The following is a 71,322-nucleotide window of genomic DNA, read 5'->3' as shown; positions in this document are numbered from 1 at the left end:
CTTATCATGAACAATGTTGGAAGGGCAAGCTTGTCTTATTATGGCCCTTGGTCTTGGAATGACCTACAGACTACTTTTAAATTAGAGGCCCTTATTTCCATAAGTATCTTCAAGCGTAGATTAAAGGATGTGGTCACCGCTCGCTGTACCTGCTTTGGTTAGACTTCTCAATGTTTTAATCACCTTGTAAATACCCCTACCATTGTTTGTCTATCGTATTGTTGCCACTGTCTTATGTCCTGTCTTGTTATCTGAACTGTTTTTAAGCTACTATTTTGACCCTGTCTTGGCCAGGTCTCTCTTGTAAAAGAGGTTTTAATCTCAATGTGACTTCCTGGTAAAATAAAGGTAAAAATAAATAAATATATATTTGCAATTGATCCGCGTTCCGAACCGTGGAGGGCGATCCGAGCGGATCACGGAATTTCCGTGATCCGTTACACCCCTACTATTTGCAGAAAATAATCTTTCGCCTTAACTGTGATGTTTCATGTTTCAAGATATTTACACTCTTTCTGTATTTCCTGTTATCTTCTAAGTCGCTGCCAGCGCAACCACTCAGAAGACAGCTGAAGAAGTGACAGAGAAGCCAGTGGCAGAGAAGCCAGCTGAGCCTACTGCCAGTGCTGTTACTGAGGTAAGTCCATCTAACCTGCTCACTAGGGCTGGGCAAACGATCAACATTTCTTTTTCGATAATCGCAAGAATTAATGATCAATTATCGATTAATCGATAAGAAGTTTTATGGTAGTTCTGCTCTGACGTGAGGGTAGGTGATGTCACCTGTTGAGATCTGTGCTCTCTGTGATCCACAGCCCAGCCCTGCCAATGGGAGGAGTGATCCGACCAATCGGAGCCTGAAGGGGAAGACGTTTGAGGAGTTCATGCGTGAGAAGCGTCTCCGCAGGCAGCAGCTGCAGGAGGAGGAGGAGGCCTCATCCACCAGCCCCACCAGCAGGGCCTCAAAGAGAGTCATCACTGTCAAACCAGCCTCCAACGCCCAGATAAAGACCTTCTTTGAGGTCCTCCACGCCCGGAAGAAGCTGGAGGAGGACCAGCGTCAGGGACAGAGCGTCAGGAAAGCCAGGCAGTCGGCTAACGAAGCCCCAGATAACCACCAGGCCTCCGCAGGCACGGCCGTGCCCAGCAGGGCGGCCCCACCTCGGGGAGGAGTGAGGGTGAAGACCCTGGAGGAAATACGCAAGGAGAAAGCAGCCAGGATGCAGGCGCGGGGGAAGGAGGCTACTAATGGGAAAGGCTCAGGCACAGAAGCGGGAGAAGGAAAAGAGCAGGAAAAGAAGCCCCGGATTATGCGCATCAACAAACCAGCATCTCCTGGTAAGATGGCAGCTTTTTCTTGGAACTGTTTCCATTAAGGCTGTTCTCATGCTGGCAGTTCACTCTCCACCAGGCCTTTACACACACTGACTTTGTTTTTATCCCCCCCACCCCTGAGATGCCATTACAGTTGTGGTGAAAGATCCATATGCTTACTCCAAACGTCTTCAATGTAGCTATTTGAAGAGTAATACAAAAAAAATATCTTTCGTCCTTAACTGTGATGTTTCATGTTTCAAGATATTTACACTCTTTCTGTATTTCCTGTTATCTTCTAAGTCGCTGCCAGCACAACCACTCAGAAGACAGCTGAAGAAGTGACAGAGAGGCCAGCTGAGCCTACTGCCAGTGCTGTTCCTGAGGTAAGTCCACCTAACCTGCTCACATCTGCTCCCCTCAAGTGTGTCCCCTGAATACAACACACCCTTTGTACCATGAAACTCCTGTTCATAGCCCAGGTGTATTTGCATGGTAGCCTGCCACCATTGGTGTGTGAATGGGTGAATGAGAGGACGTTGTAAAGCGCTTTGGAATAAGGCGCTCCATATAAGTCGGTCCATTATACCATTTACCACTTCTTGTCTTCAATGTCATTATTGGCCTGGCTGCTATTGGAGACAGGCGTTTAGAGGGGAGACTGCACTTATTGGAAGTTTTATGGTAGTTCTGCTCTGACGTGAGGGTAGGTGATGTCACCTGCTGAGATCTGTGCTCTCTGTGATCCACAGCCCAGCCCTGCCAATGGGAGGAGTGATCCGACCAATCGGAGCCTGAAGGGGAAGACGTTTGAGGAGTTCATGCGTGAGAGGCTTCTCACGCTTCTCACGCATGAACTTAAATTAAAATGTAATTTAAAATTTGAACTCCTCAAACGTCTCCGCAAGCACCAGCTGCAGGAGGAGGAGGCGGCCTCATCCACCAGCCAACCCGACGTTTCCGCCAAGGCCGAACCTGCAGAGAAAGAGGCTGCGGGCCCTGCCCTCGTGAGGGAGACGGGCGTGACCCCCGTCAGAGCGAAGAGCGAGAAAGTGACAACTCCAAACCCTTCATTCCCCTCCTCCCCCACTCTCACCCTGGAGGCCCCTGCCCCTGCTCCGGCACCCAAGGCCCCCAGCCCAGCCAAGGCCCCCAGCCGCCAGCGTATCACCCTCAAACCGAAGGCCGCCTCGCAGGTGCCCAGCGCTACCAACTCCCCCCAGCAGGGGTCTCCAATGAGGCAGGCGGAGGCCGACTCGCCCTCTGTCAGCCCCCGGAGCTCCACAGCCTCCCTGGGCAAGAGGAAGAGAGCTCCCCTCAGTCCCCTGGCAGCGGGTGCCCCTAAGCAGGCCAAAGGAGCTTCGTCTCCTGGGCCGCCTGCGGAGGAATCTCCGGTTGAAAAGACCCAAGATGTTGCCCAGAAGAAATCCCCTGGGCAAGCTACTGAAGCCAAAGGTAAGCCTACCTGCTAAACGACTCCACTTTGAACACGGTAAATAAAGTCAAGCTATGAAACCTGAGAATCATTGATGTTTTGTTGCGTTTTCAGTGAGGCCCAAGCTGAACGTCCGGCCTTCTGTGATGAAGCCGGCCGCGCAGGTGAAGCCAGGCCAGAAGAGGAGAGCGGCGGTCAAACCGCTCAACAGCGCCTCCAGGGCGCAGGATGAGCAACTGCAGGAGCCGCCCTGCAAACGGAGACGGGTAAGCCGCAGATCGAGCCTGTTTGCAAATCGCTCAATGTCCAAAAGCAGATGTCCATTGTGACCCGAGTCCTAACAACCTGTGTTCTCGCCAGGTGTCCTCCCCCTCCTTCAGCACAGATGCCCAGATGAGCCCCCTGGTCCCCAGGAGCCCCCCCACCCTGCTGGGCCACGGCCCCAGCCCCAGCCCCCCCAGGGAAGAGCTCCAGACGGTCCCCGTCATCCAGCACAGCGTGGCCACCGCAGCAGCAGTCACCACCACCTCCAGCGCGGCCACGGCCACATTAGTCACCACCACCTCCAACACGGCCGCCAGGGAGGCCTGCGTGGTCCCCCAGAGGTAATGGATGAATGCATAGACGAGTTTTGAATGGTGTTTATTTTAAATGGACTGACTTATATATATATATATATATGTTGGCATGGGTTAGAATCTGGCCCATGCCCTGCTGACATGCCCTCTCTCCCTTCTTCTCCTTACTTTTCACTGTATCTGTTCAATAAAATGAAAAATAAAAATAACTTTTACAGTAACAAATAACAGTGACTTAATTGGTTAAATGCAGATGAATGAACCTCTCTCGTCTCCCCCCCTCCTCTTCTCTTCAGCCCCACGGCAGTGAAGTCGCCCACCCTGCCCAGGCCCCGGCGGGGGCCGGCTCACGTCGTCACGCGTCGTCACGCCACGTCGTCACGCCCCGGCTCCCGGCTCACGTCGTCACGCCCCGCCCCCGCCCCCGCCAGCACCTCCTCCATGGACGACTTTGACGAGCTGATGAACGAGCTGAGTTCACTGACGATCGGCTGGAGGATGACTTGGAGCTGGACCCCAGCAGGGGAGAGGACGACCTCCTGCTAGAGCTGTCAGAGATGATTGACAGCTAGGCCGACCCCACCCCCCCAAACCCCCTCCGCCCCATCCCCCATCCTCTAGTGACCACGTCTCAAATCACCACCCATTGAACTACCAATCACTGCCACAGGGGGGCGCTGGTTTTCCAGTACTTCTCATTGACCTCAGCGAGGCAGAGGATATTTCTGAAGCGCCTCAGTTGTTTTTCCATGCTGTCTGAGCAGAGACGAGGGTTGCTTTCATGTCAGTCTGAAGGGAACGGTCGTCACCATGAGCAGATTATCATCATTATTATTTTCTTCAACTAAAGTTCATGTTTAAGATGTGTTTTTATTCTGTCGTTTCCTTTCATTGGATTGATGGTAAACCCTTGTCCTTGAACAATCAGCAGTCTATGTATTTTAATTTCTGCACATGTTAAGACTAAGAAGTGATGTATTCCTGTATGGATTAGAGTTTTCTCTCATTTTCATGTCATGGTCTTTTTTCCCTTTGAGTCCTGAAAGAAAATGTAAAGAAGCAACCACCTGGTTGGAGAATGATCTAAACACTAGTTTCAAACATCCTCAGGTAATTCCCAACTTAGCATTGTGAAGACAAGAGCCATGTGATCTTGCCTGGTGTCACCTGTCATCCATGGCTGTACAATCATGTGTAATTGTTGTTGCAGGAAGAGAGAAATTGTGTACTATGTATGCTAAGAAAGACAGTGGAAGTGCAAGTGGAAGATTTACAGTAACTGAACTAGCAAGTTGTCATACAGCGGCACTTACAATAGCTCCTGCCCCCTACCATCTTTGCCTTGTCTCATGTCTAGGATCTGACTCTACTCAAATCATGTATAATGTTATTTTTGTTCGCTTATGTTGCTGAGCTGATCATGTAAAAATGTAGACGTTTTGGAACCTGAGTAGGCTACATTTGTGTGGTGAGCGTATGAAGGTAAAGATGAACAGGAAGATATTCAGAAGAATATGTGGGTCATTTCGGGAATCGTTAACCTCTCAAAACAAATATTTGGATGTAAAAGTTTGGAGTTTGTCTTTTTTTCAGTTTTGTGACTTAATGACGCTATCCCACAATTGTCCACCTTTAAAAAAAACAAAAAAAAACATGTTGCTTTGTATTTTTCTGTCTATTGCTATTTATTTTTTAATTTTTTATTTATGGATCTCACATTGCTCATAAAAATGTATTTGTCAAATGAAATGACATTTTTGGCCCATGTTTTTACCAGACCTTTTAAACTTAACAGTGATGCATTCAAACACACACCAGCCTCTCACTTTTCAAATCCAACCCACCTACTGTTAAAACCTTTGTTACAAATAAATAGTAAAATTTCTGGTCTTAAAATGTGAAAGAGCAACTTCTCAGGGTATCTGCGATCTGTCTAATCCTTTTTGTACTGTTCATATGCCATGTTGGAATTAAACTGATGCTTTCAACTTGTGTCTGCTACAGCATGTGAGAGTCCCCTGTCATTTCACTCTTGTTCTATAGCGCAAGTTGTGAACGTAATCTGACATGTGCTGATGATGTGCTGTTCTGTGGGAGGATCAGGAGAGGAACCTAATGGGTTGTGTATCTGTACATGCTTGCCTGTTCTGATTTTACATGACTTAAGTGTGTTGTATGAGAGACTGTAAATAATAAAAATGCTTTATGGAAAGTATTCTTTTGCTCCAGTCTTTTTTGTGTCGGTGGTAGAGGGACCATGATTCAAGATCCAACATTTATGATTTATGATAAGAAATCCATCATGCACTTTGCGCAATGGAGAAACTGAAGACAAATAACAGATATTGCTGTTCAATGGCCATTACAATGAATTAAATGATTAAACCCAATGATTCTCAAATAATGTCTAATAGGCATAGTCTAAAAGTGCAACTGTCTTACCTTATATAACCCAAAATAGTATTGCACCTTTCAGGTGATGCTTCAGAATGACTGGGCCACCAAACAAATAATTGTATATACCCATTATATTTTATACATATCATTATGTTTTATACATAACATTTAGACACATCTCCTCTCCGGCCCGGCGGGTGGCGCTGGTTCCTCCAGTCCTTGGGACACGGGGATCGAGAAACACACTTTCATCATCACTTCCCGAAAACTACGTAAACAATCGGGGATCGGGGTTGTGACAAGCTGACAAAAAACAGCTCCAGTCCCACACTAACATGACACAATTGGAGATGTTGAACGTGTTTCTCACGGACAGTCTAACAGCGGCTGCCGAGGAGATCTTCAGGGCTGTGAAGAGCACCATAGCAGACTACCAGGGGGAGATCATCCGCTCCAAGGAGGAGAACGACCGTCTGAGGAGGCTCCTGAACGTGGCTGTCCAGCGCGTTTTACTGCAGCCAGGTACCTGAAGAGCCTCTCCTGCGTGATACGAGATCTGATTGGTCTAATTCGTGGTTAATGGTTCCATTTGATCTGATTGGTCTAATTCGTGGTAAATGGTTCCATTTGATCTGATTGGTCTAATTCGTGGTTAATGGTTCCATGTGTTTCTCTGTTGCCAGGGAGACTCCTGTTGGCCCTGAAGAGATCAGCCCACCACCCCAGGAAGAGGTCACAACCCGTCAGCTCTGAGTCTGACACAGCTGCGCCACCCAGCGATTCAGAAGTGAACTGATCCACCAGCCTTTAAACATGACGAACCATGGAGATGACTGTTACTACTTCTACTCCTCCTTCTGTGCCAAGGTGAGAAGCACGACTACACACAGCAGAGGTTATAATTCATAGCTTTCAGTCACGTGGTTTCTTCCCTAGCAACCACCAACCTGAGTTGTTGTTATTTAAAAAGTATCATAGCAACATCGCTCAACATGGCGAGTGGACGCAATTTACCGGCTGCCTACTATTTAGACCACCTCACCCATGAAGAACTATCAAGATATACACGGAAAAGCTACACATATTGGGCACTTAAGTTGCGACCCATATTTAGCCCCCGCGGCTGTGTTTGAACCACTAAATGCCGCTAAGTCCCTGCCTGATCGCGTGTTCGGTGACATCTGGATCTATCTGCTGGAGAATCCATCCCCATACATACACCGCAGCCAGGATGAAGAAGGCTTTTAAAAGCACCGAAAGCTACAAATATGTCCACTCTGGTTGGGTAACTAATGCTGGCGTGTGGAAAGTGAAGAATTTCTTCATCGTCAAAGCCAAGGTGAGTGACGTTAAATTAGCCAATGCTATCGGTAATGTATGCTAGCTAACGTTACGTTACGGTCAGTGGTAAGCTAGCTCTAGCGGCTCTTGTCAAAGCGAAGGTGCCTAACGTTTGCCTTTGGTTATGCTACGTTGTCTAGTCTAACGTTACACAGCTAAATGACTCTCTTGTGCTAGATAGCTCTAATTTTGGTAGATAGTTACGTTGATCACAGATGTTTACAGCTGGTGACAGCCAGGGCTGACATTGATGAAATGAAATCTAAACAAAACCTCTGTCCGTGTCAGGTGAACCATTCCTACTGCCTCAATGATCCACCACTGACAGCATGGGTTGCTGTGGAAAAGGACGGATTAATCCGATTTGGTCACTGTGTCTGCATGGCAGGATTAGGAGAAGTTTGCTCCCACATAGGTGCCATAACATAGATGCCCTGCTTGCAGCTGTGAACAGGTATGATTTGATTTGATTCAACAAATGCATTATACATCACAGTAAAGTCATTTGTTAGGGACGTCATGACAAAGTTCGGGACTTATTTCCAGTGTGGTTCGCTTTACTACATCCAATTACATGCAGGCTAGATGGCACTGCATGCACTGAAAAGGCCTGCAGCTGGATTGAGCCCAGTATGGCATCCTTGAAACCAGCTGACTTGTATGCTGAAGCGAGCCAGATAAGGTTTACAAAGGTCCAGCGAAAGAGAGAAGCTGCTGGCTGGGGTGACCTCCCCCCAGCAAAGATACCACCTCCAACCCCTGATGAATGTACAGCATTCTACAGCATGCTGCATGCAACTGAAGACAGGGAGAATAAACCTGTGAAAAGCGGCATCCTGTCTGTTCATTTCATACAACAGGGGCAATTCAAAGTGCTTTACATACATTATTTAAAAATACAGCAAGAGGAGCATAGTAAGAAAATAAAAAATGACAATGAATAAAAGCAAATATAAGAAGTAAATAGATGAAACATTTAATAAGACAATAGTTAATGGAAAAAAAGACATTGATATAAGTGTTTGTTTGATCATTGAGGTGTTTGTGTTTCCTGGTTCAGGGAGACGGCTGCCCGTTCAGGCACTGCGAGGCGGCCATGGGCAGCGAGGTGGTGTGCAGCCTCTGGGAGGAGAGACGCTGCTTCCGCCCCGTCTGCAAGTTCCGCCACAGGGAGATGAAGGTTAGGGACCGACCTAGCAAAAACTCTTAGGGGGCAGATCAAAATACTTATTTTGAAATGCCTCTGAAATATCCCCTTAAAGCTTTGCCCACTCGAGACTGTTGCGTGTCTTGAGTGGCCATTTATAGAGGGGTATAGAAAGACCCTCTCTTCAAACCAGGTTCAGGGGCTTCATCCTCGCCCCTGGACGTGTCGGGAGGAACACTGGTCTAACCCTCACGGACAGTAACCTGAGCTTTCCCCATCCATACATACATTGCAACACATCACAGGCATGTTGCATAACATGTTCTTCTCTTTCTCTACTGTAGAAAAACAGAAAGCAGATTGCATGCTACTGGAAGAACCAGCCTACCGGCTGTCAGAAGCTCCACTGTGCCTTCCACCATGAGAAACCCCGCTTCGTAGACGGAGCCTGGGTCTATCCAGCCAATAAAGGTGAGGGGTAATCCCACGTTTGGTTATGCATCCTCTGAACAAAACGTGGCATTGTGACAACTTGGTGGATGTCAGAATGTGCTGGATCACCCTGTTCAAAAGTCTTCTGGTCTTGTTTCTGTGTCTCAGCTTCTGACGAGGAGGAGCCTCAGGAGGACCCCAGCCCTCCTGCTGCCACCCCCCTCCCCACCGCAGCCAATCCCCAACTCCGCGGGGTCATCAAGGCGGAGACTCAGGAGAATGTACCGAGCCCAACCCACCCGCCTGTGGTCATCAACCCAGCAGATGAAGATGAGGACGAGGATGGTAAAGACACACTCTCTCCTCGCTTCTCTGTTTCCCTTTTCCATGTCACTATTGAATGACTGGTTTGTTATTGAATGCCGTTGACCATGGGGTTCTTGTTATGTTTCGTCTGTGTGCAGATCAGTTCTCAGAAGAGGGAGAGGACAGCAGGACTGGTTCAGACGGATCCAGATTGGTCTCTCCCAGGAAAATGGCCTTGAGCTCCAGCTCAGGTAAGAGAGGCTAAAGATGATGAAGGAGAGAGAGGGGGGAAGAGAGAGAGAGAGGGAGGGGGGGGGGGGAATAGCAAAAAAAACATTTATTTTTATTAAGTTATTTAACACATTGGTGAAAGAAAGGAAAAAAAGCTTGGATCCTTTTGAATAGACCTCAAGTGGTAATTGTTATTGTTGGAAGAGAGAATCATTTTTTAATCTTCTGTAAATATCCCCTTAAAGCTTTGCCCACTCGAGACTGTTGCGTGTCTTGAGTGGCCATCATAGAGGGGTATAGAAAGACCCTCTCTTCAAACCAGGATCAGGGGCTTCACCCTCGCCCCTGGACCTGTCGGGAGGAACACTGGCTTCTCGGACACGTTTCTCCTCTGCCCTTTCTAGAGGGTCACTGTGTGGGAGTGTAACGTGACCCACATGTTTCCATATTCCTCTGTGATGGCCTAATGCTGTTGTTTTGGCACAGATGAGTCGCTGAACTTTGGCATCAGAACCTTGGAGGAGATTCGGCTGAGGAAAGCCCTGAAGGCCAGCATGAGGAGATCTGGTAAGAACGTCTCACCTGGTGCATGGACTGGCTTCTGTAGAATTACACTGCATTACACAACATTTGTGACACGTTCTACTAATGCTTATATCGGGATTTCCGCGTTGTTGAAAATCAATGACACATCGCTAGTCAACTAACACAGCTTGTTTTGTGAGCCTGCTAACAATGCAAATAGTGTTATAGTTAACTAGGTAGCAGTGGGGATTACTCACCCAATCCATTACATTGCAGTATTTTGGCTTGACTAGTGAGTTTGTGTTGTGATTCTCAGCGACGTAGTTCCGTGTTTCAAAATACAAGTCAGAACATTTTGATTGGTTGCCGATATGAGGACCAAAGCATTACAACGTGTCACATTTGAGAATCATCTGCTTAATACCTGCTTTGTCTGCTTCTCTCAGGTCACCCCATCGGCCAGGGCTCAGACCCTGCCCAGAGGAACAAGGGAACCAGCGGTGAGAAGGAGAACATCCGCTCCTTTGTTCGCCCGTCACTCTACCTAGCAAAAGATGGTAGGCATCAGAAACAATGTATCTAGATTACCTGGTGTGTCTAGACTACCTATGTTGAATGTACTCTATATTTAATGTACTCTAGACGGTCTGATCTTTGGTGAAGACCCTGGGAAACGCAACGTCGCCGAACAGCTTGGGAAGAGGATAATTGAGAGAGGTACATTTGAGACTGGTGTGACTACACTCATCTCTATTCTGTGAAAAATCAAGCAAACAATCTGGGTTTTTTCATTTTAATAAAGAACTGATAACACTGACAATATACCTGATGGTATAATTCAGATTCATCCCCAACACATAGAGCTCTCATGACCTGTAACAACCTCTGACCTCTAGATGCTTCCGACGGCGGTGCTGACCTGCCGCTCAAACGGAGACTGGCTGAGCGTCTCGGGAGGAAGGTGGACGAGGAGGACGCTGACCTGGCCCCTCCGAAAGGTGAGGGCGATGAAATCACCACAGAACCTCCCAGGAAACACCTGACTCTTACTGGTCCAGCCATGACCGTTAATTGGTTGTTCAGTTGGTTCAGGGTTTGCACAGGGGCAGGATAAACTCAGGCAACAGGACTATGCCCAAATGTAGTTGGTTTGTTTTTTTGTCTGACTTGTTGATACTGAAGATTACAAGTGTTTTGGTTAATGGTTATAGTATAGTACAGATAGTAAAATTGAGAGTGATTTTCATCTCATGTTTATCTCCATTACCTCAGCTCTGAAGCCTGTCAGGGACAGACTGGGGTTGCCAGCAGAAGAGCCCGCTGTGGTCACTGAACCAGGTACCGTGTTTTATTGTTTTTCTCCTGACATAAAAAATCTACTCTGAACATTATTATTCCACACATCTGAACTTCATTCATTGATTTCGTGAGGTGTCACTTATCTCCTGTCCCCCCCCCCCCACCTCTAGCATTCATCGAAGCTGAAACCAACAGCGTGGCCCAGGCGTCTGAGGAGATTCGGATCGAAACCCTAGAGGAGATCAGGCAGGAGAAGGCAGCCAAGTCCCAGGGACGCAAGGACGACACCCGTGGTGCGGCCCCCGCCCCCCAGGTCACCAGCCCCACCAGCAGGGCCTCAAAGAGAGTCATCACTGTCAAACCAGCCTCCAAGATAGATAAAGACGTACAGATAAAGACCTTCTCTGAGGTCCTCCATGCCCGGAAGAAGCTGGAGGAGGACCAGCATCAGGGACAGAGCGTCAGGAAAGCCAGGCAGCCGGCTAACGAAGCCCCAGATAACCCCCAGGCCTCCGCAGGCACGGCCGTGCCCAGCAGGGCGGCCCCACCTCGGGGAGGAGTGAGGGTGAAGACCCTGGAGAAAATACGCAGGGGGAAGGAGGCTACTAATGGGAAGCCCCGGATTATGCGCGTCAACAAACCAGCATCTCCTGGTAAGATGGCAGCTTTTTCTTGAGACTGTTTCCATTAAGGCTGTTCTCATGCTGGCAGTTCACTCTCCACCAGGCTTTTACACACACTGACTTTGTTTTTATCCCCCCCCCTGAGATGCCATTACAGTTGTGGTGAAAGATCCATATGCGATCCAAACGTCTTCAATGTAGCTATTTGCAGAAAATAATCTTTCGCCTTAACTGTGATGTTTCATGTTTCAAGATATTTACACTCTTTCTGTATTTCCTGTTATCTTCTAAGTCGCTGCCAGCGCAACCACTCAGAAGACAGCTGAAGAAGTGACAGAGAAGCCAGTGGCAGAGAAGCCAGCTGAGCCTACTGCCAGTGCTGTTACTGAGGTAAGTCCATCTAACCTGCTCACTAGGGCTGGGCAAACGATCAACATTTCTTTTTCGATAATCGCAAGAATTAATGATCAATTATCAATTAATCGATAAGAAGTTTTATGGTAGTTCTGCTCTGACGTGAGGGTAGGTGATGTCACCTGTTGAGATCTGTGCTCTCTGTGATCCACAGCCCAGCCCTGCCAATGGGAGGAGTGATCCGACCAATCGGAGCCTGAAGGGGAAGACGTTTGAGGAGTTCATGCGTGAGAAGCGTCTCCGCAGGCAGCAGCTGCAGGAGGAGGAGGAGGCCTCATCCACCAGCCCCACCAGCAGGGCCTCAAAGAGAGTCATCACTGTCAAACCAGCCTCCAACGCCCAGATAAAGACCTTCTTTGAGGTCCTCCACGCCCGGAAGAAGCTGGAGGAGGACCAGCGTCAAGGACAGAGCGTCAGGAAAGCCAGGCAGCCGGCTAACGAAGCCCCAGATAACCACCAGGCCTCCGCAGGCACGGCCGTGCCCAGCAGGGCGGCCCCACCTCGGGGAGGAGTGAGGGTGAAGACCCTGGAGGAAATACGCAAGGAGAAAGCAGCCAGGATGCAGGCGCGGGGGAAGGAGGCTACTAATGGGAAAGGCTCAGGCACAGAAGCGGGAGAAGGAAAAGAGCAGGAAAAGAAGCCCCGGATTATGCGCGTCAACAAACCAGCATCTCCTGGTAAGATGGCAGCTTTTTCTTGGAACTGTTTCCATTAAGGCTGTTCTCATGCTGGCAGTTCACTCTCCACCAGGCCTTTACACACACTGACTTTGTTTTTATCCCCCCCACCCCTGAGATGCCATTACAGTTGTGGTGAAAGATCCATATGCTTACTCCAAACGTCTTCAATGTAGCTATTTGAAGAGTAATACAAAAAAAATATCTTTCGTCCTTAACTGTGATGTTTCATGTTTCAAGATATTTACACTCTTTCTGTATTTCCTGTTATCTTCTAAGTCGCTGCCAGCACAACCACTCAGAAGACAGCTGAAGAAGTGACAGAGAAGCCAGCTGAGCCTACTGCCAGTGCTGTTCCTGAGGTAAGTCCACCTAACCTGCTCACATCTGCTCCCCTCAAGTGTGTCCCCTGAATACAACACACCCTTTGTACCATGAAACTCCTGTTCATAGCCCAGGTGTATTTGCATGGTAGCCTGCCACCATTGGTGTGTGAATGGGTGAATGAGAGGACGTTGTGAAGCGCTTTGGAATAAGGCGCTCCATATAAGTCGGTCCATTATACCATTTACCACTTCTTGTCTTCAATGTCATTATTGGCCTGGCTGCTATTGGAGACAGGCGTTTAGAGGGGAGACTGCACTTATTGGAAGTTTTATGGTAGTTCTGCTCTGACGTGAGGGTAGGTGATGTCACCTGCTGAGATCTGTGCTCTCTGTGATCCACAGCCCAGCCCTGCCAATGGGAGGAGTGATCCGACCAATCGGAGCCTGAAGGGGAAGACGTTTGAGGAGTTCATGCGTGAGAAGCTTCTCACGCTTCTCACGCATGAACTTAAATTCAAATTTAATTTAAAATTTGAACTCCTCAAACGTCTCCGCAAGCACCAGCTGCAGGAGGAGGAGGCGGCCTCATCCACCAGCCAACCCGACGTTTCCGCCAAGGCCGAACCTGCGGAGAAAGAGGCTGCGGGCCCTGCCCTCGTGAGGGAGACGGGCGTGACCCCCGTCAGAGCGAAGAGCGAGAAAGTGACAACTCCAAACCCTTCATTCCCCTCCTCCCCCACTCTCACCCTGGAGGCCCCTGCCCCTGCTCCGGCACCCAAGGCCCCCAGCCCAGCCAAGGCCCCCAGCCGCCAGTGTATCACCCTCAAACCGAAGGCCGCCTCGCAGGTGCCCAGCGCTACCAACTCCCCCCAGCAGGGGTCTCCAATGAGGCAGGCGGAGGCCGACTCGCCCTCTGTCAGCCCCCGGAGCTCCACAGCCTCCCTGGGCAAGAGGAAGAGAGCTCCCCTCAGTCCCCTGGCAGCGGGTGCCCCTAAGCAGGCCAAAGGAGCTTCGTCTCCTGGGCCGCCTGCGGAGGAATCTCCGGTTGAAAAGACCCAAGATGTTGCCCAGAAGAAATCCCCTGGGCAAGCTACTGAAGCCAAAGGTAGCCTACCTGCTAAACGACTCCACTTTGAACACGGTAAATAAAGTCAAGCTATGAAACCTGAGAATCATTGATGTTTTGTTGCGTTTTCAGTGAGGCCCAAGCTGAACGTCCGGCCTTCTGTGATGAAGCCGGCTGCGCAGGTGAAGCCAGGCCAGAAGAGGAGAGCGGCGGAGTCCCCCCGGTCTGCCGTCGCGGCAGTCAAACCGCTCAACAGCGCCTCCAGGGCGCAGGATGAGCAACTGCAGGAGCCGCCCTGCAAACGGAGACGGGTAAGCCGCAGATCGAGCCTGTTTGCAAATCGCTCAATGTCCAAAAGCAGATGTCCATTGTGACCCGAGTCCTAACAACCTGTGTTCTCGCCAGGTGTCCTCCCCCTCCTTCAGCACAGATGCCCAGATGAGCCCCCTGGTCCCCAGGAGCCCCCCCACCCTGCTGGGCCACGGCCCCAGCCCCAGCCCCCCCAGGGAAGAGCTCCAGACGGTCCCCGTCATCCAGCACAGCGTGGCCACCGCAGCAGCAGTCACCACCACCTCCAACACGGCCGCCAGGGAGGCCTGCGTGGTCCCCCAGAGGTAATGGATGAATGCATAGACGAGTTTTGAATGGTGTTTATTTTAAATGGACTGACTTATATATACATATGTTGGCATGGGTTAGAATCTGGCCCATGCCCTGCTGACATGCCCTCTCTCCCTTCTTCTCCTTACTTTTCACTGTATCTGTTCAATAAAATGAAAAATAAAAATAACTTTTACAGTAACAAATAACAGTGACTTAATTGGTTAAATGCAGATGAATGAACCTCTCTCGTCTCCCCCCTCCTCTTCTCTTCAGCCCCACGGCAGTGAAGTCGCCCACCCTGCCCAGGCCCCGGCGGGGGCCGGCTCACGTCGTCACGCGTCGTCACGCCACGTCGTCACGCCCCGGCTCCCGGCTCACGTCGTCACGCCCCGCCCCCGCCAGCACCTCCTCCATGGACGACTTTGACGAGCTGATGAACGAGCTGAGTTCACTGACGATCGGCTGGAGGATGACTTGGAGCTGGACCCCGGCAGGGGAGAGGACGACCTCCTGCTAGAGCTGTCAGAGATGATTGACAGCTAGGCCGACCCCCCCCCCCAAACCCCCTCCGCCCCATCCCCCATCCTCTAGTGACCACGTCTCAAATCACCACCCATTGAACTACCAATCACTGCCACAGGGGGGCGCTGGTTTTCCAGTACTTCTCATTGACCTCAGCGAGGCAGAGGATATTTCTGAAGCGCCTCAGTTGTTTTTCCATGCTGTCTGAGCAGAGACGAGGGTTGCTTTCATGTCAGTCTGAAGGGAACGGTCGTCACCATGAGCAGATTATCATCATTATTATTTTCTTCAACTAAAGTTCATATTTAAGATGTGTTTTTATTCTGTCGTTTCCTTTCATTGGATTGATGGTAAACCCTTGTCCTTGAACAATCAGCAGTCTATGTATTTTAATTTCTGCACATGTTAAGACTAAGAAGTGATGTATTCCTGTATGGATTAGAGTTTTCTCTCATTTTCATGTCATGGTCTTTTTTCCCTTTGAGTCCTGAAAGAAAATGTAAAGAAGCAACCACCTGGTTGGAGAATGATCTAAACACTAGTTTCAAACATCCTCAGGTAATTCCCAACTTAGCATTGTGAAGACAAGAGCCATGTGGTCTTGCCTGGTGTCACCTGTCATCCATGGCTGTACAATCATGTGTAATTGTTGTTGCAGGAAGAGAGAAATTGTGTACTATGTATGCTAAGAAAGACAGTGGAAGTGCAAGTGGAAGATTTACAGTAACTGAACTAGCAAGTTGTCATACAGCGGCACTTACAATAGCTCCTGCCCCCTACCATCTTTGCCTTGTCTCATGTCTAGGATCTGACTCTACTCAAATCATGTATAATGTTATTTTTGTTCGCTTATGTTGCTGAGCTGATCATGTAAAAATGTAGACGTTTTGGAACCTGAGTAGGCTACATTTGTGTGGTGAGCGTATGAAGGTAAAGATGAACAGGAAGATATTCAGAAGAATATGTGGGTCATTTCGGGAATCGTTAACCTCTCAAAACAAATATTTGGATGTAAAAGTTTGGAGTTTGTCTTTTTTTCAGTTTTGTGACTTAATGACGCTATCCCACAATTGTCCACCTTTAAAAAAAACAAAAAAAAACATGTTGCTTTGTATTTTTCTGTCTATTGCTATTTATTTTTTAATTTTGTATTTATGGATCTCACATTGCTCATAAAAATGTATTTGTCAAATGAAATGACATTTTTGGCCCATGTTTTTACCAGACCTTTTAAACTTAACAGTGATGCATTCAAACACACACCAGCCTCTCACTTTTCAAATCCAACCCACCTACTGTTAAAACCTTTGTTACAAATAAATAGTAAAATTTCTGGTCTTAAAATGTGAAAGAGCAACTTCTCAGGGTATCTGCGATCTGTCTAATCCTTTTTGTACTGTTCATATGCCATGTTGGAATTAAACTGATGCTTTCAACTTGTGTCTGCTACAGCATGTGAGAGTCCCCTGTCATTTCACTCTTGTTCTATAGCGCAAGATCAGTTGTGAACGTAATCTGACATGTGCTGATGATGTGCTGTTCTGTGGGAGGATCAGGAGAGGAACCTAATGGGTTGTGTATCTGTACATGCTTGCCTGTTCTGATTTTACATGACTTAAGTGTGTTGTATGAGAGACTGTAAATAATAAAAATGCTTTATGGAAAGTATTCTTTTGCTCCAGTCTTTTTTGTGTCGGTGGTAGAGGGACCATGATTCAAGATCCAACATTTATGATTTATGATAAGAAATCCATCATGCACTTTGCGCAATGGAGAAACTGAAGACAAATAACAGATATTGCTGTTCAATGGCCATTACAATGAATTAAATGATTAAACCCAATGATTCTCAAATAATGTCTAATAGGCATAGTCTAAAAGTGCAACTGTCTTACCTTATATAACCCAAAATAGTATTGCACCTTTCAGGTGATGCTTCAGAATGACTGGGCCACCAAACAAATAATTGTATATACCCATTATATTTTATACATATCATTATGTTTTATACATAACATTTAGACACATCTCCTCTCCGGCCCGGCGGGTGGCGCTGGTTCCTCCAGTCCTTGGGACACGGGGATCGAGAAACACACTTTCATCATCACTTCCCGAAAACTACGTAAACAATCGGGGATCGGGGTTGTGACAAGCTGACAAAAAACAGCTCCAGTCCCACACTAACATGACACAATTGGAGATGTTGAACGTGTTTCTCACGGACAGTCTAACAGCGGCTGCCGAGGAGATCTTCAGGGCTGTGAAGAGCACCATAGCAGACTACCAGGGGGAGATCATCCGCTCCAAGGAGGAGAACGACCGTCTGAGGAGGCTCCTGAACGTGGCTGTCCAGCGCGTTTTACTGCAGCCAGGTACCTGAAGAGCCTCTCCTGCGTGATACGAGATCTGATTGGTCTAATTCGTGGTTAATGGTTCCATTTGATCTGATTGGTCTAATTCGTGGTAAATGGTTCCATTTGATCTGATTGGTCTAATTCGTGGTTAATGGTTCCATGTGTTTCTCTGTTGCCAGGGAGACTCCTGTTGGCCCTGAAGAGATCAGCCCACCACCCCAGGAAGAGGTCACAACCCGTCAGCTCTGAGTCTGACACAGCTGCGCCACCCAGCGATTCAGAAGTGAACTGATCCACCAGCCTTTAAACATGACGAACCATGGAGATGACTGTTACTACTTCTACTCCTCCTTCTGTGCCAAGGTGAGAAGCACGACTACACACAGCAGAGGTTATAATTCATAGCTTTCAGTCACGTGGTTTCTTCCCTAGCAACCACCAACCTGAGTTGTTGTTATTTAAAAAGTATCATAGCAACATCGCTCAACATGGCGAGTGGACGCAATTTACCGGCTGCCTACTATTTAGACCACCTCACCCATGAAGAACTATCAAGATATACACGGAAAAGCTACACATATTGGGCACTTAAGTTGCGACCCATATTTAGCCCCCGCGGCTGTGTTTGAACCACTAAATGCCGCTAAGTCCCTGCCTGATCGCGTGTTCGGTGACATCTGGATCTATCTGCTGGAGAATCCATCCCCATACATACACCGCAGCCAGGATGAAGAAGGCTTTTAAAAGCACCGAAAGCTACAAATATGTCCACTCTGGTTGGGTAACTAATGCTGGCGTGTGGAAAGTGAAGAATTTCTTCATCGTCAAAGCCAAGGTGAGTGACGTTAAATTAGCCAATGCTATCGGTAATGTATGCTAGCTAACGTTACGTTACGGTCAGTGGTAAGCTAGCTCTAGCGGCTCTTGTCAAAGCGAAGGTGCCTAACGTTTGCCTTTGGTTATGCTACGTTGTCTAGTCTAACGTTACACAGCTAAATGACTCTCTTGTGCTAGATAGCTCTAATTTTGGTAGATAGTTACGTTGATCACAGATGTTTACAGCTGGTGACAGCCAGGGCTGACATTGATGAAATGAAATCTAAACAAAACCTCTGTCCGTGTCAGGTGAACCATTCCTACTGCCTCAATGATCCACCACTGACAGCATGGGTTGCTGTGGAAAAGGACGGATTAATCCGATTTGGTCACTGTGTCTGCATGGCAGGATTAGGAGAAGTTTGCTCCCACATAGGTGCCATAACATAGATGCCCTGCTTGCAGCTGTGAACAGGTATGATTTGATTTGATTCAACAAATGCATTATACATCACAGTAAAGTCATTTGTTAGGGACGTCATGACAAAGTTCGGGACTTATTTCCAGTGTGGTTCGCTTTACTACATCCAATTACATGCAGGCTAGATGGCACTGCATGCACTGAAAAGGCCTGCAGCTGGATTGAGCCCAGTATGGCATCCTTGAAACCAGCTGACTTGTATGCTGAAGCGAGCCAGATAAGGTTTACAAAGGTCCAGCGAAAGAGAGAAGCTGCTGGCTGGGGTGACCTCCCCCCAGCAAAGATACCACCTCCAACCCCTGATGAATGTACAGCATTCTACAGCATGCTGCATGCAACTGAAGACAGGGAGAATAAACCTGTGAAAAGCGGCATCCTGTCTGTTCATTTCATACAACAGGGGCAATTCAAAGTGCTTTACATACATTATTTAAAAATACAGCAAGAGGAGCATAGTAAGAAAATAAAAAATGACAATGAATAAAAGCAAATATAAGAAGTAAATAGATGAAACATTTAATAAGACAATAGTTAATGGAAAAAAAGACATTGATATAAGTGTTTGTTTGATCATTGAGGTGTTTGTGTTTCCTGGTTCAGGGAGACGGCTGCCCGTTCAGGCACTGCGAGGCGGCCATGGGCAGCGAGGTGGTGTGCAGCCTCTGGGAGGAGAGACGCTGCTTCCGCCCCGTCTGCAAGTTCCGCCACAGGGAGATGAAGGTTAGGGACCGACCTAGCAAAAACTCTTAGGGGGCAGATCAAAATACTTATTTTGAAATGCCTCTGAAATATCCCCTTAAAGCTTTGCCCACTCGAGACTGTTGCGTGTCTTGAGTGGCCATTTATAGAGGGGTATAGAAAGACCCTCTCTTCAAACCAGGTTCAGGGGCTTCATCCTCGCCCCTGGACGTGTCGGGAGGAACACTGGTCTAACCCTCACGGACAGTAACCTGAGCTTTCCCCATCCATACATACATTGCAACACATCACAGGCATGTTGCATAACATGTTCTTCTCTTTCTCTACTGTAGAAAAACAGAAAGCAGATTGCATGCTACTGGGAGAACCAGCCTACCGGCTGTCAGAAGCCCCACTGTGCCTTCCACCATGAGAAACCCCGCTTCGTAGACGGAGCCTGGGTCTATCCAGCCAATAAAGGTGAGGGGTAATCCCACGTTTGGTTATGCATCCTCTGAACAAAACGTGGCATTGTGACAACTTGGTGGATGTCAGAATGTGCTGGATCACCCTGTTCAAAAGTCTTCTGGTCTTGTTTCTGTGTCTCAGCTTCTGACGAGGAGGAGCCTCAGGAGGACCCCAGCCCTCCTGCTGCCACCCCCCTCCCCACCGCAGCCAATCCCCAACTCCGCGGGGTCATCAAGGCGGAGACTCAGGAGAATGTACCGAGCCCAACCCACCCGCCTGTGGTCATCAACCCAGCAGATGAAGATGAGGACGAGGATGGTAAAGACACACTCTCTCCTCGCTTCTCTGTTTCCCTTTTCCATGTCACTATTGAATGACTGGTTTGTTATTGAATGCCGTTGACCATGGGGTTCTTGTTATGTTTCGTCTGTGTGCAGATCAGTTCTCAGAAGAGGGAGAGGACAGCAGGACTGGTTCAGACGGATCCAGATTGGTCTCTCCCAGGAAAATGGCCTTGAGCTCCAGCTCAGGTAAGAGAGGCTAAAGATGATGAAGGAGAGAGAGGGGGGAAGAGAGAGAGAGAGGGAGGGGGGGGGGGGAATAGCAAAAAAAACATGTTTATTAAGTTATTTAACACATTGGTGAAAGAAAGGGAAAAAAGCTTGGATCCTTTTGAATAGACCTCAAGTGGTAATTGTTATTGTTGGAAGAGAGAATCATTTTTTAATCTTCTGTAAATATCCCCTTAAAGCTTTGCCCACTCGAGACTGTTGCGTGTCTTGAGTGGCCATCATAGAGGGGTATAGAAAGACCCTCTCTTCAAACCAGGATCAGGGGCTTCACCCTCGCCCCTGGACCTGTCGGGAGGAACACTGGCTTCTCGGACACGTTTCTCCTCTGCCCTTTCTAGAGGGTCACTGTGTGGGAGTGTAACGTGACCCACATGTTTCCATATTCCTCTGTGATGGCCTAATGCTGTTGTTTTGGCACAGATGAGTCGCTGAACTTTGGCATCAGAACCTTGGAGGAGATTCGGCTGAGGAAAGCCCTGAAGGCCAGCATGAGGAGATCTGGTAAGAACGTCTCACCTGGTGCATGGACTGGCTTCTGTAGAATTACACTGCATTACACAACATTTGTGACACGTTCTACTAATGCTTATATCGGGATTTCCGCGTTGTTGAAAATCAATGACACATCGCTAGTCAACTAACACAGCTTGTTTTGTGAGCCTGCTAACAATGCAAATAGTGTTATAGTTAACTAGGTAGCAGTGGGGATTACTCACCCAATCCATTACATTACAGTATTTTGGCTTGACTAGTGAGTTTGTGTTGTGATTCTCAGCGACGTAGTTCCGTGTTTCAAAATACAAGTCAGAACATTTTGATTGGTTGCCGATATGAGGACCAAAGCATTACAACGTGTCACATTTGAGAATCATCTGCTTAATACCTGCTTTGTCTGCTTCTCTCAGGTCACCCCATCGGCCAGGGCTCAGACCCTGCCCAGAGGAACAAGGGAACCAGCGGTGAGAAGGAGAACATCCGCTCCTTTGTTCGCCCGTCACTCTACCTAGCAAAAGATGGTAGGCATCAGAAACAATGTATCTAGATTACCTGGTGTGTCTAGACTACCTATATTGAATACTCTATATTTAATGTACTCTAGACGGTCTGATCTTTGGTGAAGACCCTGGGAAACGCAACGTCGCCGAACAGCTTGGGAAGAGGATAATTGAGAGAGGTACATTTGAGACTGGTGTGACTACACTCATCTCTATTCTGTGAAAAATCAAGCAAACAATCTGGGTTTTTTCATTTTAATAAAGAACTGATAACACTGACAATATACCTGATGGTATAATTCAGATTCATCCCCAACACATAGAGCTCTCATGACCTGTAACAACCTCTGACCTCTAGATGCTTCCGACGGCGGTGCTGACCTGCCGCTCAAACGGAGACTGGCTGAGCGTCTCGGGAGGAAGGTGGACGAGGAGGACACTGACCTGGCCCCTCCGAAAGGTGAGGGCGATGAAATCACCACAGAACCTCCCAGGAAACACCTGACTCTTACTGGTCCAGCCATGACTGTAATTGGTTGTTCAGTTGGTTCAGGGTTTGCACAGGGGCAGGATAAACTCAGGCAACAGGACTATGCCCAAATGTAGTTGGTTTGTTTTTTTGTCTGACTTGTTGATACTGAAGATTACAAGTGTTTTGGTTGATGGTTATAGTATAGTACAGATAGTAAAATTGAGAGTGATTTTCATCTCATGTTTATCTCCATTACCTCAGCTCTGAAGCCTGTCAGGGACAGACTGGGGTTGCCAGCAGAAGAGCCCGCTGTGGTCACTGAACCAGGTACCGTGTTTTATTGTTTTTCTCCTGACATAAAAAATCTACTCTGAACATTATTATGCCACACATCTGAACTTCATTCATTGATTTCGTGAGGTGTCACTTATCTCCTGTCCCCCCCACCTCTAGCATTCATCGAAGCTGAAACCAACAGCGTGGCCCAGGCGTCTGAGGAGATTCGGATCGAAACCCTAGAGGAGATCAGGCAGGAGAAGGCAGCCAAGTCCCAGGGACGCAAGGACAACACCCGTGGTGCGGCCCCCGCCCCCCAGGTCACCAGCCCCACCAGCAGGGCCTCAAAGAGAGTCATCACTGTCAAACCAGCCTCCAAGATAGATAAAGACGTACAGATAAAGACCTTCTCTGAGGTCCTCCATGCCCGGAAGAAGCTGGAGGAGGACCAGCATCAGGGACAGAGCGTCAGGAAAGCCAGGCAGCCGGCTAACGAAGCCCCAGATAACCCCCAGGCCTCCGCAGGCACGGCCGTGCCCAGCAGGGCGGCCCCACCTCGGGGAGGAGTGAGGGTGAAGACCCTGGAGAAAATACGCAAGGAGAAAGCAGCCAGGATGCAGGCGCGGGGGAAGGAGGCTACTAATGGGAAGCCCCGGATTATGCGCGTCAACAAACCAGCATCTCCTGGTAAGATGGCAGCTTTTTCTTGAGACTGTTTCCATTAAGGCTGTTCTCATGCTGGCAGTTCACTCTCCACCAGGCTTTTACACACACTGACTTTGTTTTTATCCCCCCCCCTGAGATGCCATTACAGTTGTGGTGAAAGATCCATATGCGATCCAAACGTCTTCAATGTAGCTATTTGCAGAAAATAATCTTTCGCCTTAACTGTGATGTTTCATGTTTCAAGATATTTACACTCTTTCTGTATTTCCTGTTATCTTCTAAGTCGCTGCCAGCGCAACCACTCAGAAGACAGCTGAAGAAGTGACAGAGAAGCCAGTGGCAGAGAAGCCAGCTGAGCCTACTGCCAGTGCTGTTACTGAGGTAAGTCCATCTAACCTGCTCACTAGGGCTGGGCAAACGATCAACATTTCTTTTTCGATAATCGCAAGAATTAATGATCAATTATCGATTAATCGATAAGAAGTTTTATGGTAGTTCTGCTCTGACGTGAGGGTAGGTGATGTCACCTGTTGAGATCTGTGCTCTCTGTGATCCACAGCCCAGCCCTGCCAATGGGAGGAGTGATCCGACCAATCGGAGCCTGAAGGGGAAGACGTTTGAGGAGTTCATGCGTGAGAAGCGTCTCCGCAGGCAGCAGCTGCAGGAGGAGGAGGAGGCCTCATCCACCAGCCCCACCAGCAGGGCCTCAAAGAGAGTCATCACTGTCAAACCAGCCTCCAACGCCCAGATAAAGACCTTCTTTGAGGTCCTCCACGCCCGGAAGAAGCTGGAGGAGGACCAGCGTCAGGGACAGAGCGTCAGGAAAGCCAGGCAGCCGGCTAACGAAGCCCCAGATAACCACCAGGCCTCCGCAGGCACGGCCGTGCCCAGCAGGGCGGCCCCACCTCGGGGAGGAGTGAGGGTGAAGACCCTGGAGGAAATACGCAAGGAGAAAGCAGCCAGGATGCAGGCGCGGGGGAAGGAGGCTACTAATGGGAAAGGCTCAGGCACAGAAGCGGGAGAAGGAAAAGAGCAGGAAAAGAAGCCCCGGATTATGCGCGTCAACAAACCAGCATCTCCTGGTAAGATGGCAGCTTTTTCTTGGAACTGTTTCCATTAAGGCTGTTCTCATGCTGGCAGTTCACTCTCCACCAGGCTTTTACACACACTGACTTTGTTTTTATCCCCCCCCCCCCCCCACCCCTGAGATGCCATTACAGTTGTGGTGAAAGATCCATATGCTTACTCCAAACGTCTTCAATGTAGCTATTTGAAGAGTAATACAAAAAAAATATCTTTCGCCTTAACTGTGATGTTTCATGTTTCAAGATATTTACACTCTTTCTGTATTTCCTGTTATCTTCTAAGTCGCTGCCAGCACAACCACTCAGAAGACAGCTGAAGAAGTGACAGAGAAGCCAGCTGAGCCTACTGCCAGTGCTGTTCCTGAGGTAAGTCCACCTAACCTGCTCACATCTGCTCCCCTCAAGTGTGTCCCCTGAATACAACACACCCTTTGTACCATGAAACTCCTGTTCATAGCCCAGGTGTATTTGCATGGTAGCCTGCCACCATTGGTGTGTGAATGGGTGAATGAGAGGACGTTGTAAAGCGCTTTGGAATAAGGCGCTCCATATAAGTCGGTCCATTATACCATTTACCACTTCTTGTCTTCAATGTCATTATTGGCCTGGCTGCTATTGGAGACAGGCGTTTAGAGGGGAGACTGCACTTATTGGAAGTTTTATGGTAGTTCTGCTCTGACGTGAGGGTAGGTGATGTCACCTGCTGAGATCTGTGCTCTCTGTGATCCACAGCCCAGCCCTGCCAATGGGAGGAGTGATCCGACCAATCGGAGCCTGAAGGGGAAGACGTTTGAGGAGTTCATGCGTGAGAAGCTGCTCACGCTTCTCACGCATGAACTCCTCCAACGTCTCCGCAAGCACCATCTGCAGGAGGAGGAGGCGGCCTCATCCACCAGCCAACCCGACGTTTCCGCCAAGGCCGAACCTGCGGAGAAAGAGGCTGCGGGCCCTGCCCTCGTGAGGGAGACGGGCGTGACCCCCGTCAGAGCGAAGAGCGAGAAAGTGACAACTCCAAACCCTTCATTCCCCTCCTCCCCCACTCTCACCCTGGAGGCCCCTGCCCCTGCTCCGGCACCCAAGGCCCCCAGCCCAGCCAAGGCCCCCAGCCGACAGCGTATCACCCTCAAACCGAAGGCCGCCTCGCCGGTGCCCAGCGCTACCAACTCCCCCCAGCAGGGGTCTCCAATGAGGCAGGCGGAGGCCGACTCGCCCTCTGTCAGCCCCCGGAGCTCCACAGCCTCCCTGGGCAAGAGGAAGAGAGCTCCCCTCAGTCCCCTGGCAGCGGGTGCCCCTAAGCAGGCCAAAGGAGCTTCGTCTCCTGGGCCGCCTGCGGAGGAATCTCCGGTTGAAAAGACCCAAGATGTTGCCCAGAAGAAATCCCCTGGGCAAGCTACTGAAGCCAAAGGTAGCCTACCTGCTAAACGACTCCACTTTGAACACGGTAAATAAAGTCAAGCTATGAAACCTGAGAATCATTGATGTTTTGTTGCGTTTTCAGTGAGGCCCAAGCTGAACGTCCGGCCTTCTGTGATGAAGCCGGCTGCGCAAGTGAAGCCAGGCCAGAAGAGGAGAGCGGCGGAGTCCCCCCGGTCTGCCGTCGCGGCAGTCAAACCGCTCAACAGCGCCTCCAGGGCGCAGGATGAGCAACTGCAGGAGCCGCCCTGCAAACAGAGACGGGTAAGCCGCAGATCGAGCCTGTTTGCAAATCGCTCAATGTCCAAAAGCAGATGTCCATTGTGACCCGAGTCCCAACAACCTGTGTTCTCGCCAGGTGTCCTCCCCCTCCTTCAGCACAGATGCCCAGATGAGCCCCCTGGTCCCCAGGAGCCCCCCCACCCTGCTGGGCCACGGCCCCAGCCCCAGCCCCCCCAGGGAAGAGCTCCAGACGGTCCCCGTCCTCCAGCACAGCGTGGCCACCGCAGCAGCAGTCACCACCACCTCCAGCGCGGCCACGGCCACATTAGTCACCACCACCTCCAACACGGCCGCCAGGGAGGCCTGCGTGGTCCCCCAGAGGTAATGGATGAATGCATAGACGAGTTTTGAATGGTGTTTATTTTAAATGGACTGACTTATATATATATATGTTGGCATGGGTTAGAATCTGGCCCATGCCCTGCTGACATGCCCTCTCTCCCTTCTTCTCCTTACTTTTCACTGTATCTGTTCAATAAAATGAAAAATAAAAATAACTTTTACAGTAACAAATAACAGTGACTTAATTGGTTAAATGCAGATGAATGAACCTCTCTCGTCTCCCCCCTCCTCTTCTCTTCAGCCCCACGGCAGTGAAGTCGCCCACCCTGCCCAGGCCCCGGCGGGGGCCGGCTCACGTCGTCACGCGTCGTCACGCCACGTCGTCACGCCCCGGCTCCCGGCTCACGTCGTCACGCCCCGCCCCCGCCAGCACCTCCTCCATGGACGACTTTGACGAGCTGATGAACGAGCTGAGTTCACTGACGATCGGCTGGAGGATGACTTGGAGCTGGACCCCGGCAGGGGAGAGGACGACCTCCTGCTAGAGCTGTCAGAGATGATTGACAGCTAGGCCGACCCCCCCCCCCCCCAAACCCCCTCCGCCCCATCCCCCATCCTCTAGTGACCACGTCTCAAATCACCACCCATTGAACTACCAATCACTGCCACAGGGGGGCGCTGGTTTTCCAGTACTTCTCATTGACCTCAGCGAGGCAGAGGATATTTCTGAAGCGCCTCAGTTGTTTTTCCATGCTGTCTGAGCAGAGACGAGGGTTGCTTTCATGTCAGTCTGAAGGGAACGGTCGTCACCATGAGCAGATTATCATCATTATTATTATTTTCTTCAACTAAAGTTCATGTTTAAGATGTGTTTTTATTCTGTCGTTTCCTTTCATTGGATTGATGGTAAACCCTTGTCCTTGAACAATCAGCAGTCTATGTATTTTAATTTCTGCACATGTTAAGACTAAGAAGTGATGTATTCCTGTATGGATTAGAGTTTTCTCTCATTTTCATGTCATGGTCTTTTTTCCCTTTGAGTCCTGAAAGAAAATGTAAAGAAGCAACCACCTGGTTGGAGAATGATCTAAACACTAGTTTCAAACATCCTCAGGTAATTCCCAACTTAGCATTGTGAAGACAAGAGCCATGTGGTCTTGCCTGGTGTCACCTGTCATCCATGGATGTACAATCATGTGTAATTGTTGTTGCAGGAAGAGAGAAATTGTGTACTATGTATGCTAAGAAAGACAGTGGAAGTGCAAGTGGAACATAACTGAACTAGCAAGTTGTCATACAGCGGCACTTACAATAGCTCCTGCCCCCTACCATCTTTGCCTTGTCTCATGTCTAGGATCTGACTCTCCTCAAATCATGTATAATGTTATTTTTGTTCGCTTATGTTGCTGAGCTGATCATGTAAAAATGTAGACGTTTTGGAACCTGAGTAGGCTACATTTGTGTGGTAAGCGTATGAAGGTAAAGATGAACAGGAAGATATTCAGAAGAATATGTAGGTCATTTAGGGAATCAGTAACCTCTCAAAACAAATATTTGGATGTAGAAGTTTGGAGTTTGTCTTTTTTTCAGTTGTGACTTAATGCTATCCCACAGTTGTCCACCTTTTAAAAAATATACCAACCATGTTGCTTTGTATTTTTCTGTCTTGCTATTTCTTTTTTTTGTTTAATTTATGAATCTCACATTGCTCATAAAAATGTATTTGTCAAATGAAAAGACATTTTTGGCCCATGTGTTTATGTTTTTAAACTTAACAGTGATGCATTCAAACACACACCAGCCTCTCACTTTTCAAATCCAACCCACCTACTGTTAAAACCTTTGTTACAAATAAATAGTAACATTTCTGGTCTTAAAATGTGAAAGAGCAACTTCTCAGGGTATCTGCGATCTGTCTAATCCTTTTTGTACTGTTCATATGCCATGTTGGAATTAAACTGATGCTTTCAACTTGTGTCTGCTACAGCATGTGAGAGTCCCCTGTCATTTCACTCTTGTTCTATAGCGCAAGATCAGTTGTGAACGTAATCTGATGTGCTGATCGCTGTTCTGTGGGAGGATCAGGAGAGGAACCTAATGGGTTGTGTATCTGTACATGCTTGCCTGTTCTGATTTTACATGACTTAAGTGTGTTGTATGAGAGACTGTAAATAATAAAAATGCTTTTATGGAAAGTATTCTTTTGCGCCAGTCTTTTTTGTGTGGGTGGAGCCAGCGTAATTCATAAAAAAGTAAACAAGCATTTCACACAAGCAATAAAACAAATGATAAAATGAACGAATGATAAAATCAATGCAAATATCAGAAGTAAAAAGAGAAAACAACGTATAAAAATGCCATCCTATATAAGTGGGTTTTTAAACGTTTTTTAAAAAGTGGTACAGACCCAGCTAACCTGACAGTGAGGGGGAGGCGATTCCATAATGTTGGAGCTCCAACAGTAAAAGCACGGCCACCCTTTGTTTTGAGCCAGGTGTGTTTTAAGGAGGGATTTAAAAATCTCCAGGGTCTGAGCGGCCCGTACGTGGAGGGGGAGGCTGTTCCAAAGTTTAGGTGCAGCAGCCGCAAAGCCTCATGGTCATGGGTAAAGGTGAGCCCATGTGGCTGTGGCGTCGTGTTGAAGACAGGCTGAAAGCGATGCAAATGACTCCACCCTGCCCCCACTGTGATAGATGACTCCAGTCCAGTATGGAGGGTTACCTGCTGGTTGCCACCTCCAAAGTGAGTTTCTTTAATCTCTCTGCTATATTTACAAGAATAGTTCTCACTATAGTCTACGTGAATAACTACGTCATTCTGGGTCAGGGTTTCTCTCAAACTCCTCAGTCTTTCAAACTGGTGCTTGATATTGTAAATGTGCCTGGAGAAGTTTGAGAGGTGTTCCTGTGTGAGCTCCACCAACTTCTCAATGGAGGTATTCATCAGAGCAACGCATCCGGGTACTTTCCCCTCCCGTAATGTCCACGCCCCTTTTTGGGTGATAGAAGAGTAGAAGTTTGACTGGCGGTCAATGGGAATTTCTGGTCTTTGCTACTTTAATCCGATAAAATAAGAAAACCGTAGTGCTTTTTAGATATTAGGAGCACAACTCCGATGGCCAGTTAGGCAAACTATTATATAGTGTCATACATTGCCGATCAATGATCGACGTCGTTATATAGAGAAAATGAATGAAATAGGGGTTGATTCATCAGAGCAGTCATACGTCATCTCCCTGTCATCAGGCATTTGTAGTTCTTCAGTTGATTTGCCGTGTAAATCCCCAGATGAGTGTTACATTAGTTTTCTTAAGATAGGATAATAAATAAATCTGTTCAATGGGCATTTGCCAAAGTAGCCTACTGTTAATCAGTATTTATCCTGTATGGTGTATATGAAGATGTTATGACGTTTTATCATGAAAATAATGAACAGCAAGCTCGATCCAAAACTAGGGCCGGTGGAGGAGGGCAATTGTCACATTGGACAGACTACCAAAACAGAAAAATAAAGTATCTTAACGACAGCAAAAGTGATGGATGTCAGAAATACATTACCTGGAGATTCAATAAGGTACTTTTATATGACAGGATATTGGTTAGGGTTATATGACACCTGTAGCGAGATAGATAGATAGAGCCAAAAGTAAAAAGTCGCTAATAAAAAAAGTCGCTAGTAATTGTATGACGCGCCAAACAATCCGCTGAGATGAAAAGTACGTTTTAGAGCATTTATTGAATAGAACAATCAAACTTGGCGACGTACAAAAATAATCCATAAGCAATCAAAACCAGAAAAATAACAAACTATGCGTATAGAATATGCGTATATTGCGGTCAACAAAAATACATCGTTCCCCTCTCTCTCCACTACCGCCATGCAAGGTGCGCAGGTGATTAAATTACCTTGCAATATCACCCCCCATAACCATATGACTTCTCAATACGGTGATCTAGGCAATAAACAAACAATCAAAGTAAACTCACAATAAACCCATTAGCCTGTTATACTAAATACCCCCTACATCATATTCATACCTCCTACAACACCTCAGGCCTTTAGGTCGGGTGGTTCATCCACATGGATGGAGGCAGACTGAAAGGACACACATTCATTGCCTATTTCATAAATGTTCTCCATATAACGACGTCGATCATTGATCGGCAACGACACTATATAATTGTTTGCCTGACTGGCCATCGGATTTGGGCAGTCTGGGGATTTACACGGCAAATCAAATGACAGGGATTAAAGCAAAAAAAAATCTCCTCACGGAAAAAGAAATTCAGGCCAAATTGGGGCCGGTGGCTTTCCGTGCGCAAAGCGCGCGTGAGATTTTCCGTTCTATGTTCTAATGCTTTGACTTTTCTTTCGAAAAATGTGAACACATTTCCGCGTTGTATAAAATCAATGACACATCGCTAGTCAACTAACACAGCTTGTTTTGTGAGCCTGCTAACAATGTAAAGTAGTGTTCTAGTTAACTAGGTAGCAGTCCAATCCATTTCGCTGCAGTATTTTGGCTTGACACGCGAGTTTGTGTTGTGATTCTCAACAACGTTGAAACGTAGTTTCACCCTTTTCCATAGTTTTGAATAATAAATGTGTGGACTGACGATGTAGCGCAGCCTAACTTATTCTAATAATTATTTAACATAGTTTTATTGTGATAATTATTCCCCCCTCCTCCCAGACTTACAAGGTCACATTATTATTGGATTGGTTGTTTGCGTGCCGGGTGAAGTTAGCTAAACATTTAACCTGCTAGCTAGCAAGAGACACATAATGTCACTCTCCAAAGGTCTAAAGAGGAAAGTTGACGGTGAAAACAGGGCATTTAAAGAGGAATGGACAGCGAACTATGCATTCATCCTACCTGGTTTCATCAATGCAAAGCCGTTGTGAGACTCACATTTTACGTGCTCACAATGAATGTTCCCTTCCACCTATACATGCGAGTCGTCCTTTCGTCAATGAATGCGATAAAGACGGACTAGAGGAATCGATTGATGCATAAAAACCTTGAGAACTGCCGGATTAAAGTGACGTCCATAATAATAATAAATAATAATACTACATTAGACTTATAGCGCTTTTCTAGACACTCAAAGACGTCCATATCACCAGATAGCCAACAAATAGTGACCGATGGGAGATGCCAGTTTTCTCATTAAGTGAGATTTAATAGCCTAATATTATTTTTTCTATTTTTAATGAATGGCTCATTGTAATTATTATCCCTAGTAATGTAGCGTGTTTGCTCTGTCGTTTCAGGAGCATATAGGCTAAGCGGATTCAGCTTTCTTTTTTTTTTGCGCCGATTTTGTTGTCAATGTTTTTCATAAAATTAAACTGCATTTGCTTTGTTACTGTTCACATGTGTGGTGCAGTCACATTCACATAGCCTATAAGTAAACATTAAGTTTGAATGATTTACTGAGCTGGCGTTACTTTTTTCAAACCACACACCGCATGTCGGCTATTTCAGCACCACGCATTGTCCACTTATTTATCACTATGAGGGGTTCAGCGTCAGTGCACCCCGCTCTGTTACTGTCGCATAGTTGTAGCCAATAAAGGCCTATATGTAGGCTATATAGGCTATTATATATCATTTATATACCTAATACCAACATCAAAATAGATTGTATGCCTCTACAAATCATATTACACCAGGTAAAATCCGTCACAACTTGGAATAAATCCGTCACAACTTGGAATAAATTGACGGAAATCCGTCGTAGCGACGTAATCCCTGAAATTAAGAACTCCAAATCCCTGATGACAGGGAGATGACGTATGACTGCTCTGATGTCTGAGGCTTGTTTCGGATCCGCTTTTCCATGTTTCACGTCAGGGTGATGCCTCAATAAGTGGTATCCGTAGATGTGTGGTGTTTCCACAAAATGTAACCTCCACTGCGCACAGCTTGCATATGGCTTTGCTTTTGGCGACTGTAAAAAGTATTAATGTGTGTAGACTTCCTAACACTGTAGGGTATTGACTTCCTACACTGTATGAGGGTGTAGCAGGTTACTTTCTGCTGGGTTAGTATTCTGCGTTGTGTCTTTTTCACGAAGAAACACCGGTTGGATGAGCAGTGGATTTATTCCCTTTAACATAGACACATCAGAAACAGGTGTCACATCAGTTCTCTTCCACCATCCACATACTGTAAAAAATAAATACAATGATGAACACCAACATATTGTGACGTTAGAATTATATCTATCTCAATTTTTGTCAACATTTAGTTTTCTACATAATCTGATCCATTAGGTGTTTATTAATGCCTGTGTGGTGTTATCTTTAAAATGTTGGCATTTTTCAGTTAGTAATTAATCAAATACAAAGGTTCCATCTCATAGAACATAATGGAATGTAAAAACTTTGGTGCTCAATATCTCTGAACTACCCTAAATGGAGATAGAACCTTCTCATTCTAAGCTCACGATATACTGTATCACGAGGCAACATCGCCATTACAACTGGCACAATGTACATTCTCAAGACCAGCGCGCGCCTCTCCCCTCACGTTCACACGATGGCTAGCTGCTAGCATACAACCTAGTAGCCAGTCTCACTCCTCAATCTTAATCAAAACAAAATATAAGAAGACAATTTCTTCTACACAGCTTAGCAAACACATAAACATCCACATTATATTCTGTTACAGTGTGTGTCGCAAAAATATTCAACCCCAAAATCTCAAATAGCAATGGAGAGAGCAGAAAAAGACCGTGTCACCAGCTCAGAGTAAAACGCGTTCTGAGCTGGACCATGCGTGTCACCGTAATAGCGCCCCCACGGGAAACAAAAAAAGGTATGCAATGTAATTAACGGGGTAGGAACCAATAATCTCAATCTCATTTTGGGGAAATTCACAACACAAATAAAATAGCATAATAGACAATATTGACTTGGCTACAAGGGCATAGGCTACTGTATGCTAATTTATCTTGCTGTAACCTTCTGTACTCTTCCTGTAGTTCTGGGTCGGTGTACATTTTGGCTCTGAATTTTGTCAGCCTAGCCTTTGCTAAAGCTCTCTTTTTTTCACCTGCTGACTGTCTGCAATGAAACAGGTCATAAAGCAACAAATATAAACAGTTAGTACATGTTTACTCATTATACACAATTAGACAATAATGAAGTAGCCTATATAAATGTCATCTGTCAACTGTATCATAACACCGCTGATTGATTGATTTTCAACTGCATGAAATACCATAATGTCTATGGTTCACAGAGTCAGGACGTCCAACAGCCAATTGCACAGCAAGGTGTTCACTCCCAGCCGATCCAGGTTTTGTATAAGCTGCTGGGGGATGATTGTGTTTTTTTGCTGAGCTTGTAGCTCCGCTATCATATTTTCTATTCGTGAGACATTGCTGTGGACTAGCTAGCCGACAAACGCACTACTATTGATTGATTATCAATATTGAAGTTTCTTGTTTGCCACTTCTCCACCTGAAATCTAGGTGTAAAAGTATACAGAGTAGGTTGTCCTACAAAGACACTTAGATTTAGATTTAGTAATCTAAAAATTATAACCAAGGACTTTCATAAAACCTTGATACACATTTGAGCTTTTCAAAAAATGCCGGTTGAGAGAGGACGCTGGCGTTGCTTGTTCGCCTCTTCTCCGTCCGACATCTAGGTGTAATTGCAGTATACAGAGTAGATTGTCCTGCAAAGACACTAAAGGTTTTTGCACACCAATGCGTTTTTTTCGCATGCATATTTTTTAATCCGTCATCCGGAAAAAAAACGATACGCACAGAGACCTTGCACACTGACCTCCGATGGCGTTTATTTGTTATATTGATGTTGCGAAATTTCGCAATATGCACTCTACATTCTAAATGCTTAATTTAGCAAAAGGTACAAACAAGTGAGAGCAATAGCCTATAGCTAAAACCTCACACCCCACCCCCAGCCTGTCCTTAGTAAGTAGTTCAAACAAAGACATTTCTTTAATTCGACCACTCAATACAATAAAAACCATTTCATCAGTCGTAATTTTTGCTGCATTGAATTGCAGGTTACTCTTCGCTAGTTAGCTGACGTTTGCTAGCTAGCTTGTGTGTACAGCTGTCAGTGGTAAATAGCCTAGTTCAAACAAAGGATTAGACATTTCTTTATTTCTATGACTCAATACAATAAAAACTCTTGTATAATTGTCATCAATCTTAATTTTAGCTGCATTGAATTACAGGTTATTCTTCATTTCATGTTAGCTAGAGGTTAGATTATTAGTTATGATTGACATGGATCCAGGAGATCTGACTTGCATTCATTCCACTCTCCAGTTCGTTCATGATCACACAGCTAGCTACCAGGTCACTCCAATTGTAACCTTTGATCAACTAATGGAAAGCGATGACAATTATTGAAAGTGAAGCACCTGGCAGTCCATTGAAATCTAACTTTCTTCGATTTAATGGGTTCCATGTGCTCATGAGTTTCCTTGGCACGTTGGTCATTTGATGTCAGGCTCTGGCTTGTTGCCAGGGCCATACCTGGTTGATAGAGCACTGAACACCCTACTGGCAGCGAAAACTTTTCAAGTCAAACTGCCTGTTCCAGCAAACTATGCTGTAGACCAGGCCTATTCAATTAGCGGCCCGGGGGCCGCATGCGGCCCAGACGTGACCCCCGATTAGCCCAGCCATAAAAGCAGAGAAAAAAGTATTTCGCAAGTGTTCAGAAATTCATGCAGAAATGTCTACAATAGTAGCCTACAGAACGTGAATATAACACTCTAAACAAACTAAGCTGGGAGCTTAAAACAACAATGGACAACGTGATGGCCTCCAACATTATTATTATTATTATTAACTTGTTCCGCAAGCTGCTGTCAGAAATGTCTGCTGAGATGTCAGCCATGCAGCCAGGACTAAGTGAAGCAGGGGGGGGGGGGGATGGTTACGCCAATGATTCAACCTGTTAATTAAGTTTTATTGTTGTTTCATTCGTATGTTTTTTTCTTCTTCTTACATTCCTTGACATTCCTTGGCAGCACAAATACAAATATGGCAAGATAGACAAGATAAATAAAGTTCTGGGAGTTTGTTTAGTGATGATAGAAGTCAAAGGTGGAAGTTAAAAGTAAAGTAATTTTATTTTATATATTTGTAATTGATTTTTGCACTCTGAATCAAAAGCACATCATCAGCACAAAACAAAACAAAAATGTCTGCTGAGCACCACGATCTGCTTTTGCATAACGACGTCAGGTGGCTGTCCAAAGGCAAGGCACTGGAGCGTTTCTGTGATCTCAGAGAGGAGATTACAACTTTCCTCCGCAGCAGCAAGCAAACGAAGGCAGAAACACACTTGAATCGCATACTGGACGACAACTTCATGGCTGATGTCTGCTTTCTGAGCGACATTCAAACACCTGAATGACCTAATTCACCTAAAGTGAATTCAAACATAAAAAGAAGTGTTACTGATGTCATCAATAGGGACACAACTATGAACCTGTAGAATTGAATTTGAATAAGATACAAGATTTGCTTAAAACCTGTGGAAAGGTTGGATGAATGTTATTGCAGTGTTTTTACAGGGAGGTTGCAGACCTTGTTGGTGCAGATACAGCCAGTGCCGAGGGCAGCTAGGATTTCGATGACAACCGGGCTGCTGTTGCATTTGACAGCATAGAAGGGTCGGGGTATGTTGGGGTATGTTGTTACTTAAATATGTAATTTGGGTTACATACATTATGCAGAGTGTAGTATGTGAATGTTCTATGTTATGTTGAATACTCATGTTAGAGTACCAGAAATATCCTTTGTTGCAAAAGGGAAGATGTTGTGTCCATACAATAGGCCTACACTGCACTTGCCTATATGTTATAATAGGATGACCCTAGAGGGCGCTGTTGCGTTACGTGAGACGTACTATGTATGAATAGAAGAAGAAGGTAGTTCCGTGCTGAGTGAAGAAGATAAATAAAGTACCCTGTCTGTTCCTATACTACTGTGTGATATATGTCCGATACACCCACACAACAAAGTGGCGACGAGAGTAGTAGTGAAGAAGAGGAGATGGCTTTACTTTCCTTGCAACCTCCTGCCGCGTTCCTGGAGTGCCCAGGTGAACCGAAGATAGCATTTGATGCGTGGATGAGGTTGTTTGACAACTACTTGCTAGCTATCGGGGGACAAGACTTTGCCGTCGAGAGGAAGAGAGCCCTGATCATTCACTGCTTAGGAACAGAAGGACAACGAATCTACAGCACCTTGCCACTCGCTACTGATGACTACACTGGAACTGTGAGTGCTTTGAGGAAATACTTCTCTCCGAAAGTGAATGTTGTCGCGGAAAGGTACCGTTTTCGGCAACGAGCACAAGCTGTCGGTGAGTCCACGGATCACTATGTTGCAGCCCTGCGCGAGCTCGTTAAACAATGTGCGTTTGGCGCCATGCAGGATGAACTGCTGCGCGATCAGATTGTAGAGAAGACAAACAATCCGCGCATACGTGAAAGACTGTTAATGGAAGAGACTCTGACATTGGACAGAACTCTGGATGTAGCGAGGCGCACTGAAGCTGCCATAGCTGACGCCAAAGCCATTGCTGACACTAGGGATGTGGCTGCCGTTCACGTGAAAATGAAGGCAGGCAATTTCAAGCCAAACCGCGGCAAGCCTAAAATGGACGGGAATCACACCACCTGCTACCGCTGTGGGTCAGAGGTCAGTATGTTGTCCTCCTCAACATACCCCATGTTGAGGAGGAGCGGGGGAACAGCATGCTCCAGCAGGAGAAGGACATCCGGACTCGGGTGGAGGTTCTGTTGAAGGAGAATAACCAGAGGATGCAGCAGCTCAAAGCCCTGGTCGAGCAGGACCAGGACCTGTGTGACATCCTCTGCGCCCAGCCCTTCTCCATCGCCCCCAAGGACGTCCCCTCTGTGGAGCAGCTGGACAGCTTCCGCAAGCACATCGCCAGCCAGAACGCAGAGATGAGCCAGAGGCACGCTGAGTTTGTGGGCCTCAAGAGGAAGATCGTCCTGTGCATGGATGAGCTGGAGCAGCTTTGAGAAGGACATCGTGTGTGAGGATGAGGAGGCTTTCTGCCTGTCCAGAGAGAACATTGCATCTCTGAAGGTTCTCCTCTGCCAGCTGGAGGAACGTACGGTGGAGAACGAGGCTGTGTGTGAGGCAGTGATGCCGGTAACGCGATACTAAGTATCGCGATACTCTAATCTGATTACTTTTCCCAGTAACGAGTATTCTATCGCGATACTATTTCCAAATCAGTAATCTGATTAAAGTTACTTATTCGAGTGACTGTGCGTTACTATTGCGTTACTACCTCATAACTTAGGCTAAATGCAGTATTTCTTTGTAATGTTCGATAGTAAACAAACATTTATTGCTTTTCTCGCGTCTTGGGGAGTGACGTCAGTGATCACGTTTTCAACACGAGGTGCAGCAGAATCGCTCACGTGTATCACCACGCTGATTGCACAGTGTAAACAGAAGCGTATAATGGAGCGAGAACAGAGATATGCGTTAAATAGCTGGAAATATAGGGATTATTTTGAGTTTGTGTCAGCAAAGGATGACAAGAACATAAATGTTCGTTGTACACTCTGTGCTGGAAAGAAAATATTGTCCTGTGGTAAAACCACAACATCAAATTTAAAGAAACATTTGGAATCTCTGCACAGCACAGTCAAGCTCGCGGAGAAAGTCCCAGAGACCGCGGCCTCGACTTCTGCGGGAGGTCCCACACCGCTCAAGCAACAAAAGCTGGACTTCAGTAGGCCTACAAAATCACAACCTGTAAGTGTGGGAGAGTTGAATAAATTGGTCGGGCGGTATGTTGTAGAGGAAATGCTGCCCATAAACACAGTTGACTCGCCCTCTTTCCGTGCCATCATTAACAAGATCCCCACTACTACCAATGCCGAGCTACCTCACAGAACATCTTTTTCTTCGTACTTGGAGAAGGAGTATGCAGAGATGGAAAAACATCTGAAGGCTGCGCTGAACGAGGTCGACTATGTGTCAACTACAGCGGACATTTGGACAGCTAACAATAGGAGCTATATGGGAGTAACGCTCCACTGGATTAGTAGATCCACATTAGACCGCAACAAGGCTGCATTGGCGTGTAGGAGAATCCGCGGTAGACACACGTATGATGTTATTGGTGCAGAAATCGAAAACATTCACTCTTCATATGGACTAATCAACAAAGTAGTAGCAACAGTGACAGATAATGGATCTAACTTTGTCAAGGCATTTCAAGTCTATCAGCCTGCTGTCACAGAGTCCGATGATGAGACGGTGGAGGAGGCCACGGATGATGTCACTTTTTTAGATGTGTCAGAAATCCTATCAGCTGAGGATGATAGTGATGGCCAGCTGATTCTTCCCCCGCACCAAAGGTGTGCTTCACATACCCTCAACCTTATTTCTACAAGTGATGTGGAGAAGTACATCACTTCCAAACCAGAGAGCAAGGCTGTGTATAGGAGCAGCACAGCAAAATGCACAGCTCTCTGGACGAAAGCAAGCCGATCTACCGTTGCGTCAGAAACGGTGGAGGAGGTTAACAAAAGAAAGCTCCTGGTACCGACATCCACAAGGTGGAATTCCTTTTACGAAGCCATAAAGAGAATCGCAGAAATCCCCATGAATGAGCTGACTACTCTGTGCAACAAGCTGGGAGTGAAGTGCTTCAAAGACCAGGAGTACCAGTACCTGCATGAGTACTGTACCGTCATGAAGCCTCTAACTATAGCACTGGATATCCTACAAGGTGACTGTCCGTATGGGACTTTACTGCCCACACTTGAAGTCCTGATGCAGAAGACCCTTGCTGTGAAAGACACCCTATCCAAGATGACTGCAGGCCTTCCAGATGCCATAGTGCAGGTATGCTATGTTGTTCCATCTTAAAGATAAATAAATACATTTTCATTGCACTATTCATGAACATGGAGCAGAGTCACACCATACTGCAGTATGTAGGTTGTCAGTTGCACAAACTAATTGCATACATAATTAGTAAATAAAGGTATAAATAATAGACCTTATAGGCTACAACTAGATAATAATAAACATATCAAATTATATCTTTCAGGCTATCCAGACTCGTTTTGCCAGTGTGCTGGACAACAAAGATGCCCTTCTCGCAGCTGCTAGTTGTCCAAAATTCAAACTCCGATGGCTGAGAGATGAAGGTAGGAGGGAGCAAGTAAAGGAGCTTCTCACAGCAGAATGTCGCAAAACTGCTCCTGCAGCACAGAGCCCTGCCAGTGTACCCACCACGACTGCCAACCAAGGCGAGATGGACTTTTTTGCTTTTGAGGCGGAGCCAGAGGAGACCTACTCGGCAGAAAAGGAAGTCATGGACTACTTGAGGTCAGGGCATGAGCTTCAGATTCTGAATCAGTATCCAAACATTAAGAACATTTTCTTGAAGTATAACACTCCAACCCCATCTAGCGCTCCTGTAGAGCGGCTCTTTAGTCTGGGAGGTTTGGTGCTCACGCCTAGAAGGAACAGACTTTCTGACAAGAGGTTTGAGAAGCTTCTGTTAATGAGATACAACCACTGGTTTACTCGCCCCTTTCCACTGTTTCACTCATAGTGTGTTCATGGCCTCCATAGCGTGTTCATGGCCTCCATAGCGTGTTCATGGCCTCCATAGCGTGTTCATGGCCTCCATAGCGTGTTCATGGCCTCCATAGCGTGTTCATGGCCTCCATAGCGTGTTCATGGCCTCCATAGCGTGTTCATGGCCTCCTTCCAGTCTTGACAGCTGAGTTCACTCTTCATTGATAAACTCAGACTCACCCAGTTTAGGATTAGGATTATATTAGGATCATATCTGAATGGTCAGGGTAGGTTTTAGGTTTTGTGAAACCACTCCTTGCTAGTTACTGTTAAATAAAGATTATATTTATTTTATTGTTTAAAAACAAGTATTTATGTTGGGTGAGGCAAAGAAAGACTCTTTATTTTGTTGTTTTAAGTTATTGTTTAAAGTTTAATTATGTAATTTAAGTTACTGTTAAAATAAAGTGAGTTTTGGCAAAACCAGTTTTCATTTTTATGTTGCGGGGGGGGGGGGGGGGGGGGGGTCGGGTGCCTAGGCAGCTGCCAATAGTAACTAAAAAAGTAACTAGTAATCTAACTTAGTTACTTTTAAAATCAAGTAATCAGTAAAGTAACTAGATTACTTTTTAAAGGAGTAATCAGTAATCAGTAATCAGAATACTTTTTCAAAGTAACTGTGGCAACACTGGTGTGAGGCCCACCGTGAGAGGGTCCAGAAGCTGTGGGACCGGCTGCAGGTCCCGGAGGAGGAGAGAGGGGCCTTCTCTGATCACATGGTCCAGTCCAAGAAGAAGAACCTGGAGGCGTTACAAGAGGAGATCAGGCGTCTGGAGGAGCTCAAACTGCTGAACATCCGTCACGTCACCGAGGCCATCCGGTCAGAGGTAGCTGTGCTATGGGAGAGGTGCTTCCTCAGCACTGAACAGCGGCAGGCCTTCGCTCCCTACTTTAGCGAGGAGTACACTGAGGAGCTGCTGGGTCTGCACGAGGGTGAGATCCTGAGGCTGAACCAGCACTTTGAAGAGCACAAGGAGCTGTTTGAGGGGGTCCACCACTGGGAGGACAGCTGGAGGCTCTTCCTGGATCTAGAGAGAAAAGCCAAAGACCCCACCAGGTTCACCAACAGAGGAGGGGCCCTCCTCAAAGAGGAGAGACAGAGGTCAGAGTTGCACAAAAGCCTGCCCAAGCTTGAGAAGAAGCTGAAAGCCCAGATAGACGTGTGGGAGCAGGAGCAGGGGTGGGACTTCCTGGTCAACGGACAGCAGTTCCTGCAGTTTGTGGAGGAGCAGTGGGAGACGCACCGCGTAGAGGAGGAGCAGGAGAAACTGGAGAGACAATTGAAGGAAAGCAAGCAGACAGAAATGGATATGCTCTATGGAACGTCCGTCAGAACACCAACTCAAAGGAGGTTCCTTGGCACTGTGACCCCCAGTTTATAGTATAGTGGATAGTGTACATAGCCTTTATTTATGTAAACCAGCTCCTTCCCTTCTTGTGATTTTTTTTTAAAGTTTTTTTTTTTTCTTCCCTTTCCTAACACCAGGGGAGCCACCCCTCCTAAATTTCGTTGTTTGGTACCTGTACTGTAGCAATGACAATAAAGACCAAAGACCAAAGACCATTCAAAACACGAAAGCTCAATGCCACCTCCAGCATCTCTAGCGCCAACTCTAACAGCACCGTCCGCTCAGCTTTTGGTGGAACTATCTGCCATTCACCTGTGTCCCGCCCCCCACTGTCTGCAAACAAGGTTATGGCGGTGCGAACCCCAGGGCAAGGGAAACCTCCCCACTCAGGGCTACAGGAGCGACTCAACAAGGAGAACGCCGGCGTGTTGAAGACCCCGGCAAGTCCACATCCTAACTTCAGCATTAACTCCGTTGCCAGCACTTATTCAGAGTTTGCGGGCTCGGCCACGCCCACAGGGGTGGTCCTACCCGGGGGCTTCACACTCATGTCTGGCGCCCCCCTCCCCCTGAACCAGCTCCACGCCCTGCAAGGCCACGCCTCCATCGCCACGGCGACGGCCGCCATGCACACACAGCCAACCACGCTGCTCCGCCTGCCCAACGTAACAGGAGGAGGGATGTCTCAGCACCTGCAGACCCTCCAGGTTCACCCCAGCTCCGTCTCCCCGACCTCTGACCTCCCTGTCTACACCACCTGTACAGGTGGTGTTCCCCAGGTGTTCCTGACCGGGCCTCCAGGTACTGTTCAGATCCCTGTGTCAGCGGTCCAGCTCCACCAGACTAGGGAGGAGTCTCCACGCTATCCTCCCAGGGAGAGGAAGAGACCAAATTACTTTGGGGACCGTGTAGGAAGTCAGGACCAGGCACAGTAACCAATCGAAATGGCAGACGTCGCATGTCCCGCTGACAAGAAGGCACCCCCCAAGTTCAAACTTTGTTGTAAACTAAAACACAAATTTAAGGGCATGAAATGCCAGTATACTTTGAGTAAGTACACAGAAGTATAAAGTCTGTACAACTTGAATGTACTTTAAGTAAGTTTAGGAAAAAACGATAATATATTTAAGCATATTATTTATAAAAAAAATTGAAGTGGATCCCATCTTGCCAAAGACTGCGAGAGCGGCGTAAAATGCTCGGAGTGCGACAGCACTAGACACGATGCGGCCATGCACCCCGGCCCATCGCCTCAAACAAACAACAAGGCTCCTCCACCGTCACAAGAGAACGGTGGGGAGGAAGAAGTGCAACCTAAAAAAACTGAAGTGGATGAAGCTGAGGTCAGCGACACTGAAGTCAGCGACATAGAGGTCAACACAAGCTGCACAGAAATATGCAGTCCAGGACAGTGGAGCCGTTCATGCTCAAAGATTTGCTTAGCAATGATCTATCCCAAAGGATCAAACGATAAAGCTATAAAAGCTTATGTAATGATGGACGACCAGAGCAACCGCTCTTTAGCCAGACCAGAGCTCTTCGAACCAGAGTTTGCGGGCTCGGCCACGCCCACAGGGGTGGTCCTACCCGGGGGCTTCACACTCATGTCTGGCGCCCCCCTCCCCCTGAACCAGCTCCACGCCCTGCAAGGCCACGCCTCCATCGCCACGGCGACGGCCGCCATGCGAAAAAAAAACAGGAACAAAAAAAAGAGGGAGAGGCGTGACAAGACAAAGAAGATTGAGATCACCAATAAGATCACCAAATTGGGGGGTGTCTGGCGATCCCTCACAGACATGGATGTCAATCTTGCAGGTCTTGGAGGTGATAAGGGGAAAAAAGCAGCCTTACTCACTCAGTTACAGTTTCACAAGACGGTCCTTAGAGCAGATAGGAGAAGGGAACTTTTCCAACAAACTGACCAGTGATGGAAAAGTTCACGTCTTCTCTTTGGAGGAGTTGACCTCAAATTTAGCAGAAGTTCTGCACATAAACCAGTTGGAAAGTGCAGAAGCAGAGGAAGAAAATGAAACTGATCTGCAGCCTTCTCTAACTTATAGGACACAAGAAGAAGCCATGACAAGACTTGTTGAAGAGAAAAGGAAGTTGTCCGAGAAATTGAGTGCATCAAGGAAGAAAAGACAGACAGAAACACAGAAAGAGAACATCTGAGACTACATAAAACAACCTGAGAAGTTAGTGGGCCAGAGGGTGCAACACAACTGCTGCGAAGAAAATGATTCAGCAATATATATTATATGTAAACAGTGTAGTGATGGTCTTTCTGGCTTGAGTGGGTACTACCAGACGGACGAAGACTCTGACCAGTGGCGGCTGGCCAATAAAGGGCGCTAGGGCGCCGCCCCCACCTTCCAACGCAGCCCCACTTCCAGTTGCTACTTGTGTTGCTGTTGTGTTGTGTTGCTACTTGTGTGCTACTAGCCTGGCCGTGCTGTGCTACTACCCTCGTCCCGGGAGGTAGCTACCGCTCCCTCCCCGGTTCGGGGGTTGCCATCTCCGCAGGTGAGTGTCGGTCCTTCCCAGCCTTCACTCACTGCTGCGCGATTTGGTCGCTGGCATGGCACGGCTAGGCTGGCCGGCCGCGCGGGTTCGGTCCCAGGCTGGCAACGGCAACGGCGGCACCGCCTGTCGTTTTGCCCTGGACTCCCGGCCATCCCACCTGCCCCCACCTCCCCCTGCCCTTCTCTCGTCTCACCTACACTCTGCCGCCGCCACATCCATCGAGGCTCCCAGCAACACCAACACCGGACTCTACACCACCACCCCCCTCCCCGTTCGCTGACTCTGTGTTCCATGTTACTCGTTGTTGTTACTTGTTGTTTTTGTGTCTCCCATATATGTGTATCCTATATTGTCAGCGTCTTTGAGCCATGGAAAAGCGCTATATAAATTCAATAAATTATTATTATTATTATTACTTATGTTGTTATGTTATGTTACTTGTAAAAGATTTTTTAAAATAAACATTGTTATCTGTGTGTGTGTAAAATTCACTGTGAAAATACATAGGGGAGGAGTCGGGGCGCCGGCCGAATGGCAGTCTATGGCAGTCCAAATACTTTTGGCTTACACGTGAGCTGTAGCAGCGCTCCAATTGGCTGTCTCCTATTTCTCGGTCGGGCGCAAAAAATGCGCCCCCTGATCTGCAGCCTGCTTTAACTTATAGGACACAAGAAGAAGCCATGACAAGACTTGTTGAAGAGAAAAGGAAGTTGTCCGAGAAATTGAGTGCATCAAGGAAGAAAAGACAGACAGAAACACAGAAAGAGAACATCTGTGACTACATAAAACAACCTGAGAAGTTAGTGGGCCAGAGGGTGCAACACAACTGCTGCGAAGAAAAGGATTCAGCAATATATATTATATGTAAACAGTGTAGTGATGGTCTTTCTGGCTTGAGTGGGTACTACCAGACGGACGAAGACTCTGACCAGTGGCGACTGGCCAATAAAGGGCGCTAGGGCGCCGCCCCCACCTTCCAACGCAGCCCCACTTCCAGTTGCTACTTGTGTTGCTGTTGTGTTGTGTTGCTACTTGTGTGCTACTTATGTTGTTATGTTATGTTACTTGTAAAAGATTTTTAAAAATAAACATTGTTATCTGTGTGTGTGTAAAATTCACTGTGAAAATACATAGGGGAGGAGTCGGGGCGCCGGCCGAATGGCAGTCCAAATACTTTTGGCTTACACGTGAGCTGTAGCAGCGCTCCAATTGGCTGTCTCCTATTTCTCGGTCGGGGCGCAAAAAATGCGCCCCCTGATCTGCAGCCTGCTCTAACTTATAGGACACAAGAAGAAGCCATGACAAGACTTGTTGAAGAGAAAAGGAAGTTGTCCGAGAAATTGAGTGCATCAAGGAAGAAAAGACAGACAGAAACACAGAAAGAGAACATCTGTGACTACATAAAACAACCTGAGAAGTTAGTGGGCCAGAGGGTGCAACACAACTGCTGCGAAGAAAAGGATTCAGCAATATATATTATATGTAAACAGTGTAGTGATGGTCTTTCTGGCTTGAGTGGGTACTACCAGACGGACGAAGACTCTGACAGTAACGGTAGCAGCACCTCTTACAAAGAGAGTCCTGTGAGATTACATGTTGATGCAGTGAGAGCAATACTACTGAGTTCCTTGAAGGAAACATGTTTTCACGTCAAGAGAGCGCCCATAACTAGCAAATCCTTGTTCTCTGGATTTAAAGATGCTGTATTCAACCGTGTCTTGTAGATCAGTTCAGAAGACAGTCTTTTGCTGCAAGAGATTCTCGGTCGAGCATTGTCTGTGCGTGTAAGCTTGCATTTGCACTCAAATCGTTTGATTTTGTCCAATTCTGAGTCTTGCTCGGTAAACTCATTTTCAACATTTTCGTCAGACCAATCTTCGGCGAGATCAGCTATCTGAGATTGTGGTTGAAGCGAGTCTTCTTCTTCGCTATCGGAATCCGAGGAGGACAGAGGATCTGTCTCCGAAGAGCCTCCGTTCATGTAGTCAGCAATGAACGAGGTCATCAATTCTCCATTGTCGATCCTTGTACCGGCAGCAGAAATTCTGTTGATCTCATCGGCGAGCATTTGCGATTCCATCTCTCAGTCACACACAGTAAGCAGAATACAGTAAACAGACCAAAATGTGGCTTTTTATCCCTCCCCCTCGCCCAGCTATTGGCTACGTCGATTGAGCTCACAGCCATTCACACCGAATGAAATCACACATTGTTCTTAGCTGCGCTCACGTTCCCGCCCCCAAGCTTCGAAAACTCATCTCATAAAACAAGCTTATTTTGAAGACTTATTACACGTATTTAATTAAATGAAAACTGCTCGAAAAAATAACAAGTGGGTACTTCACAACTTCAAGTTGCGTCTTATTACAAAAAAACTAAATCCGATTTTTTTGCTCTGAAAAACTTTTAAGGCAGATTTGAAGCCTTTGCACTTTGCGCCCGTTTTGCAAATCCATGACGTCACGTCACATATGTTGTGTCTGTGTGTATGCATTTATCATTACAGTCCATAAAGCATCTAGTGGGACTTCGGTGGAGTTCCTTCCCATCCCATACTACTATGCTGATAAAAATATAATTGCTTATACAAGGACAATTTCAGGTCAGAGGTGTGGACACTTCTATAGTGTAGGTTTTCCATAGACTCTCAGTGTACTGTACTTGTACTGTAAGAAGTAGGCTAGTGAAATAATTTCAATCCACAGTATTATTCTACAGCAAATCTACCAGTCAATGAATTTATCATTATTTTTTGATTCCGCACAACATTACCGTTCATTACAAAAGCATTTACCTTTTCTATAATCTATTATATCTCTAACAAAGCTAGCTAGCTAACAAGCTAACACTTGTTTGGCTAGCTGGTACACACAAACACACACTAAAATGGTGCATGAAACATACAGTACAGTATGTTGCAGCAGGGCCGGTTCTAGCAATGGGCTGTCTGCTGCGTCTCCTGACATGAGTCGTGCCCACCCAATCAAAAATTATGAGAAATTATTATTATCTTTATTTTTTTTACAAATACTTTCTCCCAATATTATTTTTTTCAGGGGGGGGGGGGCGAGAACCAATGCCCAACATTGGGGGACCCTATTTATAGTCTTCACCAATTAGAAAAATATCACAGAAAATACCGGTACCGTTTCTAACTTCTGATTGGGTGGGCAGACTAGCCCGCCTCCTCCAACATCTCCCACTGCCCACCCCCTCTTCTTTCTGTCATAAACACAGCGCTCTGAAGCAGACAACCCGTAGACTGGTTGGCGACTTTGTTGCTATATCTGGCGACTTTCCAGACCCCCATGGCGACTTAATTAGTCAAAAGCGACCAGCGACAAATCTAGCTACTTTTTCTGGTCATTTGGGGAATTACTGTAAAGCAGACAACCCGTAGACTGGTTGGCGACTTTGTCGCTATATCTGGCGACTTTCCAGACCCCCATGGCGACTTAATTAGTCAAAAGCGACCAGCGACAAATCTAGCTACTTTTTCTGGTCATTTGGGGAATTACTGTAAAGCAGTCATGTCAAAGTCAAATACACAGGGGGCCAAAATTAAAAAAATGGTACAAGTGGAGGGCCGGGCTGGTTCAATGTTTATTAAAACTCGCAATTATTGCACATATTGAACCAATACCAATAACACAGCCTATATTGCACTTAACATTAATCATTAAATTAGCCTAAGTAAAACATAAATAAAATCAGTTGCAATATGTTCTCAAGGCTCTTTCAGTAATAAATTGAAAACTTTTTTTTTTTTTGCCTTCTTTTTTTTAACAGGTAAACAGCAAAATCAAAATGTCTTTCAAAGCTCATTGGCAAGAAAAATGCAAAAATTAAACAGCATGCATTAAAAACAAATCAGTGTGCTGCTCTGATCCTCACCAATGACTGTCTTTTATAATACAATTAGAAAAGTTAGGGCAAGGATAGAACCGGTCCCAAAATGATTATTTTTATGTTTGTATTGTCTCATATACTTTTTGAAGTTTGAGTCAACCCCATCTAGTGGCCGGAGTGGGATTTAAATAGGCAGGTGATTCACCTGGACTCGGGTGTGGCCGGAGCAGGAAGACACAGGTCTGTGACCTCACTTCCTTTTTTACCAATATGCTATAGAGAATGCTCCTATTTTGTTTGACACTTATCTTTGATTATCTTTGCAATCCTTATTTGTATTTATACTCTGAACATTTACGTTTTGTATTCATTTATTAGTTGTAATAGATATTGCTTTATTTTTGGAAAACAACTTCTGTGGACTCTTTATTTTTGAGGAGAAGGAGAGTCAGACACTTTTGCTCCGCCACCATAGTGGCTATCCATAGGAAAACAACTGATTTTCACAGTGCCTTCTTAAGTTATATTCTTTCATAACAGACACGCTGTCTCCACACACAAGACACACAGGCTTTCCTTTGACTTCTTTTCTTACTTTTTGCCTCCCACCTGATTGAAACCCCCTGTCTGTTTTCAGCGTCTACCTGTCACTGACTGTGCTGCTGCTGCTGCTCATGACGAGTACTGAAGTGAAGAGAAGACGCGGGGTCGCGCTCGCTCGCGGGCACTCGGTACGCGCCAATGCACTCGCAGTGCATCTTGGGACTTGTAGTATTGTGGTGCTAAGGGCACAGAATACTGCGGGCCGGTTTTAATAGTAATTAAATATCATCCCGCGGGCAAGCGAGAACTCATTCACGGGCCTGATCTGGCTTTGACACATGTGCTGTAAAGCATCTAACATGTCCTGTGTTCCACAAGTCATGTTAAAACCGAGCTCAAGAGAGACGAGTAGGCCTACAGTAAGGTGACCAGATTTCTCAGATGCAATCTGGGGACATTTCCAACTTTTTAGGAAAAATGTATACATTTTATCATGATGAAATACAGAAACGGGGACAATTGCTGTTTCATTTATTTTGACCTTATTTTGACCAATGTATACACATTCAAGCAAGAATACTCAAGTGTAACAACTGGAATGTGCCTCTCAACATTAGTGTCAGTGAACTGTAAGTGGTATTAAAAGTAATTCTTAGAACTGTTCAGGTTGACGAGCCAACCATCAACCAAGAATGAGCATTTCGGGGGAACGACGAGAGCAGTAGCTCCATCAATCGTGGGAATTATGTCGAACTTTTACATTTGATGGCAGAAAAGGATGAGAAATTAGCCGCACATTTGCCTACGCATGTTACATATGCTTAAGATAATGTAGGCTATTTTTGCGTGCCGGTTCAAATGCTGTAAATCCTGTGTTGTTGATGCAGGTGAATTTATATTGTCATTGAGCTGTTTTGCGTGCTGCTGTAAATCCTGTTGAGATGCAGATTAATGTAGGCAATGCCATACAGGCTGTTGCGCTACGCTATGTGTAGTTATGAGATAACAATACATGACATTTTTGACCAGCTATTTGATAGTATAGTATATATGGGCTATGTGATTGACTTTATAGTATAGTATATTAGCCTACATTACATTACAGTCATTTAGCCGACGCTTTTATTCAAAGCGACTTACAATAATTGCATTTAACGTAGGAGTGTACTGCTTTTTTTAAGGCAAAATGAAGAATAGCAAACTAAAAATACAGTATAGCAATAGCATAGAGAAGAATAGCGAACTAACAATACAATAGGTGCTTAACAGGGAGGATTCTGGTAGTAGGCCTACTTCTTGAAGAAGTGAGTTTTGAGCCTGCGTTAAAAGATATAAGGGCTATTGATTGTCTTTATAGAATGCGCTATGCCATTTGAAGTCTGGCTGCTGCGTTAATCGCATGATTTTTTTTAATAGCTCACTGCCTACCCAGCCAATGACCTCACTGCACGTTACTGCTACAGAGAGGTTAGCCTACAGAGAGGTTAGCCTACAGAGAGGTTAGTCTACAGAGAGGTTAGCCTACAGAGAGGTTAGTCTACAGAGAGGTTAGCCTACAGAGAGGTTAGTCTACAGAGAGGTTAGCCTACAGAGAGGTTAGTCTACAGAGAGGTTAGCCTACAGAGAGGTTAGCCTACAGAGAGGTTAGCCTACAGCGAGGTTACCCTACAGAGAGGTTAGCCTACAGAGAGGTTACCCTACAGAGAGGTTAGCCTACAGCGAGGTTAGCCTACAGAGAGGTTAGTCTACAGAGAGGTTAGCCTACAGAGAGGTTAGCCTACAGAGAGGTTACCCTATAGAGAGGTTAGCCTACAGCGAGGTTAGCGTACAGCGAGGATTGCTGTCTCCTCCTCTCTCCCTCAACAAACGCAGCAGACAGACCCCAATGTGACGCTCTGAGCCTGCTCAGCCTTTTTAAATTAATTTAGCCTTTCAGAATTGCATATTATGCAAATTAGTTGATTATGTCATCTAGCTACTTCTAGCTACTTTTGGGAGAGCCACTTCCATGGAGTACTTCCATTACATTGGAGTTGGCAACACTGCTGGTGACTTTCCAAACCCCCGTTGCGACTTAACTAGTCAAAAGCGACCAGCGACAAATGTAGCTACTTTTTCTGGTCATTTGGGGAATTACTGTAAAGTATCTAACATAATGTCGCTTAGAAAAGACGCCACCTTTCATAAGATAGTACCAGGTAACAGTAACAGATACCAGTGTCTACCACAGGCATATGTGGAGGTATAACTCAAGAAAGTTATCTTTTTTTGCCGGTGGCATCCTGAAAGGAAAAACTTAAAAACATATCAGTATACATACAGTACATACTGATACATACATACATACATACATACCCAAGAACGTGTCGTTGTAAGGCGATCAACTTCTCCAGAATTGAGTTAATTGAGTCGTCAAGCGAGTTCGTTTAATCTCAACGAGACGTCCTTGATATAACTTCTTAAGATAAAATGATCCAATCAAATATTAGGCACCACTACTGAACTGTTCTTTAAGAGAATATTTATTCAAGCACATCAGCAAGCAATAATAGTTCATTTCCATGGAAAAGCGGAATGGCCTTTGCGGCATTTGCAGCGTCCTACGGATTTCGTCATGTCACAAGCAGCCCGAAATATCCTCAAAGTAATGGGGAAGCAGAACGGGCTAAGTAAAAGGTCTTCTGAAGAAGGCAGCGGACCCATACCGCGCTCTGCTGGCGTACAGAGCCACCCCGTTGCATAACGGATACAGTCCAGCTCAACTTCTGATGGGGAGGAGACTCCGCACGACGGTGCCTGGGTCATTTTTTTTATACGGTGCCTTTTGGACTTCATAACTTGTGAAAAATAAATGATTGATTTACCTATATGTTAATGTTCTATTATATAAAGGACATATCTAACTTGCTGAAAAACATAGTGGTCGAGCTCAGGCACCTAAATTGTATTATATTTAGATATATTAACAACTTGTGTCACATGGAATATGTCCACCCTGTTATGGACATAGACATAATTGTTTCATTGTGTTTTCAGTGCGTGATTGCTATTAAAATACATTTTTTTTATAGGAATTGTATGTCCCTCACTCTAATCACATATTTTTTTTTACAATGAAATTATTTTTAACAGCATATATTGAGAAAAACAAGTGCACATTATGAGAAAGGGACATATTATTCTACTTTCTTTCTTAATTAAAGTGAATTATGATAAGAATTACTCAAAGTTTTTAACATGTGTAATCAACCCATTCCATATCTTTATGTAACTATAAATATACACTTGCTATTTGGTAATTTAATTAAACTATGAGATAAAAATACCAACATAACAGGGTGGACAGAGGTCTAACAGGGTGGACACAGTAGCATAACAGGGTGGACAAAACAAACAAATTCCAAAACCCCAATGTGATTTAACGAATTTTATTAATTCTAACATGAATAAAATTGGTTTATAATGGACCAAGGAAGAACTGGAAGAACACAAAAAGGAAAATAACTGTGTTTGTGTGTGTGTGTGTGTGTGTGTATGAGTGTATTTCATATATCACAATGAGATACAGTCTGTACATTTTGGGGGATCCCACCAACAAGCAACACTGCACACTGGTGTACTGTACACCACTGTTGGATCTGCTGTCATCAAGGCCATGCGTACCTAAGCAAACAGACACAGACAGATATGGACACAGAATGCAGTCGGCAGCCGATACACCTTTAGGAAATGCATCAAACATTTACGTGTTACGTGTGTTGTCTAACTCTCAGTCACCTTAGTGTGTGTGAGTGTTATGAGAATAGGAGCTCGAGACTGTCCTGGGAGGAGGAAGCGTCTCGGTTGCCTAGCAACCAGATTCTCAACAGCAGCAGGCTCTTTCCTAAAGCTGAACTTCTCAAGCAAACAAACAAACTAACTCCACACTTCGTGGACAAGGGAACTATTTTCTCAAATATTATAGCTGACATACAAGACAATAGTTTAACAAAGAATAAGCAACATTTCTATTCTACATTTTCATCTCGCCCTCACGGAGGCACCTGGAGCCTCTCCTGGAGATGGTTAAGACCAAGTTCTCTAAGGTGGAAAGGCTTCACTTCTTCAGTGATGGCCCAGCAACACAGTACAAACAGAAGGGCAACTTCTACCTCCTGTCCACTTTGCCATTCAAGCATGGTTTTAAAGACCTGTCTTGGAACTTCTTTGAGGCCAGCCATGGCAAAGGAGCTCCAGATGGCATCGGAGGGACACGATCTCAGATAGCTGATCTCGCCGAAGATTGGACTGACGAAAATGTTGAAAATGAGTTTACCGAGCAAGACTCCGAATTGGACAAAATCAAACGATTTGAGTGCAAATGCAAGCTTACACGCACAGACAATGCTCGACCGAGAATCTCTTGCAGAAAAAGACTGTCTTCTGAACTGATCTACGAGACGCGGTTGAATACAGCATCTTTAAATCCAGAGAACATATATCAGTATGTTGCAGCAGGGCCGGTTCTAGCAATGGGCTGTCTGCTGCGTCTCCTGACATGAGTCGTGCCCACCCTATCAAAAATTATGAGAAAAAAATCTTAATGAGAATTATTATTATCTTTATTTTTTTTACAAATACTTTCTCCCAATATTATTTTTTTCGGGGGGGCCGAGAACCAATGCCCAACATTGGGGGACCCTATTTATAGTCTTCACCAATTAGAAAAATATCACAGAAAATACCGGTACCGTTTCTAACTTCTGATTGGGTGGGCAGACTAGCCCGCCTCCTCCAACATCTCCCACTGCCCACCCCCTCTTCTTTCTGTCATAAACACAGCGCTCTGAAGCAGACAACCCATAGACTGGTTGGCGACTTTGTCGCTATATCTGGCGACTTTCCAGACCCCCATGGCGACTTAATTAGTCAAAAGCGACCAGCGACAAATCTAGCTACTTTTTCTGGTCATTTGGGGAATTACTGTAAAGCAGACAACCCGTAGACTGGTTGGCGACTTTGTCGCTATATCTGGCGACTTTCCAGACCCCCATGGCAACTTAATTAGTCAAAAGCGACCAGCGACAAATCTAGCTACTTTTTCTGGTCATTTGGGGAATTACTGTAAAGCAGTCATGTCAAAATCAAATACACAGGGGGCCAAAAAAAAAAAAAGTTTATTAAAACTCGCAATTATTGCACATATTGAACCAATACCAATAACACAGCCTATATTGCACTTAACATTAATCATTAAATTAGCCTAAGTAAAACATAAATAAAATCAGTTGCACATTTTTTTTCTCAAGGCTCTTTCAGTAATAAATTGAAAACGTTTTTTTTTTTGCCTTCTTTTTTTTAACAGGTAAACAGCAAAATCAAAATTTATTTCAAAGCTCAATGGCAAGATAAATGCAAAAATGAAACAGCATGCATTAAAAACAAATCAGTGTGCTGCTCTGATCCTCACCAATGACTGTCTTTTATAATAAAATTAGAAAAGTTAGTGCAAACTTGCTGACATACTCGGCGTTTCATTAGAGCAAAAGGCAGGGCTCGACATTGCGACTGTTTTGGTCGCATTTGCGAGTGAATATATTTCTGTGCGACTTGGAAATACATTCAATAGCACCAGTGGACTAAAAGACTGAACTACTCTCATGCGCAGTGTACATACAACTCTTCTACCTTCTGTAGCCTTTGTTCTGTGTTCATATTCTTGTATTTGTCTTTCTGTGCGTCTGTGTGTTTCGTTGATGTTTCACAGTGCCTTCTTAAGTTATATTCTTTCATAACAGACACGCTGTCTCCACACACAAGACACACAGGCTTTCCTTTGACTTCTTTTCTTACTTTTTGCCTCCCACCTGTCTTGAAAGCCCCTGTCTGTTTTCAGCTTCTACCTTTCACTGTGCTGCTGCTGCTCATGACGAGTACTGAAGTGAAGAGAAGACGCGGGTCGCGCTCGCTCGCGGGCACTCGGTACGCGCCAATGCACTCGCAGTGCATCTTGGGACTTGTAGTATTATGGTGCTAAGGGCACATAATACTGCGGGCCGGTTTTAATAGTAATTAAATATCATCCCGCGGGCAAGAGAGAACTCATTCACGGGCCTGATCTGGCTTTGACACATGTGCTGTAACGCATCTAACATCCTGTGTTCCACAATTCATGTTAAAACCGAGCTCAAGAGAGACGAGTAGGCTTACAGTCTCCCCAGAGAGAGCCTTGGTACAGAGAGGTTAGCCTACAGAGAGGTTAGCCTACAGAGAGGTTAGCCTACAGAGAGGTTAGTCTACAGAGAGATTAGCCTACAGAGAGGTTAGTCTACAGAGAGGTTAGCCTACAGAGAGGTTAGCATACAGAGAGATTAGCCTACAGAGAGGTTAGCCTACAGAGAGGTTAGCCTACAGAGAGGTTAGCCTACAGAGAGATTAGCCTACAGAGAGGTTAGCCTACAGAGAGGTTAGCCTACAGAGAGGTTAGCCTACAGAGAGGTTAGTCTACAGAGAGATTAGCCTACAGCGAGGTTAGCCTACAGCAGGGTTAGCCTACAGAGAGGTTAGCCTACAGAGAGGTCCCCGACCTCTGGAGGAAGGAATTTGAGCTGGTTGTTGGCCAGCCTCAGGTGCCGTAGAGACCTCAGTCTGCCGATCTCAGGACAGATGACCTGCAGAGCGTTGTCACTCAGGTCCAATGACTGGAGCTTGGCCAGGTTTCCTACAGCTTCAGGAATGATGGCTATGTTTTTGGAGTGTAGATACAGCTCAATCAAGTTTGGGAGCTTCTGTGCAAGATTGTCAGGCAGAGTTGTGAGTGAGTTCATCTCCATGTAGAGCCTTTCCAAGAACTGCAGACCCTCATCCTTCAGGAGTTCTACAGGGAAGTTGTTGAGGTTCCTGTAGTTAAGGAACAGGTTCTTGTGGCGTTCCTGTTTGGCCATACATATCGTCTCATGGAGTTCTGAGGCCATTTCTATGGAGAAGCCCCTTACCAAGGGGGGTTTCAAGTTTGGGAGCTTCTGTGCAAGATTGTCAGGCAGAGTTGTGAGTGAGTTGGAGGGGCGAGGGGAGGAGGGGGGGAGGGGTAGGTGGCAGCGGAAGGTTTAGGGGCGACGCCAAACGGAGCAGGGGTGTGGTTCTGGTTCTGGTTCTGCTTCGGTGCCACGGTGGGCGCCGTGGTGACCGCTCGGACCCCGAAACTGGTCCCACTTGGACTGACGGGGGGGGAGACCGCCCTTAGGGGCCACGGCCGGGCCCTTAGCGGGCTGCTGCGCGACAAGGGCCGGAGCGGATGCTGCAGGGTTGTGGTTGGCCTGTCGGTTTGTGGCTCTGGCTTTGAGCTCCTCTGCCCAGGGGGGGGGGGAGGGCTTGTCTCCCATCTCTGGGGGTGGGAGGAAGGAGAGGGCGGGCTTTGGAGCGGTGGGGGGAGGGCCAGGGGGCTTGGGGGCAGGTGCTGCCGAGTGCTGATTGGGTAACTGAATGAACGACGATCATGGACGGTTGGAAGGTTTGAACATGAACATGCGGCTCGCGAGCCACGGGAAGGGCGGCAGGAGACTCGGCTCTCCATGTCTATGCTTCGCGGTAGCTGTGTTTGCCCTCTCCTCAGCCTTGAGGGGCTGGCGGTATATGCCATAGAGGGCCCTCATGGCGAGCTCCTCCAGGGGGACCACGCGCTCTGCCTCTGAGCCTATGGACTTGACCTTGACAGGTAGAGGCACAGTGACCTCGCCTAGGGCCAGGGAGAGCAGCGTACCGTCAGAGACCTGCGGCGAAAGACCACACCCGCTGCAGCCGATCACTTTGTTGTACAGGTATGACGGAAGGCCTTTGAGGTGGACGTTGTTCTCGACGAAGACAAACTGCAGCTCCCGCGAACGACCCAAGTCCAGGGGCAGCGAGGCCAGGCGGTTGGCGGCCATAGAGAGCTCGTTGAGGCTGTGCAGCTGACAGAGCTGGCGGGGGAAGCCCCTCAGGTGGTTGCGGTGCAGGGTCAGGCACTGCAGGGACAGGCACTGGTGCAGCCGCTCCGGCAGGCAGGCCAGCAGGTTCATGGACACGTCCAGGGTCTCCAGGTCCCGGAGGTCCCCGACCTCTGGAGGAAGGAATTTGAGCTGGTTGTTGGCCAGCCTCAGGTGCCGTAGAGACCTCAGTCTGCCGATCTCAGGACAGATGACCTGCAGAGCGTTGTCACTCAGGTCCAATGACTGGAGCTTGGCCAGGTTTCCTACAGCTTCAGGAATGATGGCTATGTTATTGGAGTGTAGATACAGCTCAATCAAGTTTGGGAGCTTCTGTGCAAGATTGTCAGGCAGAGTTCTGAGTGAGTTCATCTCCATGTAGAGCCTTTCCAAGAACTGCAGACCCTCATCCTTCAGGAGTTCTACAGGGAAGTTGTTGAGGTTCCTGTAGTTAAGGAACAGGTTCTTGTGGCGTTCCTGTTTGGCCATACATATCGTCTCATGGAGGTCTGAGGCCATTTCTATGGAGAAGCCCCTTACCAAGGGGGGTTTCTCTGTCACTCTGCCTTCTATACCATTGTTGCCCCCTGTAGGTGCTGAGGTGATGACAGGTGCGTGTGTGTCCATGTCTTTGATGAAGTCGTGGGTCATTCTCTCCAGCTCCTCCACTTCCCTCATGGAGAGAGGCACCCCCCCGCCGGGGATAGGGAACGGGCCAGAGGGTGAGGGCTTTGATGACGGGGGAGATTTCATTGGCTGGCTGAAAGAAGAGGGTGGTGATGTCATCGCCTTGGGCTGAGGAGGGGCCACAGGAGTAGGAGGGGCCACAGGAGCAGGAGGGGGTGGGTTCACATTCTCCGGTCTGCCAATGGGAGAAGAGCCCTTTGTGTGATTGAAGGCTGGGGGAGCCACTGTGGTGGTTGGAGGGGCGAGGGGAGGAGGGGGGGGGGAGGGGTAGGTGGCAGCGGAAGGTTTAGGGGCGACGCCAAACGGAGCAGGGGTGTGGTTCTGGTTCTGGTTCTGCTTCGGTGCCACGGTGGGCGCCGTGGTGACCGCTCGGACCCCGAAACTGGTCCCACTTGGACTGACGGGGGGGAGACCGCCCTTAGGGGCCACGGCCGGGCCCTTAGCGGGCTGCTGCGCGACAAGGGCCGGAGCGGATGCTGCAGGGTTGTGGTTGGCCTGTCGGTTTGTGGCTCTGGCTTTGAGCTCCTCTGCCCAGGGGGGGGGGGGGGGGCTTGTCTCCCATCTCTGGGGGTGGGAGGAAGGAGAGGGCGGGCTTTGGAGCGGTGGGGGGAGGGCCAGGGGGCTTGGGGGCAGGTGCTGCCGAGTGCTGATTGGGTAACTGAATGAACGACGATCATGGACGGTTGGAAGGTTTGAACATGAACATGCGGCTCGCGAGCCACGGGAAGGGCGGCAGGAGACTCGGCTCTCCATGTCTATGCTTCGCGGTAGCTGTGTTTGCCCTCTCCTCAGCCTTGAGGGGCTGGCGGTATATGCCATAGAGGGCCCTCATGGCGAGCTCCTCCAGGGAGACCACGCCCTCTGCCTCTGAGCCTATGGACTTGACCTTGACAGGTAGAGGCACAGTGACCTCGCCTAGGGCCAGGGAGAGCAGCGTACCGTCAGAGACCTGCGGCGAAAGACCACACCCGCTGCAGCCGATCACTTTGTTGTACAGGTATGACGGAAGGCCTTTGAGGTGGACGTTGTTCTCGACGAAGACAAACTGCAGCTCCCGCGAACGACCCAAGTCCAGGGGCAGCGAGGCCAGGCGGTTGACGGCCATGGAGAGCTCGTTGAGGCTGTGCAGCTGACAGAGCTGGCGGGGGAAGCCCCTCAGGTGGTTGCGGTCCAGGGTCAGGCACTGCAGGGACAGGCACTGGTGCAGCCGCTCCGGCAGGCAGGCCAGCAGGTTCATGGACACGTCCAGGGTCTCCAGGTCCCGGAGGTCCCCGACCTCTGGAGGAAGGAATTTGAGCTGGTTGTTGGCCAGCCTCAGGTGCCGTAGAGACCTCAGTCTGCCGATCTCAGGACAGATGACCTGCAGAGCGTTGTCACTCAGGTCCAATGACTGGAGCTTGGCCAGGTTTCCTACAGCTTCAGGAATGATGGCTATGTTATTGGAGTGTAGATACAGCTCAATCAAGTTTGGGAGCTTCTGTGCAAGATTGTCAGGCAGAGTTCTGAGTGAGTTCATCTCCATGTAGAGCCTTTCCAAGAACTGCAGACCCTCATCCTTCAGGAGTTCTACAGGGAAGTTGTTGAGGTTCCTGTAGTTAAGGAACAGGTTCTTGTGGCGTTCCTGTTTGGCCATACATATCGTCTCATGGAGGTCTGAGGCCATTTCTATGGAGAAGCCCCTTACCAAGGGGGGTTTCTCTGTCACTCTGCCTTCTATACCATTGTTGCCCCCTGTAGGTGCTGAGGTGATGACAGGTGCGTGTGTGTCCATGTCTTTGATGAAGTCGTGGGTCATTCTCTCCAGCTCCTCCACTTCCCTCATGGAGAGAGGCACCCCCCCGCCGGGGATAGGGAACGGGCCAGAGGGTGAGGGCTTTGATGACGGGGGAAATTTCATTGGCTGGCTGAAAGAAGAGGGTGGTGATGTCATCGCCTTGGGCTGAGGAGGGGCCACAGGAGTAGGAGGGGCCACAGGAGCAGGAGGGGGTGGGTTCACATTCTCCGGTCTGCCAATGGGAGAAGAGCCCTTTGTGTGATTGAAGGCTGGGGGAGCCACTGTGGTGGTTGGAGGGGCGAGGGGAGGAGGGGGGGGGAGGGGTAGGTGGCAGCGGAAGGTTTAGGGGCGACGCCAAACGGAGCAGGGGTGTGGTTCTGGTTCTGGTTCTGCTTCGGTGCCACGGTGGGCGCCGTGGTGACCGCTCGGACCCCGAAACTGGTCCCACTTGGACTGACGGGGGGGAGACCGCCCTTAGGGGCCACGGCCGGGCCCTTAGCGGGCTGCTGCGCGACAAGGGCCGGAGCGGATGCTGCAGGGTTGTGGTTGGCCTGTCGGTTTGTGGCTCTGGCTTTGAGCTCCTCTGCCCAGGGGGGGGGGGGGGGGCTTGTCTCCCATCTCTGGGGGTGGGAGGAAGGAGAGGGCGGGCTTTGGAGCGGTGGGGGGAGGGCCAGGGGGCTTGGGGGCAGGTGCTGCCGAGTGCTGATTGGGTAACTGAATGAACGACGATCATGGACGGTTGGAAGGTTTGAACATGAACATGCGGCTCGCGAGCCACGGGAAGGGCGGCAGGAGACTCGGCTCTCCATGTCTATGCTTCGCGGTAGCTGTGTTTGCCCTCTCCTCAGCCTTGAGGGGCTGGCGGTATATGCCATAGAGGGCCCTCATGGCGAGCTCCTCCAGGGGGACCACGCCCTCTGCCTCTGAGCCTATGGACTTGACCTTGACAGGTAGAGGCACAGTGACCTCGCCTAGGGCCAGGGAGAGCAGCGTACCGTCAGAGACCTGCGGCGAAAGACCACACCCGCTGCAGCCGATCACTTTGTTGTACAGGTATGACGGAAGGCCTTTGAGGTGGACGTTGTTCTCGACGAAGACAAACTGCAGCTCCCGCGAACGACCCAAGTCCAGGGGCAGCGAGGCCAGGCGGTTGGCGGCCATGGAGAGCTCGTTGACGCTGTGCAGCTGACAGAGCTGGCGGGGGAAGCCCCTCAGGTGGTTGCGGTCCAGGGTCAGGCACTGCAGGGACAGGCACTGGTGCAGCCGCTCCGGCAGGCAGGCCAGCAGGTTCATGGACACGTCCAGGGTCTCCAGGTCCCGGAGGTCCCCGACCTCTGGAGGAAGGAATTTGAGCTGGTTGTTGGCCAGCCTCAGGTGCCGTAGAGACCTCAGTCTGCCGATCTCAGGACAGATGACCTGCAGAGCGTTGTCACTCAGGTCCAATGACTGGAGCTTGGCCAGGTTTCCTACAGCTTCAGGAATGATGGCTATGTTATTGGAGTGTAGATACAGCTCAATCAAGTTTGGGAGCTTCTGTGCAAGATTGTCAGGCAGAGTTGTGAGTGAGTTCATCTCCATGTAGAGCCTTTCCAAGAACTGCAGACCCTCATCCTTCAGGAGTTCTACAGGGAAGTTGTTGAGGTTCCTGTAGTTAAGGAACAGGTTCTTGTGGCGTTCCTGTTTGGCCATACATATCGTCTCATGGAGTTCTGAGGCCATTTCTATGGAGAAGCCCCTTACCAAGGGGGGTTTCAAGTTTGGGAGCTTCTGTGCAAGATTGTCAGGCAGAGTTGTGAGTGAGTTCATCTCCATGTAGAGCCTTTCCAAGAACTGCAGACCCTCATCCTTCAGGAGTTCTACAGGGAAGTTGTTGAGGTTCCTGTAGTTAAGGAACAGGTTCTTGTGGCGTTCCTGTTTGGCCATACATATCGTCTCATGGAGTTCTGAGGCCATTTCTATGGAGAAGCCCCTTACCAAGGGAGGTTTCTCTGTCACTCTGCCTTCTATACCATTGTTGCCCCCTGTAGGTGCTGAGGTGATGACAGGTGCGTGTGTCCATGTCTTTGATGAAGTCGTGGGTCATTCTCTCCAGCTCCTCCACTTCCCTCATGGAGAGAGGCACCCCCCCGCCGGGGATACGGAACGGGCCAGAGGGTGAGGGCTTTGATGACGGGGGAGATTTCATTGGCTGGCTGAAAGAAGAGGGTGGTGATGTCATCGCCTTGGGCTGAGGAGGGGCCACAGGAGTAGGAGGGGCCACAGGAGCAGGAGGGGGTGGGTTCACATTCTCCGGTCTGCCAATGGGAGAAGAGCCCTTTGTGTGATTGAAGGCTGGGGGAGCCACTGTGGTGGTTGGAGGGGCGAGGGGAGGAGGGGGGGGGGGAGGGGTAGGTGGCAGCGGAAGGTTTAGGGGCGACGCCAAACGGAGCAGGGGTGTGGTTCTGGTTCTGGTTCTGCTTCGGTGCCACGGTGGGCGCCGTGGTGACCGCTCGGACCCCGAAACTGGTCCCACTTGGACTGACGGGGGGGAGACCGCCCTTAGGGGCCACGGCCGGGCCCTTAGCGGGCTGCTGCGCGACAAGGGCCGGAGCGGATGCTGCAGGGTTGTGGTTGGCCTGTCGGTTTGTGGCTCTGGCTTTGAGCTCCTCTGCCCAGGGGGGGGGAGGGCTTGTCTCCCATCTCTGGGGGTGGGAGGAAGGAGAGGGCGGGCTGAGGTGGCTTTCTGCCTGTCCAGAGAGAACATTGCATCTCTGAAGGTTCTCCTCTGTCAGCTGGAGGAACGTACGGTGGAGAACGAGGCTGTGTGTGAGGCCCACCGTGAGAGGGTCCAGAAGCTGTGGGACCGGCTGCAGGTCCCGGAGGAGGAGAGAGGGGCCTTCTCTGATCACATGGTCCAGTCCAAGAAGAAGAACCTGGAGGCGTTACAAGAGGAGATCAGGCGTCTGGAGGAGCTCAAACTGCTGAACATCCGTCACGTCACCGAGGCCATCCGGTCAGAGGTAGCTGTGCTATGGGAGAGGTGCTTCCTCAGCACTGAACAGCGGCAGGCCTTCGCTCCCTACTTTAGCCAGGAGTACACTGAGGAGCTGCTGGGTCTGCACGAGGGGGAGATCCTGAGGCTGAACCAGCACTTTGAAGAGCACAAGGAGCTGTTTGAGGGGGTCCACCACTGGGAGGACAGCTGGAGGCTCTTCCTGGATCTAGAGAGAAAAGCCACAGACCCCACCAGGTTCACCAACAGAGGAGGGGCCCTCCTCAAAGAGGAGAGACAGAGGTCAGAGTTGCACAAAAGCCTGCCCAAGCTTGAGAAGAAGCTGAAAGCCCAGATAGACGTGTGGGAGCAGGAGCAGGGGGGCGGGACTTCCTGGTCAACGGACAGCGGCTCCTGCAGTTTGTGGAGGAGCAGTGGGAGACGCACCGCGTAGAGAAGGAGCAGGAGAAACTGGAGAGACAATTGAAGAAAAGCAAGCAGACAGAAATGGATATGCTCTATGGAACGTCCGTCAGAACACCAACTAAAAGGAGGTTCCTTGGCACTGTGACCCCCAGTAAAATACGAAAGCTCAATGCCACCAGTCGTAACAGCCGCAGTCGTCTCAGTGAAAACCAGCAATGTGCTGAAGGAGGAGCTTGGATATGCTGACATCGAGGAGTACTTCTGGACCCATTCCAAGGTCGTTCTAGGGTACATTAACAACGAGGCCCGACGATTCCACACGTTCGTGTCCAACCGTGTCCAGAAGATACACCTCAGCACAACTCACCAGCAATGGAGATATGTCCCCACTGACAAAAATCCAGCTGATCATGCCTCCAGAGGCCTAACTGTCAGTGAGCTGATATCATCTGACTGGTTCACGGGACCCAAGTTTTTATGGGAAAGGGAACTTGTCCTCCCAGAAGAGAAGATCCCAGGGCTGCCAGTAGGAGACCCGGAAGTGAAAGGGGCTCAGACACTTAACACAGAAACCACAGAGCAACACTCCCTGGCAGATCGGCTGTCTGTGCTCTCATCCTGGTCTCAGGCTGTTAGAGCAGTGGCGCGCATCCTTCGACGAATTAACAAGGCCAAATCAAATGGTCTCTCCACAGTAAGGGAACGGGAGGACGCGGAGCGCCACATAATCAAAGACGTACAGAGACTGACATATCCAGATGAGCTGAATTTACTGAAGAAAGGCTCTCGGCTGCCACTCCATAACAAGTTACATCGCCTCAATGCCTTTCTAGACAAAGATGGTGTAATCAAGGTGGGAGGAAGGCTCTGTGATTCAAATCTTCCTCACTCAGTCAAACACCCTGCGATCATTCCAAAGGAACACCACATCACAAAGATGATAATCTGCCTAGAAATGAGTGGAGGTTGGGTAGAGTTTCGGAAACTACAGTGGATAGAGATGGTCTGGTTAGGAAAGTGAAGATATGTCTAGGTGATAGGAAACTAGGCAAGAAGGGTGAACGTCTCACAAAGCAGTCAGTGCTTGAACGCCCAGTTCAGAAACTGGTTTTGTTGCTAGATAGTGACTAGTTAGATACTAATGTACACAGTCACACTTTGCATCTCTGAAGATGTATCTTGATTTTGTTTATGAGGTGTTTTTTTCATACCCCTTTAATACCATATTTCTGGTCATGGTTCATTTCGTGTTTAGAAATCATTTGTGTTTGCTTGAACTTGGTTTATTTCTATATTTGAAACACCAATGATTTGATGAGAGTGTAAATGACCAAGCTGTATCCTGCCTTCAATGATGAAGCCAGTCCTGCGCTCAAGAGAAGGGCACATCGTTCTATGCAGCCAAAAGACCTCCCCGTGCTGACCCCCGAAAATGACACACGCATGAAGAAAAAACTGGACAAGATGATGAAAGAGCTTCATCCAGTGCCGTCGTCACCTTTTTTTACAGATGTGTCCACTTTCATCATTGATCACGAGAATGGAATAGTCTACAGCCCTCTGCTGAAAGTGTCTGACACCATGGCACAGCGACTGAAAGAGATGAGAGAGAGAAGGGAGAACCTCTCTCCCACAGCTTCAGAGATGGCAGAGTCCAGATTATCACCTGAACTCGAGCCTTCTCTTGGGAATACACCATCACCCATCTCCCAGCTGGATACGGATTCTGATGACCCATATGTTGGTGCTCAGTCTTGCTCAAAGAAGAAAGATGGAAAGAAGCAACAAGAAGACACTAGTGACAACTGTCCTGGAAAATCCCTGCACAAGAACGACCAGTGGTTGTCACCTTGCAGTGATTTGTCGAGACCAAAATCATTAGATCCAATTCCTTTCCCTGCTTTATCAGCTGAAGACGAAGGCATAAAACAAGACAAAAAGCCAAGGTTGACCAAAATCAAAAGAGCTGGAGTCAAGAAACAAATTTCTTCAGAGAGTCCTGATGGTAGCAAGAGTGTGTTTACCTTTGACATGGCTGTTCCAGGAAACTCAAGACGATCAAGCAGAAGTAACAAAGCAAAAGGATTACCATCAGTCAACAAAAAACATACAGTGCAGTCCCCCATAGAAAGTAAATCAACCACAAATAAAGATGCTTGTAGTATTTCTGCATCTCTGTCCGCACGGTCCTTTGCTCTCTCAAGTGACTCAGTGAATGCTTCTTCCTGTCCCAATGAAGATGATGGTGCGTTTGAGGACTACTTTTCTCCAGTTAACAACCCACAAAGGCCTCTTTTGCTCAACTTGCCCTCAAAGACTAAGGTTCAGATCCTCTTTGAACCCAGCCCTGGGACGAGAAAGAGGGGCAAGAGTGAAACCACAGGGCCTATGTTGGCCCCTGCCAAGAGAAAAAAAAATAAGTGTGAAGGAGACCTCCTGGGAGTCCAACAGAAACAAGGAATTGCCTTGTGATCCTGCCAAACAGAGAGCATTGTCAACACAGATCCCACACCTCTCAAAATGCAGTTTAACAGAAGCCAGTAAAGCTTTAGATCAGCAGGAAAGTCCAAATGTCCTACCTCATCACAATGAAAATGATGTGAATTACTATCAGACAACTGGACTGTAAACGGCAGAAACAACACGGACCCCCAGTAATCAGTGGATGTGATGTGTAATTGTTAATTCCTTATGGCCGTTTAGAGCTTCTGTGTTTCGCCCTCTGTTTTTACTGTCCTTCCGAGTAGGTAAACATGTTTTGTTGTTCTGCTTTTAGCTTTTTTAGTATCCGTATTTCACATAACGTTAAAGGCCTAATGTTATTGGTGTCAGCATTGGGGTCCGTTCAGTTTCATTCAGTTTAGGCAGTTCACTGAGGTTCCGGTTCATAAATGTTCCTCATTGAAAAGGATGGGGGACATTTGGAATTGGAGTTGCAGTTTACTTCCTGAATTGATTAATTTTAATTGAGTTGACCCCAACCCTGATTGGTGTGAACCTCATGAAGAAAGGATGCTGCAGCACTAGATGTAAAAACAATGTTGCACTGATATATTTAAAAGATCTATGTGTTTTATGATATCGAATTGTGAAAAAGAGAGAGAGAGAGAGAAAGAGAGAAGGAAAAGACAGTGTTATGGTTTATTCTTTTTATATGGTTTCAGATGAAATGATATGAGGCTGAAATGTACAATTACAGAGATGTTTTTCATTATTGGAAAAAGCTATACACGTCTCTAATAACGTCATGTTTTATTTACCTGCTATGTTATATGATATCACCTTGTGTTTTTGTACCGTCACAAAATGTATGTGCCATTCTTTTTCTACCCCCCAAAAAAGAAGTTTTATTTTCAATACTGCTTCTGTAATTCGCTGTCTCAGATATTCTTCTTCGGTGTATGGGTAGTTGTTTTTCCTCTCCACTCCACCAGGCTCGGGGCCGAGGGGCTACCCTTTTACCACCCCGAGACCTGGTTGAGGGGCTCACCCGGGCTATATTTCTGGACACTCCTCCAGAAGCCACGTCATCGTCTCGTCATCTAATACCGACAGACCATGCATCCCGTTGGGTGGGTGGTACACCGGGCAATCCAGGATAATATGGTCTGCGGTTTGGTCCTCTGCGCCACACTCGCACGACGCATTTGGGGCCAAGCCCCATCTGTGCATTGATGAGCGGAAACGCCCGACGCCGGTCCGGAGACGATTGAGCCTCACCCAGGATAGCCGTGGCAAGTCCATCCCGAGGGGCTCAGCGCCGGCGACTGGGATGTGGTCGCGGAGTTTGGAGGTGTTAGCCTCTCAGATATTAAAACAAGAGGAGAAAATAACTAAGTAAAAGCAGTGAGGCCTTAAAGACTGAAGTAATGTTACTACTCTGACTGACCATCCCCTCTACTCTGCAGTCAGCCCCGACACCCAGCCCGTCTCTGTTGTCTCTGACTCAATGACTACTACATTCCAAAGAATTGGATCAAATAAATGTTTGAATAAGAAACAAAAAAAAAGAAAAAAAGATCTACCAGTTCCCCGACTGTGACTCAGACGAAGACTCAGACTTCAAACAGCAGGACCAGGAGCTGAAGGACAGCATTCCCTTCGCGGTGATCGGCAGCAACACGGTGGTGGAGGCCAAGGGGAAGAGGGTGCGAGGCCGCCTGTACCCCTGGGGTATCGTAGAAGTGGAGAACTCGGCGCACTGTGACTTTGTGAAGCTGCGGAACATGCTGGTGCGTTCTCACATGCAGGACCTGAAGGACGTGACGCGGGAGACCCACTACGAGAACTACAGGGCCCACTGCATCCAGAGCATGACCCGCATGGTGGTCAAGGAGCGCAACCGCAAGTCTGCGGAGTCCTCCTCCATCTCTGGGTCTGTGGAGGTGAACGCCACTTCGCTCCACTTCGAGCCTCCAACATTATTATTATTATTAACTTATTCCGCAAGCTGCTGTCAGAAATGTCTGCTGAGCACCACGATCTGCTTTTGCATAACGACGTCAGGTGGCTGTCCAAAGGCAAGGCACTGGAGCGTTTCTGTGATCTCAGAGAGGAGATTACAACTTTCCTCCGCAGCAGCAGCAGCAGCAGCAAGCAAACGAAGGCAGAAACACACTTGAATCGCATACTGGACGACAACTTCATGGCTGATGTCTGCTTTCTGAGCGACATTCAAACACCTGAATGACCTAAATGTGGGGCTACAAGGCAGAGACAAAACTGTGATTGATCTTTTGGAACAGGCGCGTTCCAAGTCAAACTGGACCTTTTCGCGGCCGACTTCTGCACCACACACACACACACACATTTAATATCTTTATTTGCGTTCACATTTTACAATAAAATTCTTGAACACACCTGGATGGCAGCAGTGTTCTTCTCTGTTCAACTCTAATAAACATGTTCATGGAACCCCAGTGGAGGGTATCAAACGTAACTGGCCTGCTCTGGTGATGGAGCTAAATGAAGAGGCTGTGGGAGGAAATGCCCAAGCCCAAGGCCTCCTAGGTCAAATCCAGCCGTATAGCTTTATCGCCTGGACTCACGCACTGGCTGATGTGCTACCGGTGATGACCAAATTGAACTTGGTTTTCCAGAAAGACGAAAATCTGGCCATGATCCGACCAATGGTTCACGCATCCGTAGCGGCACTAACACAGCTACGAGATGCCCCAGGCCCAGAAGAAGTTAAGTTCCAGGCGGACTGCCAAGACGGCCTGTACAATGATGTCAGAGTGACACATGTAGGTGACCGGTCCGTTCAGGCATTTAAAAATGCCCGAGCACGCTACATCCAGCATCTAGTAGATGCACTACACGAGTGATTCCCCGAAGATTCCCTAGATGTACTGAACAGCTTCGACATCCTTCTGAACCCCCCCAATACCCACAGACGCAGGATGGTAAGTAGAAGCTAGGCCTATTTAATTAAGTTGGTTGCAAAATGCATAGTATAATTCTTTAAATAGGCCTATCCTTTTTGAATAACCTAAAATGCTTGTCTAAATTGCGAAATGTAGACTATGGCCGCCGCCCATCATAGGCTAATAATAATTATCATCATCATAATAACAATAATAATTATTAGGCTATAATAACAACAATGATGAAAACAACAGGATAACATTTAAACCTTCCTACTTTTCAGTTAATCAGGCTGTTGATGTCATTTTGTCATAAAAAAAAAACAGGCCATCACTGATTCATTATCACTCATTCCGTCCTCTCAGCGCTTGAAGAATATGCCGAACCGGCCATCCAGACCATCATTGGTCATTTTGGCCAAGAAATTACCAGCGATGATGACTCAGCACCAGCCACAGCCCCGGTCATCGATGCCACAAACGTGCAACGAGATGCCATCGGTGTCATGACAGCGCTTCGTGGTTATGGGGGCTTGCGTTTCTCAACAGCCTGCGAAGTCCTCATCCGAGACTTCAGCGAAATTTACCCAGAGTGGGCCACACTGGCCAACATAGCCTGCTTGATTCCCGTCTCCAGTGTGCCTGCAGAGAGAGGATTCTCTCTGCAGAACCCAATTAAAACTGCGCACCGAAGTCGCCTTGGGGAGGGCAAGGTCACACGGCTAATGCGCATTGCAAGTTGCGGAGAGACACTTTGCACCTTTGATTTCAAGTCCGCAGCTGCACGCTTCAATGCTTTCAAAAAGCGACGTAATAAGTAGCTGAATGATATGAGCAGCCATTGTTATTTTCTTGTTTATTTTCAGAGTTTTTACTCTAGGCTATTTTATTTAAGGCTATCCCCTATCTGAGAAAAGGCATAGGCGTATGCGCATTGCAAGTTCATTTAAATCCTATGTTAGAAAGGTTCCAATATTGAACGTGCCACTCTGCTGGCCCACGACTCACAAATGGACTCCGCTGAACGTTTGATGGAGCGCCTGCTCTCTTCCATGAGACAACAGATCTCAGCCAGTCCCAAGACCAAGACCACCAACAGGGCAATCCAGACAGACTTGCTCGGCAGCACAACCAACCAATCAGACATGGCTTCCGTAACTCCCCCTCCTCCCCCTCCACTTCCTGCTGCTATCCCAAACCCTCCTCCTCCCCCACCCCCACCCCTGCCAGGCACCACTTATGGTGCACCACTTCTGGCACACTTTTGGTGCGCCACCCCTGGTGCACCCCCACCACCTCCTCCTTTACCTGGGATGCCACCTCCTCCTCCACCACCTCTACCAGGGATGGGGCAGGGAGGTCCACCTCCTCCCCCTCCCCTGCCTGTTATGGGCCCCACCTCCCCCTCCCCTGCCTGGTATGGGCCCCCCTCCCCCACCACCCCCTCCCCCAGGTATTGGAGGAGGTATTATTGTGCCCCAGAACGTGCAGTTCTTGGGGGCATCCTACTACGCTCCTCTCCCCAAGGCCAGCCGCTGTCCCACACTGCGCATGAAGAAGCTCAACTGGCAGAAGCTGCCCTCCAGAGTGGTGTCTGAAAGCCAATCCATGTGGTCGTCAGTGCAGTCTGATTCCCTGGAACCTGACTACTCCAGCATTGAGGAGCTCTTCTGTCTGCCAGTGACTGACTCAAAGGCCAAAAGTACCAACACTACGGTCAAACGAGAGCCCAAAGAGATATCCTTCATTGATGCCAAGAAAAATCTAAATTTGAACATATTCTTGAAGCAGTTCAGATGCTCACATAAAGACTTTGTAGCTATGATCCAAAATGGGGACCGTTCCAAGTTTGACGTCGAGGTGCTGAAACAGATGCAGACGTTACTGCCGGAGAAACATGAGATTGAGAACCTCAAGTCATACCAAGGGGAGATAGAGAAGCTGGCCGGTGTGGATCGGTTCTACCTCGAGCTCCTATCAGTTTCATGCTACACCATGAGGATAGAGTGCATGCTTCTCTGTGAGGAGACCGCTTCTGTGTTAAAGATGCTGCAACCCAAAGCTGAGCTGCTGGACGCAGCCTGTGAGAGTTTGATGGAGAGCACTCGCCTTCCAAGTTTCTGCAAGCTCATACTTGACATTGGAAACTTCCTCAACTATGGGAGTCACACAGGCAATGCAGATGGCTTCAAGATCAGCACCTTGCTGAAGCTCACAGAAACCAAAGCCAACAAGTCCCGTATCACATTGCTCCATCACATCCTGGAGGAGGCGGAGAAAACCCATGCTGACTTGCTGAACCTTCCGGATGATCTAGAGATCTGTGAAAAGGCTGCTGGAATAAATGTGGATTCTATTCAGGCGGAGTCGAGCTCACTGGTCAAACGGTTGAAGGGTTCTGAGAAAAAAGTGTCCTCTTCTTCTCAGGAGGATATCAAGCAGCAGTATCTCACTGCTATGAAGGGGAACCTGGAGGCCTGTGAGGAGCTGCAGGAGCTCTTTGCCTCCATCGAAAAGAAGAAGGAAGAGCTAGCAGAGTATCTGTGTGAGGACACGTCCCGCCTCTCACTAGAGGAGCTGTTCAACACCATCAAGACCTTCAGAGGACTCTTCCTTAAAGCAATCAAGGACAACCAGACCTGGAGAGAGCACGCCATCAAGGCAGAGAAGAGGAAGAAACAGCAAGAGGAGGATGACGCCAAGAGACCGAGGGGGGAGAACGGAAAAATAATTCGTAAAGCACCCCCAGTTCAGGAGGAGGGCTGCATCATAGACCACCTGTTGGCTGACATCAAGAAGGGCTATGCACTAAGGAAGACCACCAGGGCCCAGGCAGACAGGGGCAGCCTGCCCTCTAATGACAAGAAAAGGGATAGCACCCAGCCTGAACATGCCAAGCTTGAGCGATCATCAGCCGTAGATACCCAAGATGGCATAGAAGTGGACAAAGTGGCATCAACCATTCAGCAAGGATCGCAGGACAGACTGCCACACACAGGGGAGTCCACATCAGGCCTTCCAACAGGACTCAAACTGGATTCATCAGAGACCATCGCCCCTCTCAATCCTGGATTGGATCCCCTGCTCAAGGAGGGATCTTCAGAGAGAGATGAGGGCATGGCTACTGAATCCGGGGTTGAGGTTAAGGATGTGAACCGTAACGAATTATCCTCTACTGGGGATGCTACTAGGGAAGGAAACACAGAAACAAAGGTGATGGATCAGAGAGGGGCTGATGGAACGGTGGTGGATGGGTGTCCAGTGTCAGCACCTACCTTGGCCACAGTTGACGGAGACACAAAGTCCAAAGAAAATACCCTATGGCTTGCGGCTCTGTTCGAAGGCCTTGGCTTCCAATCGAGTCACACTCGAAAATGAGCCATAGGGGTAGAAAAAGGAATCGGGATTGGCCCTTAATGTATTCCTCTCTACCGGTGCCATACTCTCACACATCCACCAGGGGGACCAAACACTTTTGAGATTGCCAGTCTCAAACCCTTCCAACCTCAAAGCCAGTGCTAATGCTTTTAGTACTTCTTCCTGCCAATTACAATAAATAAACATCAACAAATCTTTGGGAAAAAAAAGTTCCAATATTCTAAGTTCATGATTATTATATTTGGTTATCATTTCCACCTTAAGAGCTAAGCTGTGCGTAATATCACCTGCCACCTTAAGTGCGCAGTGCATTCAGGACCGCATTGATTCAGATCGGAGAAGAAGTTGAAAGTACCACAAGTTTCTCATGTTACAACTCCAGTCAGTTAGCCAGCGGTGTGACATCAACAGTAAGGCAACAGTAACACTACTGTTATTTTATGAAACTCCGTTGTCAGATGTTGTTGTAATTGTTATTTCATTTTTATGAATCTGTAATTATGAGTCAACGACGGGTTTTGCAAGAACCACACATACACCCATTGTAGTGTTTGCAATCATCCTACCCATGCCTGAACTGTACCCTGCCTGAACCCACTAAAGAAACCTGAACACAAAGTCAATCTCCTGTCATGTGTGTCCTGATCGACGCCCCGGGGGCGAATGGAGCATACTCTCATTGAACTATTCACCTTATACAGTCCTTTCCCATAACCTCACTAACAGCCTATTTATTTTCAAAGTTGTATTCTATTTTATTTTATCTGATAAAAGGCATATGAACGGAAATTAGGCTA

General features: G+C 47.7%; 4 protein-coding genes and 3 pseudogenes across 7 annotated transcripts in view; 4 read left to right on the top strand and 3 right to left on the bottom strand.

The window, feature by feature from the left end:
- Positions 1-6,537: 6,537 nt before the first annotated feature.
- LOC308171190 (uncharacterized protein) lies at positions 6,538-15,231 on the top strand (the record flags this gene model as incomplete). The annotated part of the gene is made up of 18 exons (XM_080546042.1): positions 6,538-6,591; positions 8,126-8,245; positions 8,557-8,683; positions 8,813-8,989; positions 9,109-9,201; positions 9,668-9,748; positions 10,153-10,263; positions 10,349-10,423; positions 10,603-10,704; positions 10,979-11,044; positions 11,176-11,658; positions 11,921-12,018; positions 12,197-12,719; positions 12,999-13,081; positions 13,448-14,150; positions 14,244-14,422; positions 14,517-14,725; positions 14,988-15,231. 18 exons carry the CDS (start codon positions 6,538-6,540, stop codon positions 15,229-15,231), a joined length of 3,528 nt encoding a protein of 1,175 aa, XP_080402168.1.
- Positions 15,232-36,835: 21,604 nt separating this feature from the next.
- Positions 36,836-42,000, top strand: LOC308171189 (protein regulator of cytokinesis 1-like; annotated as a pseudogene). Its single transcript has 3 exons — positions 36,836-37,247; positions 40,355-41,080; positions 41,272-42,000. The product of its transcript is annotated as a protein regulator of cytokinesis 1-like (transcript).
- A 13,452-nt stretch (positions 42,001-55,452) lies between these two features.
- LOC308171188 (leucine-rich repeat-containing protein 28-like) lies at positions 55,453-56,442 on the bottom strand (the record flags this gene model as incomplete). Its single annotated transcript, XM_080546041.1, has 1 exon — positions 55,453-56,442. One exon carries the CDS (start codon positions 56,440-56,442, stop codon positions 55,453-55,455), a length of 990 nt encoding a protein of 329 aa, XP_080402167.1.
- An 841-nt stretch (positions 56,443-57,283) lies between these two features.
- Positions 57,284-58,273, bottom strand: LOC308171186 (leucine-rich repeat-containing protein 28-like; the record flags this gene model as incomplete). Its single annotated transcript, XM_080546039.1, has 1 exon — positions 57,284-58,273. One exon carries the CDS (start codon positions 58,271-58,273, stop codon positions 57,284-57,286), a length of 990 nt encoding a protein of 329 aa, XP_080402165.1.
- A 329-nt stretch (positions 58,274-58,602) lies between these two features.
- On the bottom strand, positions 58,603-60,103 carry LOC308171185 (leucine-rich repeat-containing protein 28-like; the record flags this gene model as incomplete). The annotated part of the gene is made up of 2 exons (XM_080546038.1): positions 58,603-59,004; positions 59,222-60,103. 2 exons carry the CDS (start codon positions 60,101-60,103, stop codon positions 58,603-58,605), a joined length of 1,284 nt encoding a protein of 427 aa, XP_080402164.1.
- Positions 60,104-60,441: 338 nt separating this feature from the next.
- LOC308171184 (protein regulator of cytokinesis 1-like) lies at positions 60,442-67,108 on the top strand (annotated as a pseudogene). The gene is made up of 4 exons: positions 60,442-60,538; positions 61,040-61,998; positions 65,829-66,166; positions 66,881-67,108. The product of its transcript is annotated as a protein regulator of cytokinesis 1-like (transcript).
- Positions 67,109-68,157: 1,049 nt separating this feature from the next.
- The window catches only part of LOC308171183 (inverted formin-2-like), a 4,809-nt pseudogene continuing 1,644 nt past the window's right edge, over positions 68,158-71,322 (top strand). Inside the window, exon 1 of the transcript in view lies at positions 68,158-70,029. The product of the transcript in view is annotated as an inverted formin-2-like (transcript). The remainder of the gene's footprint in view (positions 70,030-71,322) is intronic.

The sequence above is a fragment of the Nansenia antarctica genome (genome assembly GCF_963989245.1).
Source record: "Nansenia antarctica genome assembly, chromosome: 15".
Lineage (NCBI taxonomy): Eukaryota > Metazoa > Chordata > Actinopteri > Argentiniformes > Microstomatidae > Nansenia > Nansenia antarctica.
Note: the sequence above shows the minus strand (reverse complement) of the source record. Positions and strands in the feature narration are given on the sequence as shown.